This window comes from Hibiscus syriacus, unplaced genomic scaffold (genome assembly GCF_006381635.1).
Source record: "Hibiscus syriacus cultivar Baekdansim isolate YM2019G1 unplaced genomic scaffold, ASM638163v2 tig00008957_pilon, whole genome shotgun sequence".
NCBI lineage: Eukaryota > Viridiplantae > Streptophyta > Magnoliopsida > Malvales > Malvaceae > Hibiscus > Hibiscus syriacus.
Genome location: NW_024062178.1, coordinates 423,243 through 495,331, shown reverse-complemented (window position 1 = coordinate 495,331; position 72,089 = coordinate 423,243). Strand labels below are relative to the sequence as shown.

Below are 72,089 nucleotides of genomic sequence, written 5' to 3'. Positions count from 1 at the left end.
TAATGAGAAGAACTCATCTGAAGAAGGAAGAAGAAGTTCATAATTAGAAGAATTTGTTCAACCTTTTACCTGAATTCATCAATTGATGGATTATCTTTTCCGGAGAAGTTCATAATGAGAAGAACTCATCTGAAGAAGAAAGAATAAGTTCATAATAAGAAGAACTTGTTCAACTTTTTGCATAATTCTATCGCAGAAGGAGATAGATTAGCATCAGCCTTTCTAGAAAAAGTTCATAATGAGAAGAACTCATCAAGAGCTTATTCAACCTTTTGAATGACTCTATCACAGAAAGGAGGTCATCATCATCCCCAGCAGAAAGTTCATAATAAGAAGAACTTATCTGGAGAGAGAGAAGAATTTATTCAATATCTCCATTATGATCAAAGTAAAGTCAAAATGGATAAAAAAATTTATTATCTTTTCATCTTTGCCCTATTCTTGTTAACACAAGAATGAGCAAAGAGGGGCAGCTGAAGATATTAATTTTTTATCCATATTATTATTAATATTATTATTATTATTATTATTATTACTATTATTATTATTATTATTATTATTATTATTATTATTATCATTATTATTATTATTATTAAATATATATTAAACATATATATATAAATAATAATTACAGACCAATTACAACTGGACCGGCCCAGTTACAAACAAACCATAACCGGTCTAAATCAAACCAGAAACCCTAAACATTTGGGTTTCCAGTTAGGGTTTCCTAACCCTAATCTAAACCAGCCGCCTCAGCTTGCTGTCGTTGGATCTGGCAAGATCCAACGGTCCAGATGGCTCCAGAGGGAAACCCTAGGGTTTGATACCCTAGGGCCACGCGGCGCCGCCCCAGTTTCCACGCGGCTGCCGACACTTTCTCGCCGCCTCCGCCGCTGCCACGTCCCAAATGAAGACTCCAGAAGATCAACGCCAGCCGTCCATGCCATGGCTACGGGGTGAGTCACCACTGGTAGTCCGGTGACTCACCGAGACCCCATCTTCGGACTGGTCCGATGGCCACACCGGTGGTGGCTATAAAAGCCACCACCCCAACCTGAAAAAGGAACGGAGACGGAGACAAAGAAGGAAGACAGAAAAAAAAAACAGAGAAAGAAAAAAAAACTACTAAACCAACGATCTCAGTCAAACATCCAGCAACCAAAAACAGAAGGAAAAGGAAGGAAAGAAACTTACCGAAGAAGCCTCGACCACCGGATCTCGTCAGAACCTTCGAAATACCGAAGGTATTTTTGTAGATTCGCTCCGATTAGGAGCTTTTTAAGGTAAAAGAACACCGGATGCGTAAAAATATTCTATCTATTAGTGTAAAAATATTTTTTTCCGGCCACCGGATGCGTTGGCCGGCGGTGACAATCACGGCGGCACACGATTGCCGACCGGTGACCGGCTTCCCTCTGATGAGGGAAGCTAGAGAGAAGGCAGAGAGAAATTTGTTCTCTCTCAGTTAGAGAGAGAACAGAAATGAAAAAATGAAGGCTGGCCCTTCGGGCCAGCCGGTTTTGGACCATATATAGGCCTTCCCGAACGACGTCGTTTCGGGAAGGACTATGCGCGTAATTATAGAATAGTTAAACCACGTCCGCAGTCATCCCAATTTGTAAACTTTACATTTTAGTCACTAAATCAAATTTATAATCCTTTTAATTTGGTTCTTTAATTTTAATTTTATTCATTTTAGTCCTTTATATTAAAATAATATATTTAGGATAAATAGCAGATTTAATCCCTTAATTTTAATAAATAATATTTTAATCCTTAGTTTATATTTTTAATTTATTTTATTATAATATCCGAATTTTAGATAATTTTATTTTAGTCACTAAATAAATAAAATAAAGAAATAGCATGTTTAATCCCTAATACTTTGATTAATATTGAATTAAGTTTTTAATTTTACTATAATTTAGTCATTTAATTTATAAGTTTTCATTTATTTTATTGCTTTTAAAATATATTGTTTTAGTGGTATTTTTATTGTTTTAATTTTATTTGTTTATATTTTTAAATATTTTTATGTATTCATAAATATGTATATAATAAATCTGGAATAAATTTTTTAATGTTTATTTTTAATATCGAAGAAAAGGACAGTCTTAATACAACTGGATGTCCTATTCTGATATTTTTTAAACAATATTATTTAAATTAATATTTATCAATATCAAAGAAAAGAGCTGTCTTAAGGCACTAGAAGTTCTTTTTTGATATTTTTAAATAAATAAATATTTTTTTTATATATAATTTTGAAATAATAGGATTATAAATTAAATATATTTTTGAATTTTTATAATTTTAATAATAGAGACAATTTATAATTAAAAAGTACCAATTTTGGGCGTTGTAGGGGTGCTAATCCTTCCCTAAACGTAACCGACCACGAATCCCTTTTTATTATTAAGAACGAATTTTTGGTTATAAAACGCAGATCAGTTCATTTTTTTAATTGATGTTTTTTTAAAAACTCTTTTAAAAGAAAAATTTTTAGGTATTCGACCTACCTGATCCAAAAGGTCGATGGCGACTCACAAATTATTTTCAAAATTATTTATTCACATCAATTTCCCCGCCAAATTTAATATTTCGTGCCCGGACGAAAACCGGTTACGACAAGAAGAATAGGAAAAAAATCAAATTATAATAATGATATTAAGAGATCATTTCTCTTAAAATCATCAAATAGAAATAGATTAACGATAAAAAATGAAAATAATAACACCATATAAGAAAATAGTTAAAAATATATATAACCAAAAAACTCAAAAAAGAAAGATATAAAAGATAAATATCGTTAACATTAATATAATAACCTGGCATAACAATATATTAATAAATGATAAGTGATTATTAATATCTAAAAATGTGAGATAAACAATTCAAAAATTCAAAATAAAAATAAAATAACGTTATTTTAAGAAAATGTATAAATTCAACTCTAAACAAATTTACAAAACAAAAATATTTTATTAAAATAAAGAATATATTTACCATTTTCACTCCCATGGCGAATTAATTTACCATTTTTTTCCAAATTTCAATTTTAATCATAATATTTATTTTTCAAAATTATATCATTAAACATTTTAAAATGTATATATAAATATAACATGAATCATATATATTTATAAAATAACATAATTGTTAATTTTTTTAAAAATATAATGTAATTATAACTATATTCAAATTTATATATAATATAAACTAAATTACAACACAAATCACCAATCTTTTTCCCCGTCTCATCATTTGTCCTTTCACTCTACTTCTTTTACCTTGAGTCACTGACCCTACCCTCCCAATCATTATTTCATTTTGTTCGTTGTTTGACCCTTCAATAGTTCAGATTCTGACGAGATAAAATTGACTTGGAAAATGCATATATATATATATATATATATATATATATATATATATATATATATATATATTAAGACCCGGGGCGGACCTTATAGTTGCTATGGGTATCCCAGGCAACCCCTTAAAATTATCTACCTAGTGTTAATTTTTTCTAATTTTTTTTAATTAATACAAGTGTCACCCTTAATATTGTGTGTAATTGTTGCTCTTTATTATAGGAAAAAAATTAATATCCTATTTAAAATTAAAAAAAAAAGAGATCAAGCCAAAAAAATAAACCTTAAGCCCATGAATCAAACACCTATTTTCAGTTTTGTGAGAATTGAGATACGCCTGAATTTTTGTGCAACCCCTGAATTTTTGTCACAGATCCGCCTCTGTATAAGACAACAATAAGGATAATTTCGGAGAAAAAGAGTACATATGATAATATCTTTCGTTGTATGATTTAATCATACCTTTTCATCAAAAAAAGAAACACGATAATTTTACATATTAGAAAACTCTAATTGAGAAAAATTTATTAATATCTTAAAAATTATAAGCATATAATAGTTAAGATTATGTATGAATTTAAACTTTTACTTCCTACACATATCTCTATTTTCCTTATAATTTTATTTATTTACCAAACAAATTATGTTACAAACTTTTTGGATTAAATCAAAACCGAATTCATGTCATAAAACTCTAAGAATGCAAATGAAGATTGAGTATGAACATTGTTGGAGGAAATTGTAGTTGTGGCGTCTTTCGACAGTTCATTCCTTCTGATTTGAATGAAAAGTCGCGACCGGCATTTTTAGTGAGCTAAAAAAGATAATATACGATGTGGAGAGAGAGATCAAGGGAGAGAAAGAGAGTTTAATATCCCTTCTTTAGTCATGCATGATGACTTCTTAGTGTCTGTGTTCAGTTTATAATCACGATGGTTATCCGTAGGGTGTCAAGACTCAAAATAAATATATATGGTTGTTAAATAATAGATTGTGTCCTAATAAATTACGTGGAATTACCAATGATCATGTTAAGACTTAAGAGATTATAATCGTCCAAAAAATAGTGGACACCGGAAACTTCTTAAAACTTAGATACCTTAATAGATAAAAGATTAACAGCAGAACTGTGATTTGTGAATAAGATACGAAGGGGATAGAACAAAATATAAGCAAAAGGTGTCCGGTTGAGGTGCGCAGTGCATGATATAGTAAAAGTGATATAATGGCATTGCTAGTAGTGATCAAATCATGAGATGAAAGAAAGCTCGCCAACTTAAAAAGTTGAAAGCAAAACAATAAAGAGAAAAAGCGACAAGATTGGATTTCTTTGGTGTGGGAATTGAAAGTTAAAACAGTGAAAAGCAATCATGCAGAGTGGAACAAAGTGATCATCACTTGCAAATATCGGTGGCCAATGCCCGATGCTGATGATGGTGGTGGTGGTGGTGATGGTGATGTTTGCTAATCATTTGCTGCTTGGACTCCTCTCGTATCTCTCTTTCCCATTAGCTTCTTTCACCTAGCATGCTGCTGCAATTAGCAGGCTCATTACCACGTTACTCATACTATTATTCTGCACGTTTTCCCCCTTATGAGTGAAGGTGTGCACCATGTTTGTGTTATTCTAGAGAGAGATATGAATGTATATTAGTATTACCCTCCATAATTACGTCGGGGGAGTGGGGCTTATGGCATGAGATAGTGATAGGTTTATGCTCGGAGGTGGTGTACTTGGAGTTGTTGATATCATGGATTTAAATATCAAACTAAAGACCGTTATACAATAGTAAAGGTATCATCCAAAATCATTATTGCACAATCGTGATACTTGTAATAATCGCAATAACATCCATTATCATTGCAATTGTGATAAACGTAACGTAACCAAAAACATGATCACAACCTTAATTTAAATCCATGATTGAGATCGATAAATTAGAAATGTTAATAACATAAAGGTATCTTATTTGAAAAGGAAAAAGAGTTTAGCGATAGTTTATATACTTTTAATTTTTTTGTTGAGCACACATATTGTTACCATCAATCGATTTGGATATGTGTTTGTGTTCGTAATTCTTTTTAAAGTTCTAAACTTATAATGAGAGTTTTTTTTTTAACTCATTCTCTCCGTTTATAAATAGATTCATCATCTAAATCACAATTTTCTCAAATTGTTCTCTCTAATTCTCAATTTTTCCTCAAAGTTTCTTAGAAGAGTAGTACCGTCGACTTTCACAACAGATTTTAGGTGTTTAAAATTCTGAAGGACCATGTTAATCTCAAGGTAATGTTCATTTCGAGAATTACACCAATCAAGATGATTTTATTTCTAAAGTAGTAGTTTCATGACACGATTAAATTTTATCTTATTTTTAATAACAATTTATTTTGCAATTTCAATAGTATCTTCATCAAGTGATACCATAAAATATTTAAAATCAATGAGATAAAGGTACATTATATTCTTAAAAGGGAAAAAGTTTTTATATTAAAAATAATATTGTTGGAGAAGACAATCTCTAAATCTAAATATAAACCATAAATTGAACATAGAAGAAATAAAAAAAATGAACAAAAATGGATTGAAGAGAGCATTTGACCATTTAATATATAAATATGATAAATATATTTAACAATGTAAAATAAATAGTATACATATTTGGAGGGTTTTTTTTAAAGGATTACTAGAAGAATGCCTGCATGTGAATTTTGTATTTTTATTTAATGTATTATATAATTTTATATAATATTATTGAACTAAATGATAATATTAATATATTATATTAAAATTTATTTTATTTTAATATAATAATAAATTTATTATTTAGTGTTTAATTTTTTATTATTATTTTTAAAAAATCAACATTTAACCTTTTGAAAAGTCAAATTTAACCAAGAATTTGATTTGCTATATTCTAATAAAAATGTTTACTAGAATTTTAGATTTTTAATATCGTTGACAAGACATCCTATAGTTATAAGATTGATTACTTTTATTTAATTTTTGTATATTTTCTCACTAAATTTAAAAAATATAATATTTGAGTAAGTTTTCGTTTAACAAAAAATTAGACCTCTAACCGTTTACTGACATGGCACAATGAATTTATAAAATTTTATAAATCCATTGTGCCACGTCAGCAATGCATTAAAGGTTTAACGACAATTAACCCTCAATGACAACATCCTAATTGAATAAAAACGAAAGCGACCAAATTTTATGTGTTTCTAATTCAATAATAAAAAAATGTACAAAACTTAAACGAGAGTGATTAATCCTTTAGTTTACTCTAAATTTTTATAATTTCTATGTAGAATAATCAATTAATTGAGTAAATTTCGATAATTATAAAGAATAATGAGAAACCCAAGAAGCAACATAGTTAAAAAAAGGCCCAATCTCTAATGTACTTAACAACCGAATAAGCCTCAATTACTTGTTAAGGGTCCCTTCTGCCTTTGGGCCTCCACCAAGTGTCATGTCTGAGTTATGTGCTCCATTATAATGCTACAGTGTTAGACTGTAAGAGAAATTTCATCTCGGATCTGTTGTAAGTGATATAGCATGAATTTAAATCTTGTATTGAAACAAAACATTAGTTGTTTTATAGTTCAATGTGCATTTGATATCTGTGTGTTTTAGTTCTGATAAGTAGCATATTTTCAGAGACGATTTTGTGCCATGTCTCCTTCTGTGTCTGAGTGTTAAAAGGGAACAACTAAGCTACCCGTCATAACCGGCGCACTTACAGTCAACTGAGTCAAGCTCACGTGGTTAACCGTCAAACCCCATAATTCTTTTTGTTTAAACATGGTCTTAAGTTGAGAGAAACATGTTTTCTAAGGTCAAAAGCTGTGTCTTAGTTGTTTACCACCTTCTCCATTTCTTTCTTCAAGTTGATACTATTTTTCATATGTACACAGGCCAAACCCCAAATTTTGAGGTTTGAGCTTCAAGAACATGATTTAATCAACCCCAAATTGTATAGATTCCTTCTTACTAAGTTCCCAAGTGATAACAACACTGCTCCACCAACCCCCACTGTTTGTTCTTCCCTTTCTGTCTTTCCACGATCCATCAATGGCAAATCCTTGACCTTCAAGTATCCTAAACCGATCTTTCGTATCACCAATTCAATTATTTTGGGATCCGCTATGTTCCCGACCACATCCGTTACATAAAAGATGTTAAGAGCTCTGTCCCTCGTGGTTGATATTTCTGTTCTTGTCACGTTAAGACCGTTTTCCCGGAACGTTTGGGTCACCTATGCTAATAGTCCTTGCCTACCTGGTATGCATAGCACCGACCTTACACCCTGCAATCACACAACTAATGCATCAGTGTTTGCAACATTGGATGAACATTGAAATTAAAGGATCCGGCTTTGGGATACGAATGTACATTGGATGCTCTCCTTTCCACTGCAGCTAGTAAGCATTGGATGACTCGTTGTTTTTCGGGTTCGGAGCTAATTGGGATACCGTCTGTGTGCCTAATGTTGAATTCCTATAACAAATTCGATTCAGAGATTGAACTCGGATAATCAAAACCTTAAAGAAGAGTAACAGTTAAACAATTCAAGTACCATGTATGCTTTATCCCCAGCTGTGTTGATGGTGGCATGGAAAACAACATATTGCATATCCGTCAACGTGCAAACGACATCAAACAAAAGCTTGGCTCGATCCTTGCACTGAACATTCACAATCGAATAGCCCCTTTCCGCCCAATTTTGCACGGCAACCATCACTGGCGAATCTGTCGTACTCTGCAAAACAGGCTTCCTTTCGTAGTCACGATCCGCAAACATCATTTGATGTAACCTTTGGTCCGTGTGGATTACATCCGAAGAAACCGACGTCCTCACACTACGAACATGGTTGTCTCCTCTCAAAATATTCCTTAAACGTGCTTCGATTCTGTCAATTTGCTGTGAGTCGTTAATCGGAAAGCCCGAATTGCAGTCTTTTACGAAGATTAAAGACGCGATTCGACCATTATGAGTCCATAATTTAGCATCAACCACATCACATTGCAAGTCAGCTAGAACCGCAAATACTTCGGATGGGAGACCAACTCTATCAGTTCCGGTCAATTCCAAAGCTGTTAAGCCATTGAACTCGTGACTTCTATCATGGAAAGATGACTCAAGTGAATGTAAAATCAAGCAAAAAAAACAACGAATCCATTATTTTTACAGCAAATTAAGCTAAATCAAGGGCATTGATAAGTTTCAAGAGAAATTTACCTGTTCGATTTAACTTATAACACTCTCATCAGTTAACTTGTTTCCATTCAAATCAGTCACATGGAAAACTGCAGATTACAAACAAGAATTTCAATCAAAACCCAGAAATCATGCCAAAAGAACAAACTTTAATCTAATAAAAATCAAAACTTCTTTAAAACTCGGCTCACCATCCATGAACCATTGACCATCTGATGAAATGTAAGCCTTCTTGATGGACAGATTTTGATCTGCTAAAACTTGAACAAGCATCCAACAAAATCCCATCTCTCCTGGAACTATCAACCTTGACAAGAGTTGCAGTGGGACAAACGGCATTGCCTATAACCACCCTGTAAAAACACGAAATCATCAGCTAAAAATCATAACTTTGTATCAGATTGGAAGAGAAGAATAAACATTAAACAAGAACAAACCTGGGAGTTGTCATTCTTATAACAAGCTTCTCATATTCATCAAGACAAGTATACCACTCCATGTTTCTCTTCTTCAAGAACCCAGAAATTATCACAAACTTCAACAAATATATGTATAAAATACTAACTCTTTTAAACTTCTTAAGACAAGTACTTTAGCTTTGCTCGACCATATATATATATATGATTAATTATTGTTTAATATTTAATATTGAGAATCGAAAGAACGCCTCTAGAAAAACGAGAGGTTACATGGCGTGAGTAATGGCTGCCCGACGAGTCTGCCCGCGTAAACTGCTTTTATTACGTCATTGATTCTTTGTTCGCTATACATAAGCCCGATGTCCAGCTCGGATGTCCGACGAGTCTGCCCGCATAAACTGCTTTTATGGCGTGAGTAATGGCTGCCCGACGAGTAATGCCACGTATCGAACGATCTTCTACTGTGGTGGATCATGAGTCCAGCTCGGATGTCACCTGCGCTTAAGAGTTAAGAATGACGGGAGGAGCGTATTCTTTGATCAACGGTGATGGATGTATCCACGTCGGCTTCCTGGCTTGATAAGTGAGTTTTTATTAGTTTTGGGGGTAAATTACAATTTCTATCACTTAAACTTTTTTCATTCCTATTTTGATAACTAAAATAAAAAAGTTAATTTACTTGATGAATTTTATATTTACTCTTATTTTGGTCATTACGTGGCTAAATACTTACCATGATTATAGTTGAAGATGTTTTAAAAAATGAAATAGCCCCTAAACTTTCTTCATTTTTAGAAAAAAATATAATTTTATATTTATTTTAATTTCTCTATGATAAAGTATCTTCTTCTAAATATCAATGAGAGGTGGAAAAGAAGAAAGATAACTATATAGTTCGATTTCACGATGATCGAATGATAAATATTATTTATTATAATGATTTGGGGTTTATGAGTTTGAGAGTTGGGATAGAGTGGTAAGAGACGATCTGAAGATTTCTTCTATATCTTGAGTGGTTGAAGAATATATCAAAGATTGATAATTATATCATCGTTGTGACATAATGATGCAATTATAAAACTTTAATCTTTGAATGATAAAGATAAAATAAAAAAGAAGTAATTTAACATGTCAATAAAAAGAAATCAGTCCATATTAACACATGTAGTTGTCGTGTTATTATTTCATTTATGATTTAATACTCACATGATAAAAATAAAAACAAATTAAAAGTTTAATAAGTAAATTAAAAACTTTAAAACATTGATAATCCAAACGACCCCTACTCTTCATAGAGGTAAATCTCACGTGTTCGCATTTAATTGGTTGGGAATGCATAAACACTGCACGTACGAAGTCGTTGAGTTACGCTTTCGGATTTATTAGGTCGTGCTCTTTTTAAATAGATTAATATTTTTTGGTAAAACATACAAATGATCTCGAGTGCAGTGTATTATTTTATTAAATCTCTAGTTTATTAAAATTTATAAAATAATCTTTTAATTATGAGGCACTATTTTATTTTATTTTATAACTATTAAAAGTTATAAATTTATATTTTAATTATGTTTATTATCACTTCCACTACTTTCAAGTACTGGTTTGACGCCATAATTTTTAAGTATTGACTTGGTGATATAATGTAAACAAATAGTTAATCCATGAAATACATCTAAACTAGTTTAAGAATTATATTTTATTCTATCTTAATCAACAAGTTAATATCTAATTCAGACGATCGTTATTTTTAACAAAAAATATAATTTTTTAACATATAAATAGTTATGTGATAATTTAGTAACTTTTAATTAGGGACGACTCAATAAAACAAAATCATAATTGAATAATTATTTTGTAACTTTTAATAATTGAGAGCTTACTAAAAATAACACACTATAGTTAATATACCATTAGTATATTTTATCTTATATTTTTAAAGTGACACGTGTTGTTTATACTAGTGTGTCCTTTTGATAGGGTGTCATATTAAACAACCCAAAAACAGTGGTCTGTAAATCACGTGCAGCCCCGACAGAAAACACCTACTCCGGTGTCGATAGGGCGCTTCCGACGTGGCCTTCTCTTCCAGTCAAAACCGTTTTAAAAGAAATAGGAGAACGATGGAATGAAAAGGCAAGACTGATCGTGGGATCGAGTTTTACGATGGACAATTCGTAATTCTGACTGCCGAAGGTCTTCCACGAAAACTGTCCTCAACCTGACGTTGGGATAGCCTACAATCTTACCTCCCCTTACCGTATTACATATAGGAATAGAGTTAATTAATTTATATATTTATTATTTTTTTATTAAAATTCTATTATGATATCTTAAAACTTTAATTTTTTTGACGAATCTCAATTAAAAATAATTAAAAAAATTATATATATTTTTATAATGTTTTTAAATTTTTTAAAAAAAATATTTTTTATTGAAACTCGACACGCGGGCATAAGAGTTCTTTAAGATATATTAAATAAATTTAAGTTATGAAACCCACGTAACACGGCCTATTAAAAAAATATTCCATAGAACTGGTCATACCGGCATGACCAGTTCAATGGACAAGGTAACATTTATCGTAAATTTCAAAATAAATTTTTTTATTACCCTATTAAACTAAATAATCTACCCTGGATTATTTTCTCAATTCCACCAACTAAGTCTTCGTTTATTTTTAAACTTTAATGGCCGCAAGATGTTTGAATTTCATACCACAGTTGGCATACGATACGACGTTCGGTGTGATAAGGAAATGCGTTTTCTCAAAATTTTAGACGCTTTGCGTTCGAAAAGTGCGTTGCACTAACCGGAAACCGAGTCTCACAGTTGTTGGGGATTAAACTTTAGATAAATTACATATTTAGTCATCCACTTAATCTTGTAATTCTGTTTTAATCATCTAACTATTTTTCTTTAAAATTATATTTAACGTTAGTTCTATTTTGATTATGTACTGTTACATGTTAATATAATATTTTTTATTTTTTTAATGATGATATGATATTAATTTATGATAAGATGTTAATATCATAATTAATATTTTAATAATAATCGGGTATGGGTGGAATCCGGTGATAATCCCGCCAAACCGAATATGTGGGGACCACGTCATCACCGAAATATCCACATCGATAAAATGCTTGGGGCCCACTTTGTCCGATGCGGAAAGTACGGAGGGTTAGAAATGGTGGTCTTCTGAAGCAACGATGGGGCAAGTAAGCGACACGTGGATGCTTATTTTTTATTTTAAATTATTTTTCCATGAAACTTATTCAAAATATATGAAAATCTATCTAAAGATTTTACGTTGTAATTCTCTGATCTCCTCTGACGACTATCCAATGAGGTTAGTTTCGGTATACATTGAGAAAGTTTGTAAATTTTAAAAAATGTAGATTTTTGTTTAATTAATGCGTTTTGAAGAGGTTTTGGAAAAATTTATATTGTCAATGTGTTAGAGTATGATGTGGCGAATTCATTGATGTATAGAATGACCATAAAAATGCTAAAGAATGACAATTTTCGATTACGACTAAAACAAGATGAAAGCTCCTATCTTGGTAAAGAAAAAATTAATTGATTAATGGTTCGGTATTACAATTGAAATATAAACACAATGTTAAAGTTGAATCAATTAATAGTTTGATAGTAAAATCTATATTAAACCTAAAGTCCAATGGTATTTGATGTAGTTTGTCCTAAAATATAATAACCTGACAGTCGACAATTGTATACCATTTTCCGACCATGGTCGCTGCTGTTACGAACGCTCCGACCAGATAGAAACATGAAGTGCCTTAATCACTGCATGCACCTTGACCCGGACATACTTTTAAAAAAGAACAGACCAAATGATATTCGTCTTCAATACCTTGTTCACAATCGGAGAAATTAGGGAAGAACACACAGGAAATCCACACTTAACCCTTAAAAGTGGTTGTCTTCTAATTATATTTTCTCCTTCCTGTTTAAGATCATGTGTAGGATTGACAAAATCACGACAAAAGGATTAATGCGGCACACAAAATTGAGGCCATAATTAAAGGTTTAGTGATGCTGTGTGGTTCTTTTAATGGATCCCTCCCCCACCTGCTGCTTCACCGGATAACATCATTACACATTGATACACACCAAGATGATGGATGCAATTAAGGGTTTCTGCATATTCTGGTTGGGTCGGATTGGATTTTGATCGACCCAAGTATGATATGAGCATTTTACTCCTCCACACGTCACTCGATATGGGTTTATGGAAGCTCTACCGAACTTGAAATTTGACCCATTGTTGAATAAAAGCTCGACCTCGATCCCACGTTATGGCCCATTGAAGAAAAGAAAGGGCTATTAGCAGGCGGGAAATTGATGGGCTTAATGATGCGACAGCAAGTTACAAGATGATACATGAAGAATTCAATTAAGGATGTCAATCAACAATGTCAAAACACTATTGTTTTTAATTAAGAATTGTTGATATATAATAATAAATTATTAAAAGTTAATTAAATAGCCAACAAGATTCCACATCGATTGCCATGGATCAATCACGTGGACGCCTTGGTTTGTAGTTTACTAAAAAATAATTTAAAGTCCAACACTCTATTTGACTTTGGATTTAATTTATTTACAGCACCCCCATCATGTGAGAGTGTTACGTAATTAATTTACAATTACTCCTAATATTTTATTAATTACTGTCAGTGTTTATCTAATATTTTTGGGTTTTGAAGTGGTAAGAAATCGAGGGGATAAACTTGGTGAGAAGGACAGCTAAAAGATGGGCAAAAATCTATTGTAGATTCGAGGCAATTGGTGCCTTTCACATGCTGTTTAATTAATTCATTTAACTTTATTAGTAGATTTCGCATTTGACGGATTATTTTATATATATTTATATTAATAATACAATTTTTAAATGGGATTAATTCAAATAAAAATTGAGAATAAATACTATCAATAAAATAAATAATTAATAAAAAATCAAATTTTAAAGTAAACACGTTTATATTAAAAAAAACATGAATCTACATTTTAATATATATGTATGGTTTTTTTCTTCAATAAGATGGTGATTGGTTGATTTATTTAATCATATATTAGGGTACTTGATTAAGATAAAAAAAAATAGAGTAAATTATACTTTTAATACATAAATTATTTTTTTTGTTTTATTTTGGTACCTAAACTTTATTTTTTTCCCTTTAAAATCATATCTAGTATTTAGTTTAGGTTTCATTTGGTACCCAACGTTAAAAAATTAATAGATCTACTGACGTGACACTTTTCTTTCCAATGATAACGTAGCATTACCTTATAGTGACACATCAACATCGCTATTAAGTTTTTAATAGCGGGATAACAAAATGAAACCTTAAATAAATGTTAAGTATGATTTTGGAAAAAAAAAGTTTAAGTACCGAAACAGAACAAAAGTAATAATTTAGGTACTAAACTTACAGTTTACCCAAAAAATATTAAAAACGAATCTTGTATTATTACATGGTTGGATTGGTTTTAAAGGTTATAATGTTAAAATTTATTTATAGCATTTATCTAAAGTAGTCACTCTAATATTTACGTTTTAAAGTGTTTTAATTTTCAACGTTTCTATTTTCATTAAGATAATTTTTTTCCGAATAAAAATTGTTATTCGATAAACAAATCAAAATCAAACAACTAATGTTTGTCTAAATTCATTTCAAATAAATGGAAAATTAAATCTTTTAATTGAATAAAAAATAAAAAAAATTAATAATATTATTAATCGTTTTCGGTTAAAACTAAATATGTTTTATCAATTAGATTATAATTTTAGAAGTAAACCATAGAACATTAAAATGTCATATTTCAAGTCTAACGTAAGTTCATTAATAGTGCTATTAATTGGTCCCAACTATTAATTTAGACAAGCAAATGAACTAAAATCTCGAAAGTAAAAGTAAAAGGATTGAATTTCAAAAGATCAAAGAGATTAAGGACTAAAGATATAATTAAACTGAAATGATCACGCACTTAAATGCATAAATGCGACAAATTGAATTAAAAAAACACAATGGCCAGAGTTGACTGACCCCAAACATGGCTGTGCTTTCTTGTCCTTTTCCTTCATATACATACAAATAATGTCTAAATCAAATGAAGCCGGCAAATCCTGAATTATCTAATAAAACATAAATTTAAAGAAATTAAACGATAATATATATATATATATATATAATGATTTAAAATAATTAAGTTTAATCATCCCAGGTTATTAAAAAAGGGTTTAAGATTTATTTATAGGCGTCAACTTTAACTCGTGTTAATCAGCTTTGGTTAAAAGAAGATAAGGTTCAAAAACAAAATTTGGAATGGAAACCCTAAATAGAAAAACTATTTTTATGTGTCAGCGGCTGCCACGCGTCTTTTCACAGCCCCAACACCCTGGGTTATGCGGTCAACTGTCAGACCTGCACTCTACTTTACAACCCCTCCATCTTCGATAAATAAAATTTATAAAAGAAAAATTATCAAAATTAACGTCCAGGTTTCTAATGAAAATAGGATGAGATAGATCGTGAGATATTTAAATTTAACTCGGTTAAAGTTTAATAAATAATTTATTCGAGAATGAAATTAACTTGAATTCTTAACAAGTTGAAATGAATTATTTGACACTATACTCGAAAAGCTTGAGAACAATTTGAAAAAATAATATATTAATTTTTTTTAAAAAAAATTAAATTATTAATAATATTAATATTTATGTGTTGATTTTTTTAAAAATACAAGATTTTTTTAAAATACAATTTAAGGTTTTTATATACTTATGGTTCTGGTTCCAGTTTGAGCTTTAATAGAGTTGAATTTAAGATTTTTTTAATTTCAAACTTTTTTATCTTCAATTTATGATTTCGAGTTCGAGTCAAACTTAAAAATATTAGGCTCGTGAACTTTCGACCCAATCAAGTTCCATTTTAAAATTTTCGAATTGAACTCAACAATGTCAAAGAACTCCACTCGACTCGACTCGTTTACTTCCCTATCTGCAAAGCATTTGTGAATCTTCATTTTTCTGCGGATTCTTTGACACCTCAGGCCCCATGGCAAGGGATGGTTCTATAAAAGTTATAAATTAATATATATTTAAATATTTTTTATTAATAATTTATTTTTATTTTATAAATTATTTTTTCATAAAATTTTAAAAATTCACCCGTAATATAAAATTTTGATATCTTTTTGTCCATTGCTGCTATCACCGGTACTTAAGCAATGCTACAAAGATGGGAGATGATGGCTCAGAGTTTAGGCCGCAATGATAGGCTTTTTAATTAATGTTTTTATCTTTCTTATATATTGTCTCAGCAATCTGCATGTGATTTAGGGTTTATGTTTTCATCCTCGTTGCGAGCATATAGCAATGTATGTAGAATTCACATATAATTGCCTATAATTAGAATTAATCAATTATAATTTATAATGTTTTTTAAATGGATAATAAAATTTATAAGTTTTGACTAATTTAATAAAAATATCTTTATAAATATTGATAATATGATTCTACAATCAATTAGTAATGAAATTATATTAAGTGTACACATATAATATAAAAGCATATATCATTTTTAGTGAGAGTTGATGTGTATATGAAATTAAAAACATGTTAATTTTGTTAATTTGACTGTATGAATATAATTAATTTATTTTGTGCCTATATTATATATATTACATATATATATTTTAAAATATTTTAATTTTTTTAATAATTAATAATTTATTATTTTATAGTTTGTGATATTTTTTTTGTTTTTAATAGTGATTTTAGTAATTTAATTTTTATTTCAATTGTGTGTTTCCATTTTAGTTTCACAGGCGACGGTATTAGTATTTGTGTTTGCTTGTTGGTCACCTGTATTTTTTGTTTCTCATTTATTTTCTATATGTGTAGTTATGTTTTCTGTGTTTTTTAGTTTCTAATAATTTTGCCTTTATATCACGTTTCTCTTTGCCTTTATGGAATATTTTCTTCTGTCTTCCTGGCACATTTTCGGTCGTTTAATCGTTTTTTCAGGGTTGGATTTGACATAGCCTCAATTGGTCAAGATGGCGTTTATTTGTATTTTTGTTGATTTTCTATACTTTGGACCATCATATTGGACTTAGATACGATGTTTACATTCATAGATAGTTTCCCACGATGCTCGATTCTGATTTGCGATTATCGGTGGTCTTTCAGTAGTTTAATCCCCTATTGTGGTTCGTTTGCCAATACAGTTAGATTTATTCGTATTTGTCTTCTGTTCGAGTTTCTTGGATGAGTTTTAACTTTTTTCTAGTATGATCATTGAATGATGACCAGTTTATTGTATCAATAGTTGTAGAAAAATATTCTAATTATATATTTAGTTTTTAAAATTCTTTGTAATTTTGAATATTTTATCTTTTTAATAAAATTAGCGGTTTTATTTGCATCAAATAAAAATATTAAACGTTTGAACATTTTTATATTTTGAATTTAAAATGATTTTTTATTTTCTTAAAAAATTAAATAAACCCTTGAACTTTCTAAATAGATCAATTTGACCATCGAACTCGATTAAGAAAATCAATTTAATTTCTCTACCATGTCATCATCCATTATGGACCACACATCAACATCACGAACAATCACGCTAATACCATAGACCACCATATTAGCGTCATAAATCGTTATATCAATATCGTAATGGTCAACGTTCAATTTCATTAATCAAAAGATTAAATTGATTTTTTTCTTAAATCACGTTAAACTTAAAAAAATAAGATATCACATAAAAAATAAGTACCTCAAATACCATTAAGCCAGTGAAAATTTAAATGTTAATTTATTTATTTAAGTAAATGAAAATTATATTTTCTTAATTATCTATTTCCACTTGGATAGTGAATTGGGGTGACGAATTTAGAGATAGGTAGAGAGATAGAAGTGGGGACCCTTACTAACTCCACCGCCACACAACCAGACTTTGCGGAAACGAAGTTGACCCAATTCTCCTCTATCTATTTCTGTTAAATTATAATTTAATCCCTTTATTATGCTCAAATTCAGAATTTATTCCACATACTATTTAAACCAAATAAAGCAATAAACTATGTCAAATTAAAACACATAACACAGTAGAGGGACCGAAATTGTAATTTTGTCATCAGAAAATCAGCTGAGTTTTCTGGGTTAAGGTATAGGGCTTGTGTAAGAATGAAAGCAAAGACAAAAAAGAGAGAGACGACCCAATAATTTCCTTATAATTATATTTTTAAATCTCTCTTTTCTTCCCACTATCTTCCTTTTAGTTAGTGCTTTTTATTATTTCTTTTGGGTGTTTTAATCATTTTTTTCAGCTAGGTTTTTTTCCCTGTTGGAGCTTCGAAGCAATGGATCCAGTTACATCGCATGGTGGTCTATCTCTTCCGCCGCCGTTTAACATAAGAGATTTCAATCTTCACCACCACCACCATCAGCAGCAGCAGCAGCAACAGGAACATCATCAGTTCCATCACCAGAACTCCGAAGAAGACGAACAAAGCGGCAGCAGCAGCGGCGTAAAGAAACGGGATCGCGAAGACGACGGCAGCGGCGGTGTAGCCGAAGGCAAAGAGCTCGGAAACATCCATGGTGGTGAAGGTGAGATGAGTAGAAGGCCACGAGGCAGGCCTGCGGGATCCAAGAACAAGCCTAAGCCACCCATCATCATCACTCGAGACAGCGCCAACGCTCTACACACCCACATGATGGAGATCGGCGACGGATGCGACATCGTAGATAGCGTCACCACTTTCGCCAGACAGCGCCAGAGAGGGATTTGCATCATGAGTGGGACGGGGAACGTTACTAATGTTACGCTTCGGCAACCTGCTTCGGCTGGTGCAATTGTGAGCTTACATGGGCGTTTCGAGATATTATCGTTGTCGGGTTCGTTCTTGCCTCCTCCGGCACCGCCTTCTGCGACGGGACTAACCATATACTTAGCCGGCGGACAAGGACAAGTCGTAGGTGGCAGTGTTGTTGGGACACTAACTTGTTCAGGACCTGTTGTGATTATGGCAGCTTCTTTTAGTAACGCCGCTTACGAGCGGCTTCCATTGGAAGAAGAAGAACCGCCGCAGCTTCCGATGCAAGGCGGTACGATCGAATCGTCGTCGGAAGCAGTGGGTGGGCAACAACAACAACAAGCGGCGCCGGAGTCAAATGCGCCATTTTTCCATGGACTCCAACAAAATCTTCTCAATTCCATTCAGTTACCAAATGAAGCATTTTGGGCCAGTGGTGGTCGCCCTCCATTCTAGTTGGCTGGTGAGAACTTAGTTTATAGCTAGAAAATCTGGGTTTGTCGAGCAACATTTTCCAGGTTTTGTTTCCATTTTTCTTATCCTTTCTTTCGTTTTGAATTGAATTTGAGGAGTGGATCATGTATGCTTGCATGGTTGATCGAATGACTGTAAATTCATGGTCCATTTGATTTTATGAGAATAAGTTTATGCAGTACGTTTCAATGGAACAAGAATCAGATCAAACAGTAAAAAAGGACTTCACATACAAGTTCCTTTTTAGTTCATATATTTAATATTGGAATCAAAAGATACAGAGATGGTTAGTGTTATTGGCCAACTATTTACAGAGAAGCTATATACTCCACCCATCTACTGCTGAAATGAAATGTTCGTTGTTGAGAGAGAGAGTCTGAGTTAGGGTTTTGTTTCTCTTAGGAGAGTGGAAAAAGTTCACACGTGCCCGCTGCTCTGAACAATTTCTTTTTCGAGGCGATTTACCCATCTAATTCAACGAAGCTAAGGCAATGAGCGTCTATGTTAATCTCTAATACGTATATGAGTTGCATACGATCTAATTATATTTAATGTATAACTTTTTTTTTGGATAAATCAATTTTATTATCCAAAGAGCAGTTAACTGCTAAAAAAACAACAAGTTATTACAAGAGTAACAAGAACTTACAATCAATGTTTACAACAAAAAAACTTCAATAAACTATACCTCATTGATTACAAAGTGAGATATTCACACTATCCTTCCTATTAATGTTTTTACCCCGTAATTTTATAGCCATTGTATCTTGAATGGCATGGAACAAAGCTTCAAAAGATCTCGAGCAGCCTGTAAAAACCCTTTTGTTCCTCTCTTCCCATATTGTATAAGTAAAAGAAGTCCAAGCAAGCTTCATGATAGTAACGAGAAGGGATTTACCTTTCCATGTAGCACAAGCCCAAGATATGTGATCATCCCAAGAGCATGGTCTTCTTCGAATGCCATTTAGATGTAAAACCGAATCCCATAATGAGCAAGACAAAGGACAATGAAAAAATAAGTGATCCCTAGATTCCAAAGAGTCATTGCAAAGCACACATTGATTATCAATCTGAATTCTCATTCCAATCAATCTATCTTTAGTTGGAAGTCTATTTAGCAAAGCCATCCGTGTTATAATGCTAAACTTAGAGGGAACCAAATTAACTTGTGCCAAATTTTTTTATCCTCCTTGTTTCTGATTTGAAGCCAACTGTCCTTGATAGTAAGAGCTCCCGTTGAAAGAACATTCGAAGCTTGAGATCTCATTTTAAGCAAACACCGAAGACTCCAGCTCATGTTAAGACCAATTTCCAGATTATAAATAGACATTCGAGATTATCTTATTTTTTTCGATGAATATCTTATTTTTTTCGATGAATAACTTCTTATTTTTTACTGTTAATTTTATTTTTTTTCCACTCATACAATGATTCTAAAAAATATAAAAAAAAGTTTACACGAGTTTAAAATCAAACATTAAAATTTATTCCGATATCGTTTATCACGAGATTAAATATAGTTAAGAGTTGATTTATTCTATCTATGTCACTTGTTATACTCTCAACATGAAGTTGAACAAACTAGGGGCGCATCAGGTATTTTCAGGGTTTCTGCTATAAGAACAAACAAAATGAATTTCCAACACAAATAATGTGTAGATGTTTACATACAACATCTGGTCGTTAGTTAACCTTCCTATCCATTTCATATACAAAACAACTTGTTTACTATGTAATTAGCAAACTACACAAGAATAGGTCTAAGATGAATACATACGACAACAATTTAATGAATCGATTTCAACTGCAAACTGAGATGAATGTCCGTTCAGGGATTAGCTATACCATCAAGCGCTTCTCGGAAGAACTCCACGACTCCTGCGATCGTAAACGTCGAGAGTTTCAGTCAAATCTTCCAAAATTTTATTAGTAGTCTACTCATAGCTGCTTCAACTCGGAGAAGAAGGTGGGGCTCGAAGTAACCGTCCGATGCGCGAGAGATCTTATGTCTTCGCGGGAACAGTCTCGCGAGATGCGGACCAATTCCTGTAAGGCACCTCCAGTTATCATATCTTTAGCATTCACTTCTGCAAGGTGGTGAATTGGAGCTTCATTATATAAAGATTTTGGAAGAGAGTAAAGCTTAGAAAATTTACGAAGATACACAAGCTTTCCGTACGTGTTGTGCTAAGTGACAGAGTGCAAGTTCAATATGCCGCCGGATTGGCGAGGCCTCGTTGTTGGCATTCTGTACAATCCATGGAAGTGCTCCGTCCTCGATAAGAAGAGACCTTCCAGTTTTATTTCCTGTAATGTTTGAGGACCAAATTTACTCCCAAAAGACAAAAAATCGAAGACAAGTAAACTTCGGTAACAAGGCAACAATTTAGAGAAGGCTATGTAAGACATATGAGTTGGAAAGACTTTAAGAAGGAAGTTATCCTCAAAGAAACGTACCTTGAGTCGATGCTCTCGACTCTCATTTAGCAAAGTTCGCTATGCCGCGAGCAACTTGAGCAAGAACATCTGTATGTCTGCATTTGACCATTCCGGGCAATGCCTTGATACCACCTTTACCTCTTAGCTTCCTCTGCAGTGGAAACCATTTGGTCCTGTGTGGGATACAAATGGAACAGAGATGAGTGAGTTTCACAATGGACAGACAATAAAGAAAATAGAAATAAAGAGAGGAAGAAAAATACATTAATTTTCCATTGTATAAGAAAACAATATCACGTAACAGGAGGAATATTGTTCTACGCAATATTATTTTCCACCTTTCTTTCACTGTGCTTTTTCCGATTCATCATCCATTTCTCCTCAGGCTTCTTTATTGATTCCATATATTCCTTCTGATACTTCAATCTTTCCTTCTGCAACACGAAGAATAAGATATGAATCGATACACGTTCAAGTAGAAAGTAGATTAACTCAAGGGTCAGCCGATAACTGTTTGCTTAGCTCCACTCCGCCCAAACCCCCTTTCATTTCCCTTCATACCATCCACCCAGGATCTGTACACCGAACTTAAGAAGTCTCTGACAATTGAGAAAATCACTGATTTCCAAGTCATTTACAAGATCAAGCCTTACAATTTTGATGAACTCATGTTATCAGACACTGCTTTGCAGTTAAAGTTAATGTGTAAGGTAAAAGAGAATCTTGAATGGGGGCCAGAACCTTACCTCCATTGCATTTGCATAATTTTGTTCAGCCTCAGAAATTTGGTTTCGCGCATCCGTGGTTATTCTTTCAATCTCATCTTCAAATGCTTTCTGTTTCCTCTCATGCTCCGTAATCAGTTGATGTATGAGCCAAACTTTTGTAATCAAATTCTTCCTTGAGCTTCAACATATTCTTCACTTTCATAGCCTATAAAAGGCAAAATAAAAAAGGTCCATATCTGGAGCGATCAAATGGCTGTATAGTAATCCGCTTATGCTCTTGGTGAAGATTTTGATTCCATTAAGTGTTAGTAGAAAAATAATATATTGGAATACATGGAATTCCCACCAACTAGTCTATAGGTTCCTCTTTAAACAATAAAATGAAATGAACTAAGTAAAATAATGGAAGTTGTTCCATAACCCACCCTCTGTCCGAACATCATAGTACTAGTTGTTTCTCCGCGATGACGAGGGGATGGACCGATGGTTATAACCAATGATGTTCTTGCTGTGCCTGTTAAAGAAATAAATTTTAAACAAATGTTTTTTCTTCAATGCATTGAAAATGACAAATACTTTATAAAACACTTCCTTGGTAAAAATAACAAATAGCATATAATGAAAAAATACATTGCATCCAATTTACCTCCAAATGAATCTCGGAGTAACCTAGTAAGCTTCGAATCACGAACTGGAACGTGAGCACTATTCTCTGCCAGTGCATTAATGCACTTCCCTAATGCACTCAAAGAAAGATTGATAGACTTCGCTTCCTCAAGTGTGTGGCCTTCACTCCCTGCAAAGTAACAGCAGAAAAAACAAAGTTACGCTTGAAGGAAAAAACGGTCAAACTGAGGGGAGGAAGCTAAGCTTAGTGTGGTCTGTTGTGGAGAATTCTCCTTAAAAGTAATAGCATTGCAATATTGCATTACCATGCACAGGAAACACAGGCTTCCATTTCCAAAGAAAGGAGCCTTCAATACCAAAAATAATTTAAAAGTTATAAACCATGAATAAATTTGATTACTGTTTTTTAACCAGATTTGGATTGCATAAATAATCAAATTGCTTTAATTGGAAACAAGCTAAGAAATTCTGTTCTATGATCTATCATGTCTCAAGGGTAAGACAATCACACACATTTAACCATCTAAAAACACATAAAAATTGATGCAACATCACACAATGCATGTTATAATCATCAACAAATCAAAAGAAGATGCCCGACACTCGAAAAGCAAACAAACATGAAACAAGAAAACCAAGAAAAGTGTATAATCGAAGATCTAAAACAAAAGCAAAAAGAACTAACCCCCAGCATCGTCTTTGGCAGTTCCACCTGTTGCGGAAGACGGCTATCGGATAGAGCAAAATCGCAACTGATAATTTGAGAAAATAAAATTGAAGATAGAAGAGGCACAAAATTTACGTGGAAAACCCCAAAAATATTTAGGGTAAAAACCACGGGCAACGGTAGAAGAATTTCACTATGAGAAAATAGAAATTACAACCTCTCTCGATCTACCAAGGAGAAAACAATGATAATTCTCTCTAGATAAAAAGGAGAAAACAACTCTCAAGAAACTCTCTAAAATCTCTCTAGTATTGGAAGAAAGCTAGAATGCTTTGGGATGGTTTTGAAGCTAAATGAGCTAGGGTATTTATAGTTGAAGTCTTAAGGACTAATTTGTAAATACCCTAAATTACAATGACTAAATTTAAGCTTTTACCATTTTATTTTTCAACAATTTCAGCCCCCTTTTTGACTACATGAATCGGTGCCCCATTTGTTTTTAATTTTCCAACTTTCGGTGCCATGTGCACTAGATTTCAACAATCTCCCACTTGAAGATTTGATTGGAACAATCATATCTTCACACCATTATTTCTACCTTGTACCTTTCATGTTGCTTATGTATCTGACAGGCCACAGGAGGATCGACACCAAGTAAATTTATCGGCATTGATCGCCTTCGTCATGAAATCTGCTATGTTGTCTTTGGTATGGATCTTCTGCATATCCACTGTCCCTTCTTCCACTTTTTCACGAATGAAATGGTACTGAACTCGTATGTGTTTTGTCCTTGAATGAAATGATGGATTCCTTGCTAGATGCAAGGCGCTTTGACTGTCACAAAATACAGAGACATACTCTTGATTGTGCCCAAGCTCCTCCAATAGCATCTTCAACCAAATTGCTTCTTTACTGGCTTGTGTAGCTGCTACATATTCTGCCTCTGTTGTGGACGTAGCCACAACTGACTGCAATTTTGAAACCCAGCTTACAGCTCCACCAGCAACTTTGAACACATATCCTGTAGTAGATTTGCTTTTATCCAAATCCCCTGCATAGTCAGAATCTACATACCCATTAATTAGTAAGTTTGATCCTCCGTAACATAATGCAACATTTGAGGTCCCTTTGATGTATCTGAGGATCCTCTTTACTGTATTCCAATGCTCTTTGCCTGGATTCGTCATGTATCGACTAACCACTCCCACTGCTTGTGCAATGTCTGGTCTTGTGCATATCATAGCGAACATTAAACTTCCCACTGCTGATGCATACGGTACTCGAGACATCTTCATCCTCTCTTCTTCACTGCTAGGACTCATACTAGAGGATAATTTGAAGTTAATAGGAAGAGGGGTAGAAATTAGCTTACAATCTTGCATGTTGAATCGTGACAAGATTTTCTTTAAGTAATTCTTTTGTGAAAGCCAAATCTTCCTATTACTTCTGTCTCGGTGAATTTGCATCTCTAGAATCTTGTTTGCTGATCCCAAGTCCTTCATTTCAAATTCCCTAGCTAGTTGTGCCTTCAATTCTTCAATATGATCTTTGTTGGGTCCTGCAACCAACATGTCATCTACTTACAACAACAATATAACAAAATCGTTATCACCAGACCTCTTGAAATAAGCACAAGGGTCTGTATTAAGTCTGTTGTATCCAAGGCATATAATGAAAGAATCAAATATCTTATACCAACACCTCGGCGCCTGCTTTAGACCGTACAGAGATTTGTTCAACCTGCAAACCAAGTTCTTCTTTTCTTTTTCTTCAAAACCTTCAGGCTGGAGCATATAAATTTCTTCTTTAAGATTTCCATGAAGAAAAGCTGTTTTAACATCTAGCTGCTCTAGATGTAAGTCCAATGTAGCACACATTGCCAAAACTACTCGAACTGTTGTTAGTCGAACCACAGGAGAAAATATTTCATTGAAATCAATACCTTCTTTTTGAGCATATCCTTTGACCACCAGTCTTGCGCGATACCTCTCAACTTGATCGTCACCATTTCGCTTGATTTTGAAGACTCATTTGTTACCAATTGGCTTCCTTCCTTGTGGTAGTGGCACAAGGTCCCATGTATTATTTTTATGAAGGGCTTCGATTTCTTCTTGCATCGCCATCATCCACAGTGAATCATCTGAGCTGTTTATTGGCTCCTGGTATGTTGATGGCTCACCGTCCTCTGTTAAAAGGCAGTATGCAATATTACCTTCTATAACATAATCCGAGTGCCAATTGGGACGTCTTTTCACACGATCTGATTGACGAGTTGTTGGAGCTTCAGAACTCTCTGGTTCTTGTTCATCATGTGCTGGTTCTGCTTCAGAAGAATCTCCTTCTTCAAACTCTTTTTCCACATGTATCTGAGTAGTCTCTGACTTTTCAGCGTTATCATCGTCTTCTTTTCTTTGTAGCTTATCTTCTACAAAGATAACATCCCTGCTAATGATCACTTTGCGGGCAGTGGGATCCCACAAGCAATACCCCTTTACTCCATCAGCATACCCCAAGAATTTGTATTTCCTAGATTTTGGATCCAGCTTTGAAATTTCTTGGGCGTTGTACATCACGTACACAATACTTCCAAATACATGGAGGTTTGAATAATCAACTGGTTTACCAGTCCACATCTCCATTGGTGTCTTCAGCTCTATTGCAGTTGATGGAGCTTGATTCACCAAATAACAGGTGGTATTGACTGCTTCTGCCCAGAATGATTTTTCTAGGCATGCGTCCCTCAACATTGCTCTTGTTCTTTCTAACAAGGTTCTGTTCATCCGCTCTGCAACTCCATTTTGTTGAGGAGTGTTCGCCACTGTGAACTGTCTTTTGATGCATTCTTTCTTGCAAAAGTCATCAAATTCTTCGCTTGTGTATTCTCCTCCATTATCTGTTCTGAAACACTTGATCTTATTTCCAGAATCAAGTTCCACCCGCGCTTTGAAGTTTTTGAAAGTTGAAAACACGTCTGACTTCTTCTTAATAGGGTGCACCCAACATCTCCTGGAGTAGTCATCAATAAATGAGACAAAATATTTTGCTCCACCTAAGGACGTTACTGGTGCTTGCCATACGTCAGAGTGAACCAATTCTAGAACATTTTTGCCTCTAGAATTTGATGTGTTGAATTTCAACCGGTGCTGCTTACTTGTTATGCAATGCTCACACAAAGGAAGTGATACATTTGTTAAGCCTGGAAGTAGTTTTTGCTCCATAAGGACTTTCATTCCTTGTTCTGACATGTGTCCAAGTTTCTGATGCCATAGCATTGCCGAATCTGAACTACATGAGACAACAGAGGCTTCTGCTTCTACCAAAGTCTCTCCCTTCAGGATGTACAAGTTTGCAGCTATCTTTTCACCTTTCAATACCACAAGCGCTCCACAGAACACCTTCATGATTCCTTTTCGTGTTTCAATCTTGCTTGCATTATTATCCAACAATCCGTAGGATAATAAATTTTTCTTCATGCCTTTCACGTGTCGCACATCTCGAACAACTTTAATTGTTCTGTCATACATCTTCAATTTGATGGTTCCCACGCCAACGATCTCTAAGGCATGATCATTGCAACTATAAACAGATCCTCCTGAGACAGGTTCATAATGATGGAACCATTCTCTTCTTGAGGTCATGTGATATGTTGCTCCCGAATCAATGAGTCATATATCTGCAAATCGTTTTCTTCCTTCTACGGTGGTTGATGCTTCACAGCATAGAGCATCTCCATCATCTGAAGTGTTTGCGGTATTGCCTTGTAGATTAGAGTTTTTATTTAGACTCCAACAATCCTTCTTCAAGTGACCCTTCTTTCCACAGTTGTAACACTTTAAATTCTTCTTGCTCCTCGACTTCGATCTACCATGTTTGTGACTGCTGCTTTGGCCACGTTCTGTTGATCTTCCTCTCATCGTTGTCAACGCTTCTGCTTGTTGCAGATTTACTTGTCTGTCTTCCTTATTCTTGCGCCGATTTTCTTCTTGTAGAACAGCAGCTGCAACATCATCGAAGACTAAACTGGTGACATTACTGTTTGTCAAGTTGATGATGAGTTGATCGTATTAATCCGGTAGACTTTGAAGTAGAAGTTCAACACGTTCTTGTTCTCCTATTTTACAGCTTAAGGATGTAAGCTGAGAAAATAAGGTGTTCAGTGTATTTAAGTGCTCCGTCACTGAAGTAGATTCTGACATACGGAGAGTATACAATTTCCTTTTAAGGAAAATTTTATTGTGCAGCGATGTGGCCTCGTACAATTTGGTGAGATGATCCCATATCTCCTTAGCTGTCTTTTTCTACTCGATGCTTGACAATACTTCATCTGCTAATACTAGATGAAAGTTTGCCATAGCATTCCCGTCCATCTCGTTCCATTTGATGTCATCTGCAAAATCCACCGGCCTTTCACTGATATCCTCTAGACACCCGTCTTTCCTCAGGATGGCTTTCATCTTCAATTTCCACAATGAGAAATTTCTCCCATTGAATTTTTCAATATCAAATTTCGTTGCCATAGTTTCTTTTACGGATAGCTCCCACTATTTCACTATCGTGAATAGTTCTCTGGAACCTTCAAAGAATGTGTAATACCTTCTTACTTTCTTATTTTAGAGGATCCACCTTTTGGTGGCAACCACAAAGACAATAAGCAGATATTACACACTCTAATCTAGCTCTGATACCAATTGTTGCGGAAGACGGCTATCGGATAGAGCAAAATCGTAACTGATAATTTGAGAAAATAAAATTGAAGATAAAAGAGGCACAAAATTTACGTGAAAAACCCCTAAAATATTTAGGGTAAAAACCACGGGCAACGGTAGAAGAATTTCACTATGAGAAAATAGGAATTACAAACTCTCTCGATCTACCAATGAGAAAACAATGATAATTCTCTCTATATAAAAAGGAGAAAACAACTCTCAAGAAACTCTCTAAAATCTCTCTAGTATTGGAAGAAAGCTAGAATGCTTTGGGATGGTTTTGAAGCTAAATGAGCTAGGGTATTTATAGTTGAAGTCTTAAGGACTAATTTGTAAATACCCTAAATTACAATGACTAAATTTAAGCTTTTACCATTTTATTTTTCAACAATTTCAGCCCCTTTTTGACTACATGAATCGGTGCCCCATTTGTTTTTAATTTTTCAACTTTCGGTGCCATGTGCACTAGATTTCAACACCACCTCCTCCAAGTGACCCAGGGCTACTCTTCCTTAGCCCAGAAGATGCACCAACCGAAGACAAAGACTTGTTTTTGAGTGCAGGCTTTGAAGGGTTGGAGTTCAAAGAGAATGGCCTATCAGTTGCTGTTGCTGTTGTTGTTGTTCCTTTGAGAGAGTTCCTATGAGTCCCGTTCCTATAATTTCCATCACCACTAGCCATTTCTTTTTTAAAAAAAGAAACCAATACCAAAGATTCAATCCTCAAATTAACACTTCTCCATTCCCCCCTTAACTCTGTTTTCTTTGCTTATCCTATGTTCGGTTGCCGAGGAAGTGCAGTGAAAGGTTTCTTTTTTAGCATTGAACTATGAAACTGCAAGTTACCAGAAAGAGGGAAGCAATAAACGAGAAGTTTTTTTTTTTGAGAGAGAGAGAGGGAGATTTTTTTAAAATACGCTTATGAAACATTAGTGGTAACTGGTAAGTTTATTTATTCCTCACTTTACATCCTACATGCGCCTCGTGACAGTGTTTAAATGCGCGCAATGAATCGAGGTGTTTAGCGTGTAACAGTGCGGGAAACGTTTAATTATTGTTATCACTGTTCTGTCTCTCCGAGCTCTCAGGTTTAACACAACGAGTAAATTAGATTCGATTCTAATAAAAAATATTTTTTATTAATATAAAGCGATTACAAGTAATAATAAGTCGTTAGTGCTCGTATTTCAGACCTTTAGATATAATAATTATCCTTTTAACCATTAAAGTAATTTAGTATGTATAATTTTTCTTTCGTTTTAAGTATATTTTTTAATCATATTTGAATCACATAATCTTCTTTCACTGTTTTTTTGGCAATAATTTTCTATCCTTACAATTTAATCTCTCAACTTTGTATTTTCCAATTTCATCATCTAATTATAATTCTTCTTTATAAAAAAATTCTTTCTTATATACTATCAATTAATTGACTCATTTAACTCATATAAACATTTTATCATTAAATTTTTTATTATATAATTTTAGGTGATATTTGATTTATTGAATAAAGTTGTACCTTAAGCAAGGTCAGGAGTTCGAATCCTGACGTTTTTTAATGGAGCAAACTGGGTTAAGAGGGTTCCTATCGCCTCTGTAATACTCGATCTGGATTAGTCGGTCAATAGATCAAATATCAATAATTAATTAAAAAATACAGTTATTTAAATTAAAACTAATTAGAATCATGTCATTACAAATAATTATATATCATATCTAAAGTTATATTAATTGAATCTTGATTTAATTAATATTATTATTGCTGTAATATCTTATATCGTCGGTTCGAATATATTCAAATATATAATAACTTTCAATTTAAAAGGTTTAAAGTGATTATAAATATTTTATATATTATACATTTAGGTGTATTTGGCTTTCAAATGGTGGGAGAAAGGACAGAGAAAGAAAGTATAGTTTGCTTTAATTCTTGGGTGAACCCTAACTCACCAAAAGTATAAAAGTATGTTGCCCTAAATTATTTTTGCTTTTATTGAATTTAATGATTTTTTTCTTCCCCACAGTTAAAAAAAATAAAATAATAATCAAAGTAATAAATTTTCATTATCAAAATTATAATTTAAATCATAAACTTTAAATTTTAAATAGAGGTATGATAATATTGTAGTCTCATTTGTGAAATATTATTTGTAATATATGAATATATAATTTTATCAATAAACAAATGTAATTTCAAACTTCAAATCTATTAAACATCGGCTTAAAAACATATGTATAAGATTTTTTCTTACTAAAGGTTGCTTAAACTACAATATTAATTATTAATATGTTTTAAAAAGGTATTTAATAGTAAAATTTAATATTATCTGAATCAAATCATATTAAACGATTGAATAAAAATTAATAATCTAACTAATAATATAAATTAAAACATAATAAATCATAAAAACACGTAATTCGACATATATTTTGATAGTTTAAAAAAATTATAAAATAGTATTTTTTTCAAAATATTTCTTGAACATTAATCTTAAATTTAGATTCATTAAATGTTAGACAAGTAAATTAAATTCAAATTGTATAGAGTGAATCAAGAAATGGTCCATGGAGGTGGGTGCAGAGTCCCAAGAACACAAATCGTGAGTGGAATAGTCTTTCATAATTCCAATGAAATTACGGAAATTGAAACCATTTTTATCTCTAAAAGCAAATTCGTCAGTGGCACAGTGCAAAAAGCATGTCAGAAAAGCAAGAAATCCCCTTCAATGTGATAGGATGCTGTATGCCGTTACAAAATCATGGAACCTACCAAGTGTTTGTTAAAATCACTGAAAGAAAGAAGAAGAAAAACACGAATCTGCTCCACCACTGCAGGCCTTACGGTGGTCACCACCACCACACGCACGCAGCCCTTCAATCACCTTTCCCACCATTGATTCAGACTCTTCAATGGAAAGCTCACACATATGGCGGTCCTGAAATGCCCTCGGATGGGATAAGATGCACTGCATTCAACATGCACACCGAAATATTATTTCATCCACATTTTACTGGAAACAATGGATGAAAACTGCAACATGATATTATAATTCCCGGGACTGATAGATTTGTTACTTTTTTTTTCTTAAAAATCTGTTAACTAATATTCAAGTTGACCAAGTTGCAATATTTTCGTGCAGCGAGTACATGGTGTGATATGAATAGCATAGCAGGTGCATGTTCCGTGTAGTCCAGTTGGGTTATAGATCTGATTCTACTTCAGGCCTAGAAGGTTCCCCATGCACTACAAACTACGCTATTTGTCTTTGACCTTCCAACCATTTTTATTTAAGACAATTTTTCCAACATGTTCATTTTATAATTCATGTTCAGGTTAATGCCTTGGACAAACCAAAGTTGGATATTCTAATTCTGAACTCGAATAACTTGTGACCTTAATCGAATTTTCATTTCAAAGCATGAAAGTCGACAGAGTGAACTCAAGCAGTTTGTTTCGAGCTTGAGATTCTTATATTATATCCCTAAGTTAAACTATCGTTCTCACTGCAATTCCATTCCAGTAATCAATGTTGGAAACTTCAATTCCATTCCAGTAATCATATAGAATAAAAATTTCAGAAGCTTTCATGAATCAAGAAATCAAACACACAACAAAATGCAGGTCCAATACAGAAACATAAAACAATGAAGGAAGATTTCATAAGGATATGCAAAAAACCCTTGTTTCTCGGATTCATGTAAAAGAATGATCGATGTTACTTGGATTCAAGTGTAAGTGTAGGATGCAATATCTGTCCAACATAAGGTTCTAACTGAGGGTTTCGACATATTTTCTCATAATCATGTTCGTACATGTATCGGTCATTCTATGTTTGTACATGTATAGGTTGAATGAAGGAGCAACAAATATAACATAGAAAGAAGCAACATCCACAATTTCATGAATTTGAAGAGTGGTAGACAACAGATGCACATAAATAACAAGAGAGCAAGTATGAGAGCTGTTCATGATAATTACAACCTTATATCAATCAACAGAGATTTCGATAAGATTTGAATCCAACAAGCATATAAAATAGATAGCTTCAAAATATATCATATTTAACAAATATAGTTACGATGAAATATCAAACCAGAAACATTCATTGACCCAATTTTATTATGAATCAACCTAAGCCAAACCCCATTACTGTCCCAATCATTTCAACTTCCCATAGAACACTAGCAAGAACATTAAAAACACCCAATTTCCCACAGAATTTTAAACCCTAATAGAACCCTCACAAAGCTGAAAGGGAAAGAAAATGAAGGCAAACCCATTGAAGAACACGATACACAAGCAAACTTTCAGAACCTCTCCACTTTTTCGGCTTTAATAACGGGATTTGCATTGGCAATCGCATCGCGTCCGGTTCCCTTGAAATCAAATGAGCACTCGTGTGTCTCCGGGTACCGATGCTCGCCGCAGAATGTACTCTCGCAACGGCACTTGAACCCAGTCAATCCCACCTTCTTTCTGCAGATAAAACACCTGTTCGACAACTTCGGCACTGATCTTTCATCGCCGGAAAGGACTACGGCCGGTTGGTGCTCAACTGCCGTTGATGAGGAACCCTCGTAAGGCAGCTCCTCGACCGGCTTAATCGCTTCAACGACGACCTCGTTTTTCGCGTTGACACTGAGGGATTTCTCCATGACGGCTTTAGCCTTGGCCGCTTGCTCCTCCCCGGCACGTAGGTCTCGGTAACACTTGGAGCAGAGGTTCATATTCGCTGCCGTACCGAAAAACCCGCAACCGTTGGCGCAAAGCTTCGGCTCCGACGGGGAAAAGCTAGTTCCTTGATTCTGTTCAGAACCCATGTCGTCCAGTTGAGGGTTTGCTTTGATTTCTACAATCAAAGACGACAAAAATAGGATTAGGGATTAGGGTTTTGATTTAAAGGGTTTTCTTTCCCCTTCTTGATTTTCACGGAAAATCTGAAACAGTCAAAGTACAAATAATGAGCTTCGCAATCAAAATATATAGATTTTTTCTATTAATTTCTGATTGATAATTGACGAATGTAGCCTCTACGTATATGCTCTTGAACACCGCCTAAACCGACCTAGAAGGATATTTTGGTCTATTGCCTTATATATATATATATATATTTTTTTTTGCTTAACTTGGTATAGTAGATTTTGATTGAATTTGTATAAAAGAATTTTAGGATATATTTTTATAATAATTTAAGGGTAAACTATATTAGTTGTCACTCTTATATTTATTCTATCTTATTTTGATTATCAATTTAAAAAAGTAATGTTTTGATCATTTATCGATTTATAACATTTTAATCATTGTGTCGTTAACCTCCGTCAGTTCGATAACATGAAACGATAATAAAAAGGTTAATTTCTAATTTAATCTCTAAACTTTTAAAACTTTATCTTCATCGTTCGGTTAAATCTCAAAAGCCCCAAATACAACCGTTATTGAGCTTTCACTTCCTCTCATGGCTTCATATATCGGAATAACTTTGTTTATACTCACATACGTTATGCTACAATGCACTGACTCTAAAAATCGATCGAAGCTCATTAACAGTTTCATATTAGATCGATATATATTTCATTGCATTCTTCTCAAATACAAAGTTCAATTAACAAAGATCATATAATTTAAGCTTCTTTCAACTTTGGAAAAGTATGTCATGAAAATAAACTTATGATACTTATGAGAGTTGGCGGTTCGACATTGAAGCATTGCATACATATCTTATTCAGATAAATAAGTTTTTTTTTTGTAATTGTTGGTACGCTTGAAAGCTTCCTTTTCACTAGAGATAACATAGACGCCGACTTAAGATAACAGTAACAAAGATGATGGTTAGGATTAGAGGAGAAAAAATGATTTTAGGCTTTTTTTCATTTGAAGAGGGTGGAAAATTAAACTTTTAAAAATTCAATGATTAAATTTAAATTAACCATTTTTTTAACTTGTTAAATCGAATTAACGGGATTAATGACTCAATGATCTAAATAAGATATACCAATAACACAAGTGATTAAATCAACATTTTTCAAAATCAATGAATAAAATAAAACAGACCAAAAATAAAAGAAAACACACTTATAATTTACCATATATGTATAAAATATTGTTCTTTTAACTACAAAATATTTGTTCTTGGTGTCCATATTTAATTAAGAGTAAGACTTTTCATTATGTATTTTGTTGCAAGAGTGTTGTTTCTATTAAGATTAAAATTTTATATCACATCAAAAATTTTCGCCAATAAATTTAGAATTTTAGTAAATATTGTAATTCGTGATTTGAACTAAAAAGTTAAAGATATATTAAAATATTAATAAAAAACTAAATAAGTTATTCGAAGTGGATATTTTTAAAAGCAATATTAAAATTTGATATATTTTAAATAAAAAAATTATTTGAAGTGGTTAAGTTTCTATTTTTAAAAATTGTTTATTAAAAAAATTTATTATTATTTATTTCTTCTGCTTCAGATTCTTCTACTTGTTTACTTCTTCACGCGCTCATATAATCTATCACAAGTTGAGGGTGATGGTGATGGTGATATTGATCATGCTAATGGCACAACTGTAAATTGAAACGGAGATTATTCGAAGAATGTGGAGCGGAAGAGAGGTATTTTAGTGCTGCTGTTTTCCTCAAATGCGTTGGTCCATTTTTGACGGACAAGGTTGGTATTTTAAAGTCAACGTTAATAAAGTCAATGCCACGTGAACATATTTAACAGTAGGACGAGTTAACTAAATCCATTATTTTGATATAAAACAAGGATTATTAGCATAATTTAACCATTTTTCAAGTAGTAATTTGACCAAATTTTTTTATTTATAATAGCTTACGGTGCAAGCCTGGATGGGTCGCACACGTGGGAAGGTATCCTTTGGGAGCTAAAAGAAAAATGATTCATCTTCTTCGTTCTTCGATGCTGCCATCTGCTTTCATCTTCCCAAAACGACACGCCGTTTTGTTCTCTCTCGCTCAACTTCTTCACCGTCGCACAACTACGAGACCCTTCTGCCCCAGAATGTCGGCCACGTCATCAACTTCGCCAACTCACTCCATATCGTTGCCGAGCCAACAGGGTCTGCCCCGTCCAAATCGTTGCCGCCCCTGGCCTGTCCGATACCGAGTTCAGGTTATTAGCTTTTTTTCTTCTCGCTTTTATTTCTAGTTTCTGGAATTTGGGAAGTACCCATTGTTTTTATCAACCATGAGCGTGAATTTGCAGGGTTGCTATCGAGTCATCTTTGTTTAGACAATGGTTAAAGAATCTGGAGAGTGAAAATGGAATTTTGGCTAATGAGGACATTACTTTAATGCAAGTGCTTATTCAGGTATCTTTCCTTTATATATATAAAAAAAACTTGCATTACTCGTAGTCTTTTGAAAATGAAAAAAAAAAATCTTTGGATGCTTTTTTTTACTTGTTTTGATCCTTGTTGTACTGAAAATCGCGGAAGAATTGTTGCTTAAATTTATTGTAAGAGGCCATGTATGGTGGATTTTATGCAAAACTTGAACTTGTTAAGCATTTGAGCTCTTAAGTAAAAGGAATTGTGTTATTTGACAAAACAGGGAATTGATATGTTTGGAAAGCGAATCGGCTTCCTCAAATTCAAAGCCGATATTATCGATAAAGGAACGGGAAAGAAGGTATTTGATCATCTTCTTGGATAGCTGTCTAAACAATTTCATTTCGGAATAGGTTTCTTTATGAAACTTGGTTGGTGTTGCACTTGATTCTTAGTTCCGGCATGGAGTATGTATCGCAATTATCTATGCACTTGTTCAATATCTTTTCTTATGAACTAAAACATGTTTAGGTTCCAGGTATAGTGTTTGCACGAGGACCAGCTGTAGCTGTGTTAATTCTTTTAGAGTCTGAGGGGTTGACATATGCTGTTCTCACCGAACAGGTAGGGTGATGTTTTTGGTTTTTTGCTTTTTAAATATTCGTAGCTGTTTGTCTATCAACTGTGATAATACAATTGAGCAGAGGAGTGACTGACTTTAGAAGGTGGACATTTACATATTGCTGCTTCGTCTAAAGCTAAGTTCTTCATTTTTTTCCTCTAAGGCTAGGGTCCCCACGGGGAGGGTTGTTCTTGAATTACCTGCTGGAATGTTGGATGATGACAAGGGTGATTTTGTTGGCACTGCAGTTCGTGAGGTCTGCTCTCTCTCTCTGTTTCTCATTGCCAGAGATAAACACATCTTATACTAATGTTTATATACATATATTCAAATATTTTGTTTTTTGTAGGAATCTGTATGTTAAGTCATTATCACACATGAAGTTCATAAAATGATTTGCCTTAGGTGATGAAATCTGCCATTTTTGAGGTTAAGTACTCAAGGGTTATGTAGTAGTGCACCCAAACATTCGAATCTCTGCTACGAGACCATTTTCACCATTTGTGGGTTGTTCTTATAGATTATATTCCAGCCCACATTATATTTACGGATATGCCAGTGTTCTATATCTTCCATTCGGTTGAGAGAACTTGCTATTTTTGACATAATGTTTTGTTAAAAATTCCTAACGACCAGCTTCCTTTTTAGCTTCCGTTTTCCCCCTTTCTGTTATACAAATGGTTTCTTAATGAGTTGAAACTTACAGGTTGAGGAGGAGATTGGTATTCACCTGAAACTAGAACACATGGTTGACCTCACTGCCTTCCTTGATCCATCTACTGAATTCAAAATTTTTCCTTCTCCGGTATGCTGGCAATACGGATGAGTGTTTTTTTTTACAAAAAAATCATTTCTTGTTACAAACCCTACAATCATCACTTTGAAATAGAATTATTAACTGCATGTAACTTTGATTATCTGATTATGAATCCATGTTGTGCACCGTTTGATTGGAATCTTTGCATAGGAGTTCTGATAGTCCTTTGTTGAGAATTTTATGCCCTTTTCCAGGACATTTTTCTCCGTGTCACAACTTGATTCCGCTTAAGTTTTAGATAATTATTTCTTGTGTTTTCCATGTTAGGGAGGCTGTGATGAAGAACTCGGCCTATTTCTGTACAGAGGGTGTGTTGATAAAAACATTATTAAACAGCTTGAAGGAAAAGAAACAGGTTCTTCCGAACATGGTGAGCTGATCAAGGTTCGTGTAGTTCCGTACGAGAAACTTTGGCGCATGACACCTGATGCAAAGGCACTCATGGCAATTGCTATCTATGAAATGGCCAAGAAAGAAGGATTATTACCACCACAGTAACCCTAACCAGCCAAACTCGGTCGTTACCGGCTTTTGTTTGTTCGAACAAATCAAGTTAGTCTAAATTTAACTTTAAATCTCTCAAATTCTATAATATAATGAATGTGGTAGAGTAAATTTGTATTTTGGCTTTTATTCAACTATATCTTTTGATTTCATCCCTCAAGACATGTATATATAATATATATACATGTGACCGACTCGAAGGGATAAAAAGAATATTGATTGGAAGGGAAGGGATGCCATATGGTTTTAAGCCAACATGAGACCCACAAATGTGATTAAAGTGGGGAACATGTTAAAGTCTAAAAAAGACAACAAAATTGAGTACCGATCCCTAAATGATACAAAGGGTCATCATCAAGCCATGCCACAAAGCTTCATTTTCCACAAGCTTTTAGGCAAATTCAAAGGTTTGCTTGCTTTAAACTCCAAAATCCCACTTGAAAAATCATATAATATAAAACCCCAAATCTACACTGGGTATTTGAAGCCATTGGAGAAAACTGCAGATGAAAAGGCCTTATGTTCCCACATAAACCTTAGCCCTTTCTAATGGGCTCTGATCTCATCTTTCTCACATTGGTAGTACTTTCATGGCCATCATTTCTTTCAACCAAAGCTGAAGGGATCGCATCGTCCCGCCTTCTTGATCTTCTCATTAGGGACTACACGGTTAAGTCCTTCAACCGGCATTCGAAAACAGGTACTCTATATACTGTACATTTACCTGCAAACTTATCTGGGATCGAAGTTGATACTGTGAGGTTTCGATGTGAGAGTTTCCGACGATATGGAGCAAAAGTTAAGGAATTTCATTTGGGAATAAGTGTGATTGTTCATCCTTGTGCTGAGAGAGTCATTGTGGTGAGACAAAACTTGGGTCTCAATTGGTCATCTATATATTATGCAAACTATGATCTATCCGGTTACCAGCTTGTGTCACCTGTGTTGGGGCTTTTAGCTTATAATGCAGGTAGTGATGCGAGTCTCGGTAGCCCTTTTCAGCTTGGGGTTCTCGCAAGGGAAAATCCGATTAAAATTGATTTCGGCTACAATAAAATGGCTTCCAACGTGACCGGATCGTCAACGAGCCCATTGTGTGCTAGTTTTGAAGGAGATGGAAAAGTTGCATTGAAAAACCAAGTGTCAACCAATGTTTGTGTTGTGACATGGGACGGAATTTTGATTTGGTCGTCGAGTCACTGCCGTTGATGCCAGTGAGGAAAAAGATTAGTAGATGGAAACTGGCGGTCGGAAGCTCGATTGGAGCTGCTTTGGGAGCTTTCCACTTAGGGTTGCTTTTGGTGGCGATGGTTATTAAAGTGAAGAATAAACCAAGAATGGAGGAACTCGAGAGGAGAGGTTATGAAGAGGAAGCTCTTCAGGTTTCCATGGTTGGACATTTCAGAGCTCCGCAGCTTCTGCTACTCGAATGCCGCCAACGATCGAATATCAGTACATAAATTACCATTCTTGAAATCTTAGTTATGCAATCCTTTTATTCAATGTATGGGTCATTCTTTTTTTGGAATTTTGATTCTTCATAATCGTATATTTGTATCTGATCCTCATACGGTTCTGGAAAATATAGAATCTGTCAGCTGCTAACAAAATGTTCACAGGTTCAATGTCTTGGAACATGAAAACTGAAGAGTTTGGACATAGTATTATTGTAGTGGTCGGAGAAGTTGGTGGTTTCAACCTTTGTGGGTCAGACACAATCATCAGCCGAAGATTCTGGATATGTAAGTTTTCTTTAGCGCTGAAAATTGTTCGTGGTCGACCCGATAAGATTTTCTTTTTAAATTAGGTTCGGATCAAATTGAGTTTTTTAAAGTATGAAGTCGGGTTTAGATTAGATGGAATTTTGTAAAGTACAAAATTAAATTTGAGTTTAAGGTGAAAAATCTCTAATCTGATTTAAAATAATAGTATAATTTTCTTTATATATTTAACGATAATTGTTATAATATTACTTTATATATATTTCCTTAATCAGGTCTATTTGGCTAAATGAAAAATAAAATATGTTTATATATGAGGTCGAATCAGATGTAAATTTTCACCGTATAATTTAAATCAAATTTTAAATTCGATAAAATCTTTAATTCGAGTTAAATCAAAATCGAAAGAAAGAATTATGTTTCCTGTGTTAGATAAGGTTAGTAGAAAATTTAACCTAATTCAAATCGTTTTCATCCTTAATGATGACTGCCTCTTGTTATGGTGGATGGACCTGGGCATTCTCTCTCCCTCTCTATATATATAATTGTCGTAACCGTCTTTCGGTTGGACCCGAAATTGGGCTTCGACTTGGAAATGAATTGGGTTGGAGTCGCCACCGACCACTTTAAAACGAATTTAGGTGGGTCGGACACCATCTTACCTGATCTGCGTTGTACCAGAAACGTGTCGGGTTCGGGAGTCGGTTACGGTCAAGGAAGGATTAGCACCCTTGAACCGCCCTTTCGGTACCAATTAATTTTCCGTTTGTCTTTAATGGCGAAAATTTAAATTGAAATTTAAAAACCCGATTCAAATTACTTACCTTTGATCAGTTAGAACTTCTCTACAATGTTAAAAATGTTAGAGAACACAAATGAATACTAAATAAATACTAAATAAAAAATAAAAAATAAAATAAAATAGCATAAAATAAATAACAAATAAAAAAAATCAAAGTAACGATAAAATACAAGAATACGAAAAATGATCAAGTAATAAAATATTAAATAAACCAGAAAAACAAAGTATGAGATGAAATAAAAATAATAATAAGAGGTAATTAATAATAATAAAAACATATATACAAAATTAAAAATTAAACGTAAAAAACAAATAAAACATAAAAAGGACTAAAATAATGATTAAACCAAATGTAAAATAGTGATTAAAATAAATTTTACATAAATTAAAGAGTCAAATTTGAAAATCATCAAACATAGTGTGCTACATGAATTAGTGACTGAAATTATAATATCACAAATGTAGTGATCGGAATTCAATTCTAACAAACATAACAGAAACGTGTAATAATGGACTAAAACATAATAATTGAAAATAAATGCTCAAAATCATGTAAAACAAAACTCTATTAAAATGCTGAGACATAGCATTACAAAAATGAAAGGACTTGTGTGGGGGTTATACCACGAATGGAAAAACACGGAAATCCCTAGGCTTAAACGACGACGTTTGGTTGTGATATACATATATGTTACTTAAGCCCAACGATCGATTCAACCCTCACATTTTCATACTTACCTCTCCCTCTCTTCAAAATGAGAGAACAAGCTTCTCTCCAGATTCTCTCTATGCAATATTCCCGATCTCACGCAGGCCGTCGCCTGTGGCCGCTAACTGGCGCACCGACCACCTTGCTGATCGCCGGCGATGGTGGTCGGATAAACCCAAAGCCCTCAAAACACTCCTCTTGTTCCCGGTAACCAAAATCCTAAACCCAAATACCCTAAAAACCACCCACCAATCGTAGATCTAGGCCACAAGGTTCGATTTTTTACCTTTTCGATGGTAAATCCTTCGTTTTCCCGATGTGCTTTTATCTGTACCGACGCGTACTGGTTTTTGCGTTATACTTGCATGTGGGTTTCGAATGGTTTTGCTTGGTTTGTGTTTGTAGGTTTTTTCTCTTATTCTTGACTTGTGGTTCGTTGTTGATGGTGATGTCCTTTGGTTTATTGTTGATGTGGTCTCACTGTTTTGTTTCTCGATCGTTCGATGGCTTTGTGTTTGGTTTACTGTCCATTTGGTTGTGGCCGTATGTGGGTTCTGTTATTGGCTGATGGGTTTCCCTTGGTTCGTTCTTGGTTTACTGTGGCTATGACTTTCGATCTTTTTTTTTTCCCTGTGTGACAGGCTTGGTGGGGTATTTATACCCCACCGTTGGTGGCTCATTTCCGGCGAACTCGGGGTCGAACCCGGATATTTCGGGGTCGTTCCCGATCTTGTTACGACCTGCGTTCTATTTGGCGTTGTGGAACGTGCTTGTTCCGATTTTGTTGCCTGTTTGACCGTTCCATTTCCGGTGACACTTGAGATTGCTCCTGGCCGTTGGATTGGGTCAGATCCAACGGTCCAGATCTGGCTGCATAAATGAGGTCTTAGGGTTTTCCCCTGTGCGCCGCCTGTGTTAAACGTAAACCCTATCTCCTTTGGATGTTGGCTATGGGCTGGTTCAGGCCCAATTTGGACTGTTGCTGGACCAAAGCAATTGACCTAAAAAAAATAATAATAATAATTAAATAATTAAATAAAAACGGGTGAATAATAATAAATAAAAACAATAAATAAAAACTATATAATATATATTTTAAAACTGTTTCTTTTTTTTAAAAACTATATACTATATATAAGTTTTAAAAAATGTTTTTCAAAAAACTAATATTTTTTAAAAATGTTCTTTTAAAAATTATATAATTTTTAAAAAATGTTTTAAAAAATTATATATTATATATAAGTTTTCAAAAATGCTCTAAAAATTATATGTTTTATGTTTTCAAAATATTTTTTCAAAAATTACATATTATATATTTTTAAAAATGTTTTGAATATATATATAATATATAGTTTTTTAAAAGTGTTTTAAAAACCATATATTATATACGTATTTTCAAACCGCTCGAAAATTAGTGTCTACAGCTGCCCCTCTTTGTCCTTTTTCGTGGAACGAAAAATAGGACAAAGATAAAAAGACACGAATTTTCGTTCAGTAGAGTTGAAGAATAACTCCCTGTCGAATTGAGCTGCGGATGACCCCTCCGTCGCGAAGTCGAGTCCATCTCGAAATAATATGGAATTGAAACCGTAGTTCGAAATTTGAATCGGGATGCGGCTTTTTATTGCCCAATTGTAGTCAACTTCGGTCTTCTTCTTGGTTTAAAGACCTTGGTTAAGAAATTTGGCTGTAGAGTGGTTCTCTGACTCCACCATGTGTTTGATAGGCCCTTGAGCTGAATAAAACCAAACTCGAAAGGTCTTCGTCGACAGATGGCTTTTCTCGACTTAAGCTATGCTGTCGGAAAGCGATTTTTTTTTGTCACTAAGGCACGGTTAATCCAGGTGTTCTTCTTGACTTTGAAAACCTCGATTGCAACCAGACAGTAGTGTGATTGAGGTGTCATCGAGCTGATTGGACTCGAACTCGACAATTTTATTGACAGATAACCCTTCTTGCCTTGAGCTATTCTGTAAGCTTGATTTGCCTCTAAGTTGAATATAATCGAACTCGAAGGTCTTTAGCAGATAGCCCTTCTCGACTTAAGCTATGCTGCAAATGTTGTGCCGTTGAGCTGAATGTAGTCGAACTCAAAGGTCTTTTGTTAGCAGACAACCCTTCTAGACTTAAGTTGTGCTACAAATGATATGCCCTCGAAGCTGAGTGTAATCGAACTCGGGGGTCTTTGGCAGATAGCCCTTCTCGACTTAAGCTATGCTGCAAATGATGTGCCGTTGAGCTGAGCGTAGTTGAACTCAAAGGTCCTTTGGTCACAGATAACCCTTCTAGCCTTGAGTTATGCTGTAAATGATGTGCCCTCGAAGCTGAGTGTAATCGAACTCGGGGGTCTTTGGCAGATAGCCCTTCTCGACTTAAGCTATGCTGCAAATGATGTGCCGTTGAGCTGATCGTAGTCAAACTCAAAGGTCTTTTGTTGGCAAACAACCCTTGTAGACTTAAGTTGTGCTGCAAATGATATGCCCTCGAAGCTGAGTGTAATCGAACTCGGGGGTCTTTGGCAGATAGCCCTTCTTGACTTAAGTTATTCTGCAAATGATGTGCCTTGGAGCTGAGCGTAGTCGAGCTCAAAGGTCTTTGGTTGGCAGATAACCCTTCTCGACTTAAGTTATGCTGCAAATGATGTGCCCTCGAAGCTGAGTGTAGTCGAACTTGGGGGTCTTTGGCAGATAGCCCTTCTCGACTTAAGCTATGCTGCAAATGATGTGCCTTGGCGCTGAGCGTAGTCGAACTCAAAGGTCTTTGGTTGGCAGATAACCCTTCTCGACTTAAGTTATGCTGCAAATGATGTGCCCTCGAAGCTGAGTGTAATCAAACTTGGGGGTCTTTGGCAGATAGCCTTTCTCGACTTAAGCTATGCTGCAAATGATGTGCCGTTGAGCTGAGCGTAGTCGAACTCAAAGGTCTTTTGGTCACAGATAACCCTTCTAGCCTTGAGTTATGCTGTAAATGATGTGCCCTCGAAGCTGAGTGTAATCGAACTCGGGGGTCTTTGGCAGATAGCCCTTCTCGACTTAAGCTATTCTGTAAATGATGTGCCTTGGAGCTGAGCGTAGTCGAACTCGAAGGTCTTGGTGGCAGGTAGCCCTTCTGGCCTTGAGCTAAGCTGCAAATAGTTTGTTTAAAAATGGCTTCCCTTTACGGGTCGAAAACGGTCATGATTCTTCCGGTGGTTCTCCTAAGCTGGTCTGGGAAAACCTACTGATAAATTCTGACAGCCGGATATCTTCCGTCGTGGAATTGAAATCTGGCTTGAAAGTGTTAACTGGAAACATGTTGCTCATTGTTGAGTTGAGCTGAACTGAATTTGATCTGAATTGGTTCTCGAACCCATCTGAAATTGGTTCTGAGATCCGTATATATGTAAAGTCGGTTGAGGTGTAGCTTCTTGCTGCTGAGCTACACCATCGTTCTTTAAAGGTGCTTGCAAGTCGAGTATATCTTGAAATAGAATTGAAACCTGACTTAAAGGGCTGTAAAAAATGTATGCTAAAATGATGAATGTGATGCACCTAAGTATGTCTAAGATGCATGCAACATGAATGAATTATGTTTTATCTCTTAGACTGGAGTCCCGTATTTTGCCTGCCAATTAGGTTCATGGAATCGATCGTGCCCCTTTTGCTTCTCGGGCTTTGGCTTTATAGACCTTTCAAATATGAGACTGTTCTGTTTGAAAATGTTTCTCCTTTTTCTTGTTTTAGGAAGGAAAATGATAAAAATTCTGTAAAATATTGTCCGCAATTGAATCAAATTATAAACATGAGTTCAAAGAATATCAAAGGAATCAATAGCTCTTTTAATGCTTTCAGAGTTACAGGTCTTTGACAAATGTTCAAAGGGACGAGTTGGCTTTAGGTTGGCCTTCTATTTTCTAAGGTTCTGGCAAAAAGAAAAAAAGGTCATTTTTCTTGGTCATTGAACATGTTTTGCCATTTTGATTGGATGCGGACAAAATGACGCAACTAGCACTATCAACTACTAGGCCCTCTATTTCGGTTCTCTGAAATCTTTCATTTGTTCAAGTTTTGTAGGCTCCTCTAACAAAGGTAGTGTAGAAACATCGGTCTAAAAATGAAATTCTTGAGTGCTCGTGTGTAGTTGACTATAACAGGTGTTCCTTAACTCCCTTAGTCCATTTTACCGAAAATTTCTTAGATAAATTTGATTTAATTTGTCATTATCTGGCTAGTTGAATCCATAAAGCCGGGGCATTTAACCAATTGCCTTAGAGGGACAACTTAACATTATAATCACTCTTATCAAGTCAACTGAAGGATTCATCTCATCACAGAGTCTTCAGCCTGACAAGAGCAGTGGAGCAAACACCGAATTGCCAAGTGTCCGAGCAATGTCATGGTTTGAACGTAATCTACTCATAAGGCCAGGGCTTTCAAGTTTCCTCTATAACCAATTGCCTTAGCGGAATAGCTCAGTTTTTACGGATTTAATTTCTTAAGATTGTTAAGAAGAACCTGTTATAGCCTAGGTATTTGTTGAAAGTCAAAAAATTTCATCTTCAGAGTTCAATTTTCAAGCAACTGACCTAAACTAGATTCACTTACTCGACTATTCCATCTGTGAAGATTATTATCATCACTGAACGTCTTAAATAAAAAGTATAGTAATCTTCATATGCAAACGATGCCACATGTTGTCCGCACCTTATGAAAGGAAAATGTTATATTGCAAGAGTAAGGTATGGTGTTTGAGTGTATATTCTGGGTAAGGTCAAAGTCCTTGTTTTTAAATCATGTTACTTCGTCAAAGATCTTGTAACTTTGAACCATTTACAGAGTTTCTTAATTCAGATGATATTCAAAGAATTGCGAGTTTGCAAATGTGATTCATTGCTTACAACCTTTAAAGTAGCATAAATTTATTCAAATATCCAAAGAAAGTTCAAAAACAAGTCCCAAACATGAAAAAAAATAAAAATAAAAACAAATTCGAACAACATGTCTCAAAATTGAATAGGGCCTCATCCGGATGCCCCACTTTCCATGACTCTTTCTGCTTTAGGAGTGTCATTGCTTTCATCGTAAAATTCCAGCTCTTTCCTGTCCATCATTAGTTGGATCAAGGCTCTAAATTCGGCACATTCTTGTACATCATGTCCATCTTCATTGTGATAACAACAATAACTGTCACTTTTGGAATCTGATGTGCTAAGGTGTGGTGCAAGAAACCCCTCATTTATCATTTGCCTCCATACCCAAGCAAGAGGTAACTTCACTTCGGAAACTCTGGTTTTGGCCTTTTTACCTTTTTCCTCGGTGACTGCACTTTTCTTATTCTCTTCATGATTTGGTTGGGGGTTCTGTGCAACGTAGAGTGATTCTGAATTATTAAAATGAATCCAACCCCTGTTGCGCATCCTTTGGATAACCCTCTTAAAGGGGAGGCAATTTTCGATAGCATGCCCCGGAACACTGCCATGATATTCACAGTGCGCATTTTTGTCATACCACCTGGGGTATGGGGGCTTTAGAGGTGTCTCGGGATAGGGTGACACCACATGTGCGTCAAACAGTTGTTGGTAGAGCTCCTTATATGTCATGGGAATGGGATCAAAATGCTCTTTTTCTTTCTTCGGTTTTTGCCCATAAAAGGGTACGACTGGAAACGACTTTGAAATGTTGATGATCTCTCTTCTTCTTCAGGGGAGGCTTTCCACCCGTTCTACCTCCTGGGTTAATGGTAATTTCTACCCTCTCTGTTTTGACCTCTTCTTCAAATTTCAGAATGCGATAACTATTCGAATTATCTTGAAGTCCTGGTAAGATTCTGGGTGAGACAACCACTTGCGGGGTAAGTGGCATGGTTACCCCTTCCGATGAACCTGCCCCAGGCGCACTGGTCTGTTGTAGGCCAACTAACTTGGCAACGATCTGATCAACCAAGGACTCTTGGTTCTTTGCGATTGTTTCTAGAGTATTTCGACTATTTTGGTCTATCTTATCTTCTAGATCTTTCTGTAGTTTCAACATATTCTCTTCGATTTGTGTAATTCTGGCTTCCATCCTCTTCTTCTTCAAACGAGTGTTATGTGGAAGGGGTGTGTCCAACGCTTGAGGCGGTGTATCCAGTATTTGTCCCCCTTGATGAGACATGTTTATATTAGTTAATGTGAATGCAAAGAAAATAACAAAATGCAAAGAAAATAAGAAATGCAAAATGTCTAAATATATGATGCATGAAATGTCCGAGGCATTGATCCAAAAAATGTGCCTGTTATTCTGAATAACCCTTATTGGTGACAAAAGTGTTACGTCTGAAGAGACAAAAAACTCTTTTTGATGGTACAAATCCTGTACAGCTTCTGACAAGTTGATTCGTCTTTTTCACTAGTTGAATATCCTGTCGAACTATTCCGGCTCCTTTGGCTAAAATGTGCAAATAATGAGATGCTTGCCCCCAAAAAAAAAATCTCGAAGGACTGCATCTCCTGACTTTCACTTTCTACCGAGCTTGTTTCTAACGAAAGTGTCATTGGAGTCCTCCATCGAGAGAAACTATCCGAAGCTTGCTTCTTGAATTCGTCAGTAACGGCATCCAGCTCAGCTAGTGTTTCACCATCTTGTTCTTGTAGTTTTCGAAAGGAGCGACCGAGTCAGTGACCTTTTCCTCGTATTGCCCCTGCAACTTTGCCTTTGAGTATTCTTTGACCACGGTTGGACTTCTGAGTTTTTTTTTATCTCTTTGTATTATAACCCATTTGTCCATTAATGCAGATTATTCATGTTTAACAAACACATTTTTGGTGGATCAACACATCGTTTTAAATGATGCAAACGATGAACACAAAATAAAAGAGAACAAAAAATAAAAAATAAAAGGGTTAGTGAGGTAAATCAAAACAATAATAAAAATGAAAAATGCTACCCCACATGATATCTACCCCACATGCTTATTATTCCTACCCGGACATGATCTCTATCCCGCATGCTAATTTCAAATAAAACCTAACCACATGTTTGTCTAGTTCGCATGCTTTGAACAGAAAATAAAGTAGGAAATAAAACAGCCTAGGGTTTGGAATGAGGTTTTGGGGTGGGCTCTAATTCCCTGTACTCTCCCGGTTTAGGTTCTAAAAAACGGTACTCGAGTTCTCCTTGCCGGTGCCCCATTGGGCTTACCAGACCCTTAGTCCTAAACCCATCATAGGCTTGTGTGGACTAAGTTAAACTCGAGGGGACACATTCCCTTATGCCCGCACGGTGAATAAATTCACACGAAGACATAAGGTATATGAATCCCGAAGGCTACTTGCTAGGCCCGCACGGTGAATAAATTCACACGAAGGCGTCGCTTTCACCCCCACTTAAATAGGGTTTGGAGCTCGGGTATAGAGCCTGAGATGAAAACTTTAAAAAATCTGAAATCATTAAAAATGTTAGTACAACTATTTATTTGAAAATAATGAAAGATAAATAATTGGAATCGAATAAATAAATTAAATTTAAATTTACCGTTTTCGCATAAAAGACAACCGAAAATTAATTTCGGCCTGACTCACTTACCTGTCCCCAGCGGAGTCGCCAAGCTGTCGTAACCGTCTTTCGGTTGGACCCGGAATTGGGCTTCGACTTGGAAATGAATTGGGTTGGAGTAGCCACCGACCACTTTAAAATGAATTTAGGTGGGTCGGACACCATCTTACCTGATCTGCGTTGTACCAGAAACGTGTCGGGTTCGGGAGTCGATTACGGTCAAGGAAGGATTAGCACCCTTGAACCGCCCTTTCGGTACCAATTAATTTTCCGGTTGTCTTTAATGGCGAAAATTTAAATTGAAATTTAAAAACCCGATTCAAATTACTTACCTTTGATCAGTTAGAACTTCTCTACAATGTTAAAAATGTTAGAGAACACAAATGAATACTAAATAAATACTAAATAAAAAATAAAAAATAAAATAAAATAGCATAAAATAAATAACAAATAAAAAAAATCAAAGTAACGATAAAATACAAGAATACGAAAAATGATCAAGTAATAAAAATATTAAATAAACCAGAAAAACAAAGTATGAGATGAAATAAAAAATAATAATAAGAGGTAATTAATAATAAATAATAAAAACATATATACAAAATTAAAAATTAAACGTAAAAAACAAATAAAACATAAAAAGGACTAAAATAATGATTAAACCAAATGTAAAATAGTGATTAAAATAAATTTTACATAAATTAAAGAGTCAAATTTGAAAATCATCAAACATAGTGTGCTACATGAATTAGTGACTGAAATTATAATATCACAAATGTAGTGATCGGAATTCAATTCTAACAAACATAACAGAAACGTGTAATAATGGACTAAAACATAATAATTGAAAATAAATGCTCAAAATCATGTAAAACAAAACTCTATTAAAATGCTGAGACATAGCATTACAAAAATGAAAGGACTTGTGTGGGGGTTATACCACGAATGGAAAAACACGGAAATCCCTAGGCTTAAACGACGACGTTTGGTTGTGATATACATATATGTTACTTAAGCCCAACGATCGATTCAACCCTCACATTTTCATACTTACCTCTCCCTCTCTTCAAAATGAGAGAACAAGCTTCTCTCCAGATTCTCTCTATGCAATATTCCCGATCTCACGCAGGCCGTCGCCTGTGGCCGCTAACTGGCGCACCGACCACCTTGCTGACCGACGGCGATGGTGGTCGGATAAACCCAAAGCCCTCAAAACACTCCTCTTGTCCCCAGTAACCAAAATCCTAAACCCAAATACCCTAAAAACCACCCACCAATCGTAGATCTATGCCACAAGGTTCGATTTTTTACCTTTCCGATGGTAAATCCTTCGTTTTCCCGATGTGCTTTTATCTGTACCGACGCGTACTGGTTTTTACGTTATACTTGCATGTGGGTTTCGAATGGTTTTGCTTGGTTTGTGTTTGTAGGTTTTTTCCTCTTATTCTTGACTTGTGGTTCGTTGTTGATGGTGATGTCCTTTGGTTTATTGTTGATGTGGTCTCACTGTTTTGTTTCTCGATCGTTCGATGGCTTTGTGTTTGGTTTACTGTCCATTTGGTTGTGGCCGTATGTGGGTTCTGTTATTGGCTGATGGGTTTCCCTTGGTTCGTTCTTGGTTTACTGTGGCTATGGCTTTCGATCTTTTTTTTTTCCCCTGTGTGACAGGCTTGGTGGGGTATTTATACCCCACCGTTGGTGGCTCATTTCCGGCGAACTCGGGGTCGAACCCGGATATTTCGGGGTCGTTCCCGATCTTGTTACGACCTGCGTTCTATTTGGCGTTGTGGAACGTGCTTGTTCCGATTTTGTTGCCTGTTTGACCGTTCCATTTCCGGTGACACTTGAGATTGCTCCTGGCCGTTGGATTGGGTCAGATCCAACGGTCCAGATCTGGCTGCATAAATGAGGTCTTAGGGTTTTCCCCTGTGCGCCGCCTGTGTTAAACGTAAACCCTATCTCCTTTGGATGTTGGCTATGGGCTGGTTCAGGCCCAATTTGGACTGTTGCTGGACCAAAGCAATTGACCTAAATAATAATAATAATAATAATTAAATAATTAAATAAAAACGGGTGAATAATAATAAATAAAAACAATAAATAAAAACTATATAATATATATTTTAAAACTGTTTCTTTTTTTTTAAAACTATATACTATATATAAGTTTTAAAAAATGTTTTTCAAAAAACTAATAATTTTTAAAAATGTTCTTTTAAAAATTATATAATTTTTAAAAAATGTTTTAAAAAATTATATATTATATATAAGTTTTCAAAAATGCTCTAAAAATTATATGTTTTATGTTTTCAAAATATTTTTTCAAAAATTACATATTATATATTTTTAAAAATGTTTTGAAAATATATATAATATATAGTTTTTTAAAAGTGTTTTAAAAACCATATATTATATACGTATTTTCAAACCGCTCGAAAATTAGTGTCTACAATAATATATGAGTTAAATATTCACGTAAAAAATTTTAGTTTCACGTGGATTTAAGATTGTTAGATGAGTGAAAATAGATGTTTGGAATTGACTTCTTGTTTTTTTTCTCTAACGAATATCTTCTCATTTTATACTATTAATCTCAGTCATTTATTTTCACTTATCCAACGGTCTTAAATCTGTATAAAATTAAAAGAATTTTACATTGTGTAACAAGATCCTATATATATTATTTTCTCACAATTACATAAAAAATTAAATATTAACTAACAATTTTTCATCATTAAAATTTTATTTAATTATTGATAAATATGTTTGTTGGGATTAAATTTGATCTGATTATCATGTAATTGTTTAAAATTAATAAAAAATATTGATTTATTAATTTTTGAAGGAAAACAGATTTTTTTACGTTAAAGAATTAGTTTTTATGGGATAAATTCTAAATTTGTATTTTAGAATTTTTATAAATTATTAATAAATAAAATAAGTAAAATGTTTTTTCAAAAAGAAACAATCATTACTAACATTTATAAATATTTATTTATCATAATCCTAACCTTCGTCCCATATGTTTGTCCGCACCAAATCGCTACTTTTTCGCGCAAAAATTTTCAACGGTGATAACGTTTTCCGTCATCGAAGATGGAACCTAAAAACCAAAACCAATAAACTCAACTTCGTCTTCAACCTCTCAATTATTAGGGTTTCCTGCTTATCAACCAAAAAATAATAGTTATTATATATGGACGATCCTACGATAAGCAAGCAATCTGCTCCATCAACTCCAAGTATCAATGTCCCGTCGATAATGTCCGATTCTTCCCTCCACCTCGAGAACCTTCCATCTCGGACAATGCAGATCAACCTTTTGCTCAATTCCAGCTACAATCGCTCTCCTTCGCGCACAATATACTCCGATAGGTTCATACCCAACAGATCAGGCTCCAATTTCGCACTATTTGACATCTCCAATTCTCCCACTTCAGCCGAAGGAAAGGAAGACGAGTCCGGCACTTATAACAGCCTTTTACGTGGCGCGCTTTTCGGACCTCATACGCCCGATAATAAGGACTCGTCGGAGGTCCCAGCTTGCCGGAATATTTTCCGGTTTAAAACCGAAACTAAACGACCGTTACACTCGATTTCACCTGTCGGGTTTGATGAGTCAGTCCCTGGGATTAACTATAGCCCAGTTAAAGCTCCGAAAAGGTTCCCAAGTCACCTTACAAGGTAAGGAGTTAAGGAAATTTGAATACTTATTTTGTTTTGTTTTGGGGTTAATGTTTGTTCTGCTTTTGTAGGTTTTAGATGCACCTGCATTGCAAGATGATTTTTACTTGAATTTGGTGGATTGGTCTTCGAATGATGTATTGGCGGTTGGGCTGGGGAATTGTGTTTATTTGTGGAATGCTTGTGGTAGTAAGGTCACAAAGTTGTGTGATTTAGGCGTTGATGATAGTGTTTGTTCAGTTTGTTGGGCTCAACGTGGAACTCATCTTGCAGTTGGGACTAGTGACGGGGATGTTGAGGTTCGATTTTGTTTTTATTATTATCGAATTAAAGTCTATGTTGCTGATTATGTTACTCGGTCTTGGATGCTAGTGTGATGTATTTTTGAGTTTTCCAAAATTTTCAAGGAGGATGATATCCCTATGTCAATATCCAGATAAGCATTGGCATTGATGTCGACAAGCTACCAAGAGTAAAATTAAGAGACCAAGCAACACTGTCTTAGTGTGCATGCTTGCTTTCTGATTCTGGCTGTGTTAGTTTTAGCTTTAGGTTGCTACAATTAGATATTGTAATTATGTGTTTGTTAATGCGTGGGCCCAAATAAGTATAATTTAGAATCAAGGAAGTAGTCCTTAGCGAATGAAGTAATGCTTTCGAAGTCGTTTTATATATGACAGAGGCAGAAAGTGTGCAAAGCTTTTGACATTTTTTTCTAGTGTACTCATCTTTGATTCTCTATTGCCCTTGCATTCAGGCTTCTTTACTGTATGTATATATTCAACTTCCTGTGTTTTGCTTGTAGGATAATGTAGTTAGCTTATAACTATCACTTTGTATGTAGATTTGGGATACACCTTGCTGCCGGAGGGTCAGAACATTGGAGGGGCATCGGTTACGCGTTGGGACCTTAGCTTGGAGCTCTTCTCTGTTATCTTCTGGGAGTCGTGACAAGAGCATTCTTCAAAGAGATATCCGTGCTCCGGATGATTTTGCTAGTAAACTCTCTGGTCATAAGTCAGAGGTTAGATTCTTGTTTTGTCATGAATCCATCATCTCATGCCTGTTGATATTTATATCTGAAAATGCATGTGATACCTATCATGCTTGTATTCATTCATGCTAAGCTCGAGTTGTCAATTTCTTACTTTGAAGTCTGTTGACTATTGTCTCTAGGTTTGTGGACTGAAGTGGTCTTATGATAATCGTGAACTAGCATCTGGCGGGAATGACAACAAAGTATGTAATGACGGTTTTTTTCCCCCTGCCTAATCTGTTTTGATACTTTGTGTAACCTTTTAACTGATTGAAGGGAAAATTTGATCCATATGCAGCTTTTTGTTTGGAATCAACATTCCACTCAACCAGTCCTGAAATACTGTGAGCATACCGCGGCTGTAAAAGCAATTGCATGGTCTCCTCATCTGCATGGGCTTCTTGCATCTGGAGGCGGTACAGCTGATCGATGTATTCGATTCTGGAATACAACCACTAACACACACTTGAGCTGCATGGACACTGGCAGTCAGGTGATTTCTCTTTCTTTTATCATATCCTGCCGCTTTAGGATGGCCTTAAATGCGGAATCAGATGGACTGTTTGGTGCATCAAATTTCTTCCTTGATCACATTGATTTAGTTGATCTTTCTCCATCTAGTTCGAAATGTTGAAACAGACTGTTGCAGTAGTCTTGCCAAATAACAAGATAAGGAGTGACCAAAAATTTATCAATCTACATATTTGATCTCAAGTTCTGCTATAAGTTCTTGAATTGTATCCATGGCAAAGTCTTATCATAGAAATTAACAGAATATGGTGCCTCGGTGGTGATTCTCAGTACTAGAACTGCAAACTCTCGACCGTTCTAACGTCCACTTTATGCATGGCAGGTATGCAACCTTGTGTGGTCTAAGAATGTCAATGAACTAGTCAGCACTCACGGATACTCTCAAAACCAAATAATAGTCTGGAGATACCCCACCATGACAAAGGTATACGAAGTTTACTAAAACTGTGTATTATGTATGTATACGTTAATAATCTCTCATCATCTTCTTTTTCCCCTTGGAAATTTCTTGTTTTTTTACTGCAGTTGGCTACTCTTACGGGTCACACATACAGAGTTCTTTATCTTGCAATCTCACCTGATGGTCAGGTAGCTCATTTCTAAACAGATGAAATATGCTAAAGCCCTAGAATTTTAACTTCTCTTAATTTGCCATGGCTGAAATGACTCTTTTCTTGCAGACAATAGTTACAGGAGCAGGAGATGAGACGCTAAGATTTTGGAACGTCTTCCCTTCCCCTAAATCCCAGGTAGTAATACTCGGGTTCCATTCTATCCCGATATCTATATATTCTCATAAATTAGTTTTATCATCGGAATCCTTTCCTCGGAGCTCCCTGCAGAAAGTGATCTCCCTATTTATTTGTTGGAAGTGTCTATAATCTACATTTCTTTGGTCAAAAAGCAAGTTTCCTTTTAGGACAGTTGAATGCGAACTTTTCACTGGTTGCTGCTGTGCCTTTAATGGTTAACGACTGCCTGTAACTGTGAACAATGAACTTTAATGCAGAACACTGATAGCGAAATCGGAGCTTCATTTTTCGGGAGAACCACGATCCGCTGACTTCATGAAGAATATACATGGTATAAGAATTCTAGTGCTATGGATTATCGAACTTTGTCGAGAGAAATGTGCTGTGAGCATTCTCATGCTCTGAAATATCAAATTTGTTAAGCAATCCAATCCAGAAAGAATCAAAAGAATTTGCAACAGGTGCAAGAACTTACTGCTTGTTTCTTGCAAATCACTTTTTTTCTTTTCTTTTCTGGAATCCCAGATTTCTTTTTCTTTAAAATGGAGTTGATTGATGTATATACTGAGAGGTGCTATCAATTTTCCTTAGCAGCTCCCTTCCACTGTAAATCAAAGCAAGCCGGAGTTATGTTATTCGAACTCGGATGCAAGTGTTGGACACGAATATATATATATATATATATATATATATATATATATATATATATATATATATATTATTATTTAGATGGTCATATCTCCATATTTAGATTTTCACATGTATTTTCCAACTATGCTGTTTACTTATTGCAAAAGTTAAACAAATCTGGACCCAAAAAACTGGTTATGTTTTCCAGCTATGCTGTTTCCACATTTTGAATGCTCAGCAAATCTGGACCCAGAGAGCTGGTCAAGACCCATGGCAGTATTCGATAATTCAGTTGCATTTTGTTATTAATTTTATATTATTATTATTATTATTTAAATTTTAAACTTTAACTTTTAAGGTGATAATAAAACATAATAATTTTTTTTAAAATTAAAAAATTATTTTTTAATATTCTTAGATGATTACAAGATAGTGTTTATTTAGATTTGTTATACCCATTAATCATGCGGACACTCGTAACTGTTCAAATTAAAAGAGAAAACACTTTCTTCTTATCATTGAGGTCATTTAATAAGTTTTTAAAGTCGAATGATAAAAACGTAATATTATTAATAGTATGATGCCCGTAGGTTTAATTTATCTAAGGATAGTAACACAAAAATATATGCGGATACGATAAGAAAAATGCTGAATCTACTTTTTGCAGATAACAATCGGTTATTGCGGGACAAGAATTTGAGCTGCTCCACTGTTGACAAACATCAGCAACTATGGAATTTGGTGTAATTTATTCGTTTTATCTGCAAATTTGGTGTACATAATCCTAAATTTAACCATGTCCATAATTATATATAAATATATATAATAGAATAAATAGTTGATTATTTTGGGGTTTGTTGCCGGCAAAATGAAACCCGCCTTAAATAACCCTTTCACTCTCATTTTCTCCACTACCTTTCTTGTGATTTTCTCTCTAGAAGAAGAAAGTGCGTAAAGGATATATATTTTTGTTATACTACAGATTTGTTGCTTTCTTCTTCGTTTTGTAAAGTATTATCGTTGCTTTATTCATTTGTTTCAAAGCAGCGGGAAGAAATGTCCGGCGTTCCCGCGCACGGTGACGTTTCATCGTCGCTTTCATCTGTAATCGAACCCAAGGGAGAAGAAACAGTGAAAGAAACACATAATCAAGAACCACAACAACAACAAAAGCAAGAAGGAATCAAGGATTGCATGCACAAGACTAAGGCAATTCAGTTCTTAGGTCGTACTACGCCGATTATTCTCCAAAACGACAATGGACCTTGCCCTCTCCTAGCCATCTGTAACTGCTCTCTCTCTCTCTCTCTGCCGATTTCTAGGGTTTTAAATTTTGTTCTGTTGTTCGTCTTTTGTCGTCACATCGTTTGCCTTGGATATTCGGATTGAATATTCTTTAGTTCGTTTATTTTGTTTATTTATTTATTTAATATTTCCGATTTTAGTAAACTGAAAGAAGCTGAAGAATTTTGATTAGTTTTCTATTGATTGTTCTCGGAAGTGATCACTGATCAAGTTTCCAACATTTCTATTGTTTGATTTTGTTTAGGGCGTATCGTTTTAGACCTTAGAGCGTGAATGAAGGAAGAAAAAGGATAATATTTAGAAATGGAATTGTCTTTCCATCAATTGAATTAGACACATGATCAAATTTCTAATTGAAATTGTTATATTCCTTTTTATTTGTGGAAATTATAATTGGAGCTAACTGAATAACTTAAAATGAACCCGGGGGATTGTGACAGGTAATGTCCTCCTTTTAAGGAACAATCTGAACCTGAGTCCTGATGTAGCAGAAGTTTCACAAGAGAAATTGCTTTCACTGGTGGCCGAGCGACTCATTGATTCCAACAGTAATGTTAATGTAATTTCTTTCCTTCTTTATGCTTGCTTCCTATGTTTACTTGGACTCAGGTGTTAAGTGTTGGATATGGCCGCTATGTATCCGGCTGGAGTAGTATCTTCTAGAGTCTGAATATGCCAGACACGAGTACTTCAAGTAAAATGAAATGTCAAGCAACATGGCTTAACTCATTTGCTTGTTGCTGGTAATTGAATAGTATGATGATACTGATGAATCATTTTGGCATGTAGAACAAAGATGCAGGGTTTGTTGAAAATCAACAGCAGAATATTGCAGATGCGATTGATTTACTTCCACACCTTGCTACAGGGATTGATGTAAATATTAAATTCAGGAGGTTAGCTTTGTCCTTTCTTTCTCTTTTTATTTTTCTTGGACAAATTGCTTCCTTTTGCAGTCCTTAGTGAATTATTGTGTACAACTTGCAGAATAGATGATTTTGAGTTCACTCCAGAGTGTGCCATATTTGATCTGCTTGATATTCCCCTCTATCATGGTTGGATAGTTGATCCCCAGGTAAGCTCTTTTTAACATTGGGGGTTGTTAGACCTGCAGTTCATAAGGTCTACACTCGTAGAAGCAAGGCCGACAATCTTATTTAGTACACTGTTGTTTATATTTATTACGCATGGATGGTTTCTAGTAGTTACCATCAGTTGTGTGTTTAGTTTAGGTTGTTTATTATTCCTCAGCAGTTACTGACAGTTATTTTTGGTGGGTTATTTGTACTAAAAAGAAGGAAAGACGGGGAATTTTCTGGTTAGTTTTGGGAGGAAAAGGTACCTCGAAGTACCTTGTAGGCAGGTATTTTCACATGTTATAAGTTACCACTGGCAGTAAGTGTATTTGAGTTATTCTCCAGTTTTCTAACAGGAGTACAACAGCTGAAGCAATGTGATGAAGAATGTATAGGTTCTTATCTGAGTTTTGACTATGGTTCTGTTATATGGTGTTTAACTTCCATTTTTTAAATGATTAAGGGCTGCAATGGTAAACTATAGTTCATGCAAAACACAAATAACGTTTTGATAAGGAACCCACACAAAGGTGAAATGGAGTATATAACCATAGATATTTCAACTTGTGCCTGTAGCTTATTTGGCTAGACCTTCATTTTATGTAGTTTTCTTTATCAAATTTTTAAAGTTTGAGATTGAACTAATGTTAGTATGGATGCCTAACACATATATGATTATGGGTTCAACAGCAAATGATGTTTTTGGTTGTTTGATCGAAAATGTGGCGGAGAGAGGATTTTGGAGTTCTGAGTAATATCACATTTCTTTCATGAATTTAGTTGGAACATGATTGGATGGAGACCATTAACTTTCTTGGTAGAATAATTAAGGTGAAAAATCAGTAGTCATATTGGGAACGAATTTTAGTTCCATGCTTTGAAATGAACTCATATGGTTGTTTTTTATGTTTATTGTTGGTCAAGGTAGGCAATTTCTGATGATGCCTTCTAAGTTATTATTGAACATTATGATCATCTATTATGAGATTGTATGGCTTACTTTCAGTATTATTAAATTTGATCAATATTGTGCATATTGTTTCTAATTAGCATTTATATTACTAGTTCTGTTATTGTTCAGAGATATCCACATTGCCTTCCCGTGTAGTTATAGGTTTCAGGTATACAAGGTTTCACTATCATGTAATACATATAATTGGGCCGGGATTTAACCACTTTTTTCATGGTGCACATGTGGCAGGACAATGAAACTGCAAGTGCTATTGTCTCAAAATCCTACAATGCTATTACGGAGGAGCTCGTTGCTCTGGAAACACGAAATTTGGAGGTATCACACAAATATGGTTCTGAAGATTGTGTGGATTTTGCTGCTGCTACTACTGCCACTCTGGGAGTTCCCTCTCCTAACCTGTCAAAAACCAGATCTTTTGATGAGTCTCCTCAATCTGCCTCAGATGAGCAAATATTTAGGAAAGGGGACCTTGAAGAGGAAGCAGAGCTATTGAGAGTCTTGAAATTATCAGAGGCTGAATCGCCAGCCTCTGCTGGTGGTTCTGGCAGTTTAGATGAAAAATCATGTTCAGATAACCTTGGTTCTGTAGATTCACAAGAGGGGAACAATGGTGTTGGAAACAAGAACAGGCACCGACATGAACCATCCTTTTCAGATAATTGTACTTCCTTAGACAATGGCAGTTCTAGTAAAGCATGTTTTGAGACCCTCACAGGGGAGGAGTCCCCAAAGACTGATGGGACTAATCAGAATTCATCTTATGTTAAATCTGGAGAAGTTACCCTTTCGAATGATGCAGTTGAGAAGAACAATAATGTTGAGAAAATGGTTAAGGGGAGTAGTGCTGATGATTTGCTCCAGATTGAAGGTGTAATTCCCATTACCCTCGCAAAGGATACTGCAACTATAGATGGAAACAATGCGGAAATTTCACAAGGGGGTGAAAAGATTGAGATTCAATCCAGTTCAGCATCTGGTGCTCATGACATTCCAGATAATGTCAATGGATGTGACCCGATGGAAGTATCATCTATCTCCTTACAAAAAACTGGTTCAGATTCGTCCAGTGACAGAATACATAATGTTGATGTGCCAGAAGCTTTTAGTTCTAGTTTTGATGGAAGTGAGCCTTTATATGAAGGAGAAGAATGCATATTAGATTCAGTAACAACATATGAGAACCGGGAACCTATCTATGAAGGTGAAGTTGTTCTTGCAAAACAATCTGACAACTTTGCTATAGAGGGCTGTAATGCGAGGTCCAAAGAAGAAATTACTCCACGACAAGGTTAGTGCTTCTGCTTCACCTTATAGAAAATGCAATTTTATATCCTTGTAAAGTGTGTATCATCTTTCTTCCATCAATTTGAGTTACGTTTTTTATGCTTTTTCTAGTTACTTGTTGCTTCCTTTAGAATTATCATAAATGAAAAAAAAAATCTTATCCATTAAGTTCAATTTTTAAATTCTTAAAAGAAGTCTTCATTTTTAATCCAAATGCATTTCGTTTTTCTTACTATTTTCATGCACTCAAGATAACCTTCATTTTCTTAATGCTATTTAGGTGAACTGATTGCAAACTTCTTGAAGAACAATGCCAATCAATTGACCTTTTATGGGTATGTTGACCGGCTTTCTAGCTGTTTAACGATCTAATTTATTGTTGAGTTTATTTCATGGTCATCACTTGGCGATCATTAATATGTTTTGCAGGCTTTTTTGCTTACAAGATGGTCTTAAAGAACGTGAGCTTTGTGTTTTCTTTCGTAACAATCATTTCAGCACCATGTTTAAGGTAAATTGGAACCAGTTTTTCTATTAATCATTGGCCTACAGCTGTGTGAACTGTCAGCTATGCTTGGAACACTTAAACCAAATTAATAAACCAATTTATGAAGCAGTTTTCTTGGTTTTCTCAACTATAATTATTTCTTTATTCATTGAATCTTATTTTGTTTGCAGTATGATGGTGAACTCTATCTTCTAGCTACTGATCAAGGCTATCTGAATCAACCGGATTTGGTTTGGGAGAAACTGAATGAGGTAAGGTTTTGTACCTTCTGAACCAAGAATCACGTCATTGAAATTGGGCGTCATTTATAACCGAGATGATTACATGTTTTTTGCTTCGGCATTTTGAAAAAAAGTGGAAAGCATCTAAATTAAAGAACCTTTAAAATGCTTATTTGAAGATGTCTTGAAACTGAGAGAAACATAATCTTAAATTTCAAAGTTTTAATCATAATCATTATGATGTTTATGATATTGGCTCGTGTTTTAAGTTTGATATCCAAAATTTAAATCATGCTTTCAGGTCAATGGGGACACACTTTTTATGACTGGCAACTTCAGGGAATTCAAGGTGGATAGTCATGCCGCCGGAACTGATGTACGTATTTCCCTTCGACGAGAAAATTTTGATGGTTTCAATGAATTTAATGAAACTTAACTAAGATTTACATGACGCAGGACTACATTGATGGCTCAGCCCATGCAGGACCAGATGAAATGTAATTATACCTCCTTTCGACCATCTGTATTTGTTTTAAATCTGTCCTGCAACAATTTCTCCTGATGTCAGTAGATTATAAAATCTCGATAACTGCTTAATTCTTGAACCGATTATTCTGTGGATTTATGATATTCGTTAAAAAATATTTCTGAAACATTGCTTTATTTTATAATTATCTATTTGCAATAGTGATCAAGATAAAATAATCTTCTCATTATATCTTGAACGTGTTAAAATTTTCTAAAATCTTTTTCCATGCTTCTTTATTCTCGGGAATGACAGTTTTTATTCATTCTATGTTATAATTTCAGCTCGGATTTACAACTTGCACTAGCTTTACAGCAAGAAGAGTATGAACAACAGTCGCAGCGTCATAATGTGCAGCAGCCACCCGTTGTTGGTGCTTCGAGATTAGTGACAGGTCCAAAGGTATTCTATGTTCCCTCTCCCTTATCGGTTTCCTGCTCGAACATTGTAGAGTAGTTCATAGATTTAGATTTTTGGAACATTAAAATGCTAAATGGCGGCTATGTTATCCAAACTTAGCAGTGAGTTTCGGATATAAAGGTGTCCGGCATGAATATATTCGTATCCATTACCCACATACTTGTGTTTGTCGAACATATGTACGTTAAGGAAATGAAAAAATCCGGACAACATAAAATGAACTAACAGAAATGGCATTTTGCAGGTGTCGCAAAACAGTGGAAGGGGCTCTTCATCTTCATCGTCGAGGCAAGAGACAAAGTCGAAAGATAAGTGTACTGTGATGTGAGTTTCAGGTTGATCTCATTTGGCAGGTCTTTGTTCTGTAAATAGTGATTGTGTTTTGTATTTTGACACCAAACAAAACACTGATTTTAGAACCTTGAATGTTATTTTGGATAATAGTTAAGTGTATATATAGTGCGTACGATCGAAGCATATGCTTTTATGTGGAAGCTTTCACATGATTAAATTTTTTAAACCCTTTGTATAATATTTACTTTCGGATATCCTAAATGAAACAAGTGATTTTAATAGTTAAAAATATTGTTATTATTTTTAGAAGTCTTGGGTTCGAATACGACATTTACAAGAGTGTTTATTGTTAAATGGTTGAAAATTAATTAAAAAAAATCTGATATCCCAGGGAAAGAACTGAAAGAAGCCCGGCATCGAGATTCGGAGTATTACTCCATACATCAATACAATACTTTCAAGAGGATTTGAACATCGCATAGAATAGAGGATGGAAACGAAACAAGTTTTGGTAAAAAGAATTGATAACTATCATCTTCGTGTATGAAGCAACGTTATTCCGTTATCCCAGGACCTGCATTCTCAACATCAACTTCTCCCATGCCCGTGTCTTCCTCTTCTTCGCTATCTGTCGCTGCTGACCTCCTCATTATCGTTTCGCAACTTAGCCATGTGCTCGGCAAGCAATTTATCGTTCCGTTCACTCACCTAAATCACAATGCACCATGTGTAACTCTAGGCAGAAAGATTTTCAAATTAAGCAACAAAATTTAAATAAAAGGATTGACACTCACTGCTCTAGGCTGCTCCTTGACAACAAGTTTACCCTTGTGATGCTCTATTGCTTCGGTGCAAGCTGCAATGGCTTTATTGAGGACAGTTATCCCTTGGTCCTGACCGATAGACGAGGATGAAAACGTTAAACAGACACAAAAACATACAATGGACGAAAAAGGGCATTAAGCTAACCTTGTCAAGAGGTAAGAACATAAAGTGGAGGAGCCACAAGCTTGATTTTAACAGGACAATCATCATTCCCAGCAGCCTCGGCTTTGCGCACGGCATCCTGCAAATCCAACAACAAATATCTATGAATCAACAACAGAGCACATACAGATAGAGAAAGAGAGACAGTTCCAGCAAATAAGACCTTAATGTGAAGAACTCCATCAAACTGGAAACATTTCATTTCAATATCAGCCCTAATCTTCAGAGGTTGTGGAGTCATTCTTCTCCTGATGTTTTTCACCAATGCATCTTTGACTTCCTCAGTCACAGCAGGAACCACTTCTGTCACCTAAACAGAGAAATAGTCAAGGGGCTCAAGTTGGCTGAAGAAATACTGCCTACAGGCATCTCTAAGATTGAAAATTTACCTCCTGTCCATCAGGGCCAGGTTTTTTGACTTCACAAGTGAGGGTGTTCAAGACAGTCTCAGGATCAGTCACAACAATTTTGGAAGCCTGAAAAACATTCAGGAAAAAAAATAGTAAGAACAAAGACTGATAAGAGATAAAATGACAATTCAAAAGAAGGCAGCTTCATACCTCGAAAGCATGACCATATTTCCGGTACAGAGGCCAGACAATTTTAACATACAATTCCTATAACAGGTAATAAGTGTTGGTGCGTTGCAAGTTGATTATAGAAATCCCTCTTAGCAATTGCTAATTCCGGCAAATTTGCTTGAATATTATGGTGGACACAAATTATGTGAATAAGATGTACCAGAAATTGCTTCACCATCTAGGGAGATGATTATTACAATAACTCAAGCATCTAGTCAAATTTCCATGCGATTTCAACAAACTGTATTGATTGCATAGCAATTTTGTGATCTTGCTATACTTGCAATGCGAGTTCCCATGCAGCTTGCATGCATGTTACCTAACAGCGATTCAGCCCAGGCACAGGAGACGTCGCCACGCATTCAACAGACTTTTTTAAATCGCCGTAAATTTTGATGAAATCCTCAAGTTACTGCAACAATCACCTTAGATAGTTAAATAAATTCTATATTCAAATAATTTTTTTCTACCACAAGATTCAAGCAATTTTGCCAGCTGATTCCCCTCAAACAACCAAAAAAAGAAAAAACCCAAATTTAGTTCGATTCATTACCAAAAACCCATAGCTAAACTCTGAAAGTACTTCATATGCAAATGAACAAACTGTAAGTAGCCATAAACATAGCAAAAAGGAGAAGAAGAAGAAGAAAAGCAAGAATTACCTCCAAATCGATATCCAAAGTCTCGGCGACATGTCGCATAATAGAATGAACAAGTTTACTCTTGTTACACTTTTCTTCACAAGCCTGAATATCTTCCTCGCTAACCCTCCTCTTACTCAAATCGATGTAACCCTTTTCCTTATCGACACGGAGGACCATCACCCGCTCGGTTCGGCCGACCTTGATTAGACTGCTGACATTACGAATCCGACGACGGGAGAGCTCCGAGAACAAGATCATGCCTTCGATGTTGTTGTATTCAAGGAGCGAAACGTAGTAGCCCATGTCGGCGATGTTCTTCACTTGTATCATCACTGCCATATCCACCTCCGGATACTTTGCTTCGTACAAGCGACATTCGAGGTTCGGCATCTTCGCTCAAGCAATGGAGTATTTTTGGCTCAGAACGTTGGTTGTTTGGGGAATTTGAGCTTGAAGATTAGGGCTTTGAGATGAGCTTCAGAAACATTAAAGAGATCGAGATGCGTTTTCTATCAACACTAAAAAAATGCTTTTATACGAAGCGACATTTCGTAAACATCTGTTAAAAGATCGTTTTAGAAGTTATTTTACTTCTAATCAATTATTTTACCAGAGATTTCAATTAATCTTAATCGGCAAATTTTTTGAAATAATGCTGTGAAATTTTTTTATTCTTAAAATAATGTTGTTGATAAATTAATTATTGAAATAAGTCGTTTATTATAGTTATACCCTTGATCGTTAGTGGTCCAAACGACATGTGTAGGTCGTCAGGTTGTCCAAGCGACCAAGAAAGATCGCCAAACAATCCATGCGTTCCTGCGTGGTTTACAAAAATAAAAGCAATAAATCCAAGTTCTATAAAATTAAACTTGATTTTCCCCCCTACAAAAGTGTTATTTGTAATCATTTATTAACACAACTAAAGAAAGACAAAAACAAGTGGACAGACCCCACATTGCAAAAACATAAACAAAAAAAGTTTATTACTAATAATGATTACTACTAATTTCATAATATTTTAGATTATTAATAATTATTTATTATTAATATTTAATGATTTGATATTAATGATTTAGTAATAATTAGTAATAATTAAATTATAATAATTACTAATAATAATTTAATAATGATTACTAATAATTATTTAATAATGATTAAATATTTAAATAGAATTTATTAAATTTAAATCGAATTTATAAATAGTTGAACTTATAACAAGTCGAATTTATATTTATAAATAGTAGAATTTATTCTTTTTAAAAGAAAAGCAATACTGGTGCCTAAAAAATATAGATATTTTATAAACATGTATCGATACATAACAATATAACAGGTAAAACTATGATTTTACATTTAACGTATAGACATGCATATTTAATATTATAATATTTAAGTTTTAATAATATTTAACATAACCCCAAATGCTTTATAAAAGAAAAGCAATATTGGTCCCTATAAAGTATCGATACTTTATAAACATGTATCAATACATAACAATATAACATGTAAAACTATGACAAAATCGGTTTCATTATGACAAACCGGTAAAGCGCTGCCGAATATGTTGAATGTATCGATTCCGTTAAAATAAGTATTGATACTTTTGGAATTTAAAAGGAAAGAAACCATAATAACGCCTATAAAGTATCGATACTTTATAAACATGTATCGATACATAACAATATAACATGTAAAATATGATAAAATAAGTTTCATTATAACTAAACCCTAAATCTTACACACTAAATCCTAACCATTCTCCCTCCAATCAATTTCTTCTTAGAACCCCAAAATGATTAATGCTATAAACCTATATAATGATTTAGTGTTTATGGTTTAGATTTTAGGGTTTCAACAATAATTAAAATATTTTAGGGTTTAGGATTTAGGGATTTGTTATAATGAAACCGATTTTGTCATATTTTACCTGTTATATTGTTATGTATATGTCATAACCATTTTTAGGTGAAACAATTATTGTTACATATAAAAATAAATAATATGTACATATATAAGGGGTTGAAATAAAAATAATTAAATATTGCAAACCAATATATAACATTCAATATAACAGGTAAAATATGACAAAATCAGTTTCATTATGATAAAACTATAAATCCTAAACCCTAAAATATTTTTATGTTGTTGAAAATTATAACTCTTAAATCCTAAACCCTAAATCATTACAAAGGTTTTCAACATTAATCATTTTGGGGTTCCAAGAAGAAATTGATTGGAGGGATAATAGTTAGGGTTTAGGGTTTTCAATAATAACTAAAATATTTTAGGATTTAGGGTTTAAGGTTTTGTCATAATGAAACATGTTTTGTCATATTTTACTTATTATATTGTTATGTATCGATACATGTTTATAAAGTATCGATACTTTATAGGGGCTATTTGTCAATACACCTTTTCGTCCTACTAGGATTCAAACTCCTAAAAATAGGATAGAGTTCTACTATTATTTAAATTCCTAAAGATATGATTCACAAGCATTATAAATAGTCATTGTAACTCACTATTGTAACACATTTGGAGAAGGATATACGAAATACTAAGCAAAAAATTACAAGCAACTCGTAGCCATTTTTCGAAGCATTTATATTTTGAAAGGTAAAATTCATACCTTCTCATGTTATTTTTCCTTACCCTTGTTGTGTTTTGATTCGAAAGAAAGCTGAGAGAAGTGTTTTTGGCCGATTAACGGGGGCATTTTCGAGATCTATTTTTGTAGATCTAATCCCCGAGGCTTGTATTTTTTAAAAACTATTCGGATTTTTATAAACGGATCGTGTGGATCCGCGCGTTTTGTCGTTTTTTTCTTCGATTGACTTTTAATTTTGACCCCTAATTCATTTTTTATTTTAATTTAACCCTTATTATTTATATGTATAAATATATATATATATATATATATATATATATATATAATTATATTTTATTTATTTATTATAATTTTTTTTCATTTTTCTTTGCGTTATATTATATTATTTTTCTATTATTATATATATATATATATATATATATATTATTTTTTTATCTATGTTTACTTATTTACTATGTTTTTTTACTATATTTTCCTAACGTATATATATATATATATATATATATATTCTTACTTCATTTTATTTTATATTTCTATGATTACTATTTTTTAGTTAATATTATATGTATATTTATTTTTCATTTATTTATTATTATTGTTACTATTTAGTATTTTATTATATTATACATACATTTTTATATTTTTATATATTTTTTATTTTATTATTTTATTTATACTATTTATTTATTTTCATTATGTTTTTAGTTTCTTTGTTCTTATTATTATTTTTCTTTTTTTTTTAAAAACACTTTACCTTTTTTATTCTTTTTTGTATATATATTTTTTCTTCATTTATATTATTTTATTCAATTTCATTTTTTTATTTGTTTCATCCAATTATTTTATGTTTATTATTATTGGTTTCATTTATTTCCTTTGTTTACTCTTTAGTTTTGTTATTTTCTTTTATTATTATTATTTTCTTTTAACATCTTATTTTAATTTTTTAAGGGTATTTCCGTAAACTCATTAAGGGTAAGTAATTCGGATCAAATTTTACCTTTTAATTTAACTTGCAATTTTCTTAATCAAAGACAACTGGAAATTACGTAGTACCGAAAGGGCGGTTCAAGGGTGCTAATCCTTCCTTGACCGTAACCGACTCCTGAACCCGACACATCTTTGGAAAGACGCAGATCAGGTAAGAAATAGGGTATCCGATCAACTCATTTGTTTTAAATAAATGATCGGTGGCGACTCCCAATCCACATTTTTCAAGTCGAAACCCAATTCCGGGGCCTAACCGAAAGACGGTTGCGACAGCTTGGCGACTCCGCTGAGGACACAGGTAAGTGAGTCAGGCTAAGGTAATTTCCAGTTGTCTTTTTAATGAAAATGTAAGTTTAAATTTTAAGGTAACATTTCGATCCTTATTACTTACTTTTGATTATATTTTCGAGTAAATAGTTGTACTGACAGTTTTTTAATGATTTCAGCCCTTAAAGATTTTTCATCCAAAGGCTCTATACCCGAGCTCCGAACCCGTTTTAAGTGGGGGTGAAAGCGACGCCTTCGTGTGAATTTATTCATCGTATGGGCCTAGCAAGTAACCTTCGGGATTCATATACCTTATGTCTTCGTGTGAATTTATTCTCCGTATGGGCATAAGGGAATGTTTCCTCTCGAGTTTAACTTAGTCCACACAAGCCTGTGATGGGTTTAGGACTAAGGGTCTGGTAAGCCCAATGGGGCACCGGCAAGGAGAACTCGAGTACCTTTTTTTAGAACCTAAACCCGGAGACTACAAGGAGTTAGGGCCCACCCCAAAATCTCTTTTTAAACCCTAGGATGCCGAAATTATTTTCTGCTTTACTTTCTGTTCAAAACATGTGAACTAAAAATTTATGCGGTTATGACTTGTTCAAAATCAACTTGCGGGATAGAGATCATGTCCGGGTAGGAATAATAAGCATGTGGGGTAGATATCATGTGGGGTAGGACTTTTATTTTTATGATTGCTTTGATTATTATCTTTACCTTACTAACTCTTTTTATTTTTTTCCTCTCTTTTATTTTATTTCCATCATCTGCATCATTCAAAAGAGGTGTTGATCCACCAAAAATCGTGTTCGTTAACCATAAATAATCTGCATTAATGGATAAAGGTATTGTAATACAGGAGATTAAAAACCCCGAGGTACGACTATGGTTCGAGAAGCCTCAGAAAGAAAAGGGAGTCAGTCTTCAAGGAAGTTATGTGTCAGAGCTTGTTAGCTATGCCTCTATCAGCCTAAAACAGAACAATGTGCAAGAACTTCGAGACATCTGGGACAGTTAGAAGAATGATCAAAAACAGAAGTTTAGTCAGCGGTATGGTGACATTGCACTTTTGCTTCATGTTAAGACCGGTGAGCCCTTAATCAGAGCCTTGGTTCAATTCTGGAACCCGAGATATAGTTGCTTCACTTTTAACCAAGAGGACATGGTACCTACCATCGAGGAGTATACTACACTATTGCACTGTGAAAGCATTAAACTGGAGCGAGCCTACATCAAACACATCAAGAGTCAGCCTTTCAAGAACAGACTATCTAAGTTGCGGGAGTAGACGAAAAATGGGTAATTGACTAGACTCAGCACAGAGGTAGTGGGGAAGGAATTGAATGGATCCACATAAGGCAATTAATGAAGAACCACCCTGATGAGTGGAAGACTATAGACCTTTTTGCACTAGGTCTGTACGGGTTGATTATCTTTCTGAAACATTGGGTTGCATTAACGCAGACGTGGTAGAATTGTTTGAACAACTTCCGAGACAAATCAACCCCGCACCGACCATCTTAGCCGAGACCTTTCGGTCTGTTAATCATTGTCGAAGATCTGGTGGAGGTAGGCTTTTGGGTGTATTCAACTCCTTCAAGTCTGGATTCACAACCATTTCTGGAAGACTAACGGGGTCGCCTACCGCCGATTTAGCACCACATATTCACCTTTAGGGGAGTTCATCACAATGAAATGGCATGAAGGTGCTTCAAAAGAAAAGTGGATGAAAGTTTTTACACATCTTCAGGATCAGGATATTACCTAGAGAGCCCCCTGGTTTTTCCTCGGTGACGTTCTGTTAGGTATGGCTCATAAATATACCAGTAAAGAGGACAGGAGATGGAGCGAAGCGAACATCAACTGTCCTTACAAAGAAAGTCTCGTTGTGGGGTTACAAATTATGTGGGTTGGGGGTGCGGGGGCTACGGTACAGGGTTAATTTTGTAATTATGTACCAGGGTTTTCTATTATAAATAGAGATGTAACCTAGACCTAAAATATCATTGAATAAAATTCTAGCGCCGCCTAGGCACCGAGGACGTAAGCACATTGCCGAACCTCGTAAAATTCTCGTGTTCTTTCGTTTTCTTTACCCGTTTTCGTCAACAATTGGTATCAGATGTCAGGAGCAAAATTCGAAGTCGTGAAATTCGATGGTCAGGGTAACTTCGGATTATGGCAAACGAGGGTGAAGGATCTATTGGCGCAGCAAGGGATCTTGAAGGCTTTGCGACCTACAAAGCCGGCGTCGATGGATGAGGAAGATTGGGAAGAATTGCAGCAGCGAGCGGCAGGAACCATACGATTATGCTTGGCGGACGAGGTCATGTATCACGTCATGCATCTATCGTCTCCAGACGAAATTTGGAGGAAGTTGGAAAGTCAGTTTATGTCCAAATCCTTAACGACAAAACTGTATCTGAAGCAGCAGCTGTATGGGCTGAAGATGCAGGACGATCACGATTTGGCGCAACACGTGAATGTCTTCAATCAAATCGTTTCTGATCTGGCTCGGCTTGATGTGAAAATTGAGGATGAAGACAGAGCGATGATTCTGTTGTGTTCGTTGCCTTCCTCTTACGAACACATGGTGACTACTCTTACATATGGGAAAGAGACTATCAACGTTGAGGAGATTACTGCAGCCTTGTTGGCTCACAACCAGCGGAAGCAGAATGCAGGGGAAAGCTCTCAAGCCGATAGCTTATATGTCAAGGGTAATCGAGATCGTGGGCGGAAGCCAGAGAAGGCAGGGTCCGGGAAGCGGAATTCCAGATCCAAATCCAGGGATAAGAAGACGATTCACTGTTACAAGTGCAAGGAGGCGGGACATATGAAGCGAGACTGTCCGAAGTTGAAAAAGCAGACTGATGAGAAGCGTGATGGCTCATCCAAGTCTGTGAACGTGGTCGAGGATGATACTTCTGATTGCAGTGAGGGTGATATGCTTTCTATTTCAACGACACAATTGACGGATGCTTGGATTCTTGATTCTGGATGTTCTTATCACATCACGCCAAATAGGGAATGGTTTTCGACATACAGGCAGGTTAATTCTGGTTCGGTTTATTTGGGTGATGATCGATGTTGCAATATTGTTGGTATTGGTGATGTCAGAATTAAGATGCACGATGTCTCCGTTCGGACGTTGAGTGGTGTTCGACATATCCCAGACTTGAAGAAGAATTTGATTTCCTTGGGCACTTTGCACAAGAATGGTTTTATCCCTAAGGCTGACGAGGATAGGGAAACCATTCGGATTGTTAAAGGAGCATTGACTGTGATGAAAGGCAAGATGACTGCAGGGAATATCTACAGATTGTTAGGGAGTACCGTTGCAGGTGGAGTTCACTCTGTTGAGTCCTGTGATGATACGACAAAATTGTGGCATATGCGCCTTGCTCATCTTAGTGAATGTGGTATGGCAGAATTACACAAGAGAAACTTGTTGCATGGTGTCAAAAGCTGTAAGCTCGATTTTTGCAAGTATTATGTTCTTGGTAAACAGACTAAAGTCCGTTTCAAGACTGCGAAGCACACAACTCAAGGGATTCTTGATTATGTGCATTCTGATGTATGGGGGCCTTCCACGACATCGTCTTTGGGTGGATCTAGGTACTATGTTACTTTTATTGATGATTTTTCACGGAAAGTTTGGGTGTATTTTTTGAAACAGAAATCTGAAGTTTTTGAGAAGTTCAAGCTGTGGAAAGCTGAGGTAGAAAACCAAACAGGACGAAAAATCAAGTGTTTGCGGTCTGACAATGGTACGGAGTACACAGATTCACAGTTCCTACAATTCTGTAAGGAGCATGGGATTCAGAGGCATTTTACAGTGCGCAAGACACCACAACAGAATGGTGTTGCGGAACGAATGAACAGGTCATTGAATGAAAGAGCCAGATGTTTGCGGTTGAATGCGGGGCTTCCCAAACACTTCTGGGCTGAGGCTGTTAACATGGCGTGTTACCTTATCAACAGATCGCCAAGGGCATCGCTGGCTGGGAAAGTTGCAGAAGAGGTATGGACTGGTCATGATGTTAGTTTTGATAACTTACGGATTTTTGGTTGTCCTGCTTATGTGCATGTACCTGCTGATGAGAGATCCAAACTTGATGCAAAATCGAAGGAGTGCATTTTTCTGGGTTACAAGAAAGGTATCAAAGGATTCAAGTTCTGGGATCCAGTTGCGAAGAAAGTTGTGATTAGTAGAGATGTCGTTTTTGATGAACAGTCTATGTTGCAGCAGAAGCAAGATACGACAGTGGTAGATTTCG

General features: G+C 34.8%; 5 protein-coding genes, 1 long non-coding RNA gene and 5 pseudogenes across 7 annotated transcripts; 5 read left to right on the top strand and 6 right to left on the bottom strand.

Annotated features, from left to right (window-relative positions):
- Positions 1-7,295: 7,295 nt before the first annotated feature.
- Positions 7,296-9,144, bottom strand: LOC120202624 (annotated as a pseudogene).
- A 9,191-nt stretch (positions 9,145-18,335) lies between these two features.
- Positions 18,336-19,471, top strand: LOC120202620 (AT-hook motif nuclear-localized protein 24-like). The gene has a single exon (XM_039203032.1). It carries the CDS (start codon positions 18,418-18,420, stop codon positions 19,327-19,329), a length of 912 nt encoding a protein of 303 aa, XP_039058963.1. The 5' UTR covers positions 18,336-18,417; the 3' UTR covers positions 19,330-19,471.
- A 1,814-nt stretch (positions 19,472-21,285) lies between these two features.
- LOC120202564 lies at positions 21,286-23,472 on the bottom strand (annotated as a pseudogene).
- Positions 23,473-23,767: 295 nt separating this feature from the next.
- On the bottom strand, positions 23,768-29,410 carry LOC120202623 (kinesin-like protein KIN-UA). Its single transcript, XM_039203035.1, has 2 exons — positions 28,997-29,410; positions 23,768-23,853 (listed from the first exon to the last, which is right to left on the bottom strand). The coding sequence occupies exons 1-2, from the start codon at positions 29,193-29,195 to the stop codon at positions 23,822-23,824; spliced, it is 231 nt and encodes a 76-aa protein (XP_039058966.1). The 5' UTR covers positions 29,196-29,410; the 3' UTR covers positions 23,768-23,821.
- A 3,187-nt stretch (positions 29,411-32,597) lies between these two features.
- LOC120202622 (zinc finger A20 and AN1 domain-containing stress-associated protein 1-like) lies at positions 32,598-33,481 on the bottom strand. Its single transcript, XM_039203034.1, has one exon. It carries the CDS (start codon positions 33,332-33,334, stop codon positions 32,822-32,824), a length of 513 nt encoding a protein of 170 aa, XP_039058965.1. The 5' UTR covers positions 33,335-33,481; the 3' UTR covers positions 32,598-32,821.
- Positions 33,482-35,380: 1,899 nt separating this feature from the next.
- On the top strand, positions 35,381-37,774 carry LOC120202619 (annotated as a pseudogene).
- A 106-nt stretch (positions 37,775-37,880) lies between these two features.
- LOC120202621 lies at positions 37,881-39,582 on the top strand. Its single transcript, XM_039203033.1, has one exon. The coding sequence runs from the start codon at positions 38,293-38,295 to the stop codon at positions 38,950-38,952; it is 660 nt and encodes a 219-aa protein (XP_039058964.1). The 5' UTR covers positions 37,881-38,292; the 3' UTR covers positions 38,953-39,582.
- Positions 39,583-51,615: 12,033 nt separating this feature from the next.
- LOC120202618 lies at positions 51,616-55,137 on the top strand (annotated as a pseudogene).
- Positions 53,111-53,398, bottom strand: LOC120202625. The gene is made up of 2 exons (XR_005523744.1): positions 53,269-53,398; positions 53,111-53,233 (listed from the first exon to the last, which is right to left on the bottom strand). It is a non-coding gene; the product is annotated as an uncharacterized LOC120202625 (long non-coding RNA).
- A 698-nt stretch (positions 55,138-55,835) lies between the features above and the next one.
- LOC120202617 (ubiquitin carboxyl-terminal hydrolase MINDY-1-like) lies at positions 55,836-61,848 on the top strand. 2 transcript variants are annotated; one of them, XM_039203029.1, is made up of 13 exons: positions 55,836-55,862; positions 56,167-56,404; positions 56,865-56,983; positions 57,214-57,320; positions 57,412-57,499; positions 58,702-59,761; positions 60,038-60,092; positions 60,187-60,268; positions 60,436-60,516; positions 60,788-60,862; positions 60,943-60,983; positions 61,297-61,414; positions 61,677-61,848. In XM_039203029.1, exons 1-13 carry the CDS (start codon positions 55,851-55,853, stop codon positions 61,758-61,760), a joined length of 2,160 nt encoding a protein of 719 aa, XP_039058960.1. In that variant the 5' UTR covers positions 55,836-55,850; the 3' UTR covers positions 61,761-61,848. The 2 variants fall into 2 exon arrangements, with proteins under 2 accessions (XP_039058960.1, XP_039058961.1); XM_039203030.1 differs by lacking the exon at positions 55,836-55,862 and adding an exon at positions 56,062-56,066 and having other exon boundaries at positions 56,273-56,404.
- Positions 61,849-62,280: 432 nt separating this feature from the next.
- Positions 62,281-64,383, bottom strand: LOC120202563 (annotated as a pseudogene).
- Between the last annotated feature and the right edge of the window lie 7,706 nt (positions 64,384-72,089).

Excerpts from the sequence above, each read along its gene's own strand:
- LOC120202620 (XM_039203032.1), top strand. The coding sequence starts at position 18,418 with ATGGATCCAGTTACATCGCATGGTGGTCTATCTCTTCCGCCGCCGTTT.
- LOC120202617 (XM_039203029.1), top strand. Across the intron at positions 56,405-56,864 it reads TTGCCCTCTCCTAGCCATCT|GTAATGTCCTCCTTTTAAGG; the intron begins GTAACTGCTCTC and ends GGATTGTGACAG. Across the intron at positions 60,093-60,186 it reads AATCAATTGACCTTTTATGG|GCTTTTTTGCTTACAAGATG; the intron begins GTATGTTGACCG and ends TATGTTTTGCAG.
- LOC120202621 (XM_039203033.1), top strand. The coding sequence starts at position 38,293 with ATGGGCTCTGATCTCATCTTTCTCACATTGGTAGTACTTTCATGGCCA.
- LOC120202623 (XM_039203035.1), bottom strand. The coding sequence starts at position 29,195 with ATGGCTAGTGGTGATGGAAATTATAGGAACGGGACTCATAGGAACTCT. Across the intron at positions 23,854-28,996 it reads CCCTGGGTCACTTGGAGGAG|GTGGAACTGCCAAAGACGAT; the intron begins GTGGTGTTGAAA and ends CTTCCGCAACAG.
- LOC120202622 (XM_039203034.1), bottom strand. The coding sequence starts at position 33,334 with ATGGGTTCTGAACAGAATCAAGGAACTAGCTTTTCCCCGTCGGAGCCG.